The sequence below is a fragment of the Macaca nemestrina genome, chromosome 3, assembly GCF_043159975.1.
Source record: "Macaca nemestrina isolate mMacNem1 chromosome 3, mMacNem.hap1, whole genome shotgun sequence".
Classification (NCBI taxonomy): domain Eukaryota; kingdom Metazoa; phylum Chordata; class Mammalia; order Primates; family Cercopithecidae; genus Macaca; species Macaca nemestrina.
The window spans coordinates 42482160-42554248 of record NC_092127.1 but is presented as its reverse complement, the minus strand read 5'-3'; the positions used below and the strand labels follow the sequence as shown (position 1 = coordinate 42554248).

General features: G+C 36.8%; 1 long non-coding RNA gene across 1 annotated transcript; it reads right to left on the bottom strand.

The window, feature by feature from the left end:
- Nucleotides 1–28670: 28670 nt before the first annotated feature.
- Nucleotides 28671–63322, bottom strand: LOC105463437 (uncharacterized). The gene is made up of 3 exons (XR_976324.2): nucleotides 63236–63322; nucleotides 52519–52748; nucleotides 28671–28714 (listed from the first exon to the last, which is right to left on the bottom strand). It is a non-coding gene; the product is annotated as an uncharacterized lncRNA (long non-coding RNA).
- Between the last annotated feature and the right edge of the window lie 8767 nt (nucleotides 63323–72089).

Genomic DNA, 72089 nt, shown 5'->3' with positions numbered 1-72089 from the left:
GCTCCTCTGTTCTAAATACATAGCAATGACACTTAGGTTATAAAGGGATAATTCAAATAGTCTGGTCATTATCAAAAATTAGATAACTGGCTCTGTGCGTCTGAAACACAAAGGGGTGAAATAAGTAAGTGGAGTTGAAGCTGTGGGCCTCCTGGGTTCCAGATGCAGAGGCAGGCAAAAGAGGCTGGGAATTCAGCTTCTGGGGGTGGCCACCAAAACTAACTCAATTTGCTGGAGGGAGGTCAGGAATTGGAGCCTGGTTTACTGCATGAAAGCTGGGGTTGCTGAGGGGATTTCTCTGCCTTATGTGCCAGAAGGCTAATCTTTGGGGCAGCCCAAACATTTAATGAAGTTACATGTGAAAATCCCAATAGCATCAGTGGCGGGGTGGCATTAGACAATGCAGAGGATTTTTCAAAATAATTATAAAATGTATTTGAAGAAAGAAATGGCAAAAAAGAAACACAAGGAAAAAGTTTTTTTTTAAAAAAAAAAAAAAAAAAAGATGCAAGGCTTGCCCTGCAATTTTCTTAAAATGTATTATAAAATTATGTTATTAAACAACATAGAGATTCCATATATAAAAATAAATGAATTCATTCACATTTATGTAATAGTTTAATACATAAAAGGTAGCCTTTAATACTAAGAAGATGTATTTCTCAAGAATCCATTAGAAAAACTGGTTAACGTCCTCCAAAAAGGAACATTTAAATTTTAAAAACATTTATATATCAAAACGTGAAGATTATTAAAGCCGACTGGTACAATTGAAATTTTTCAATATATTTGACAGGCAACATTTATAATATAGAAAGAGCTCTTATAAATCAACAAGATGCATATATATATATATATATATATATATATATATATATCTTTTAAAAGATAAGAAGATGTAGAGAATAAGAAGAAACTAGAAATATCCAAAACTGGACTAAGAATATGAAGAGGGGATATACAAATGGTTAGTAAATGTACAAAATATTTAACCTCACTAATAATTAAATAAATAAAAATGAAAAAGACAATTAGATAGCATTACTTGCCTCTTCTCCAACAAAGATGCATGTTATGGCCTAAATTGTGTCCTACCCTGCAAATTCGTAGGTTGAAGCCCTAACCCCCAGTTTCTCCGAATGTGACTGTATTTGAAGATAGGAACTTTAAAGAAGTGGTCAAGTTAAAATGAGGCCATTGAGGTAGGGCCCTAATTCAATTTGGCTGGTGTTTATACAAGAAGAGGAAATTTGGAGACACAGAGAGACACCTGGCACATTCATGCACTGAGGGACCATGTGAACAGCAAGAAGACAGCCATCTGCAAGACAAGGAGACAGGGCTGGGAAGAAGCCAAACCTGCTGACACCTTGATGCTAGACTTTTATTGTCTAGAACTGTGAGAAGATAAATTTCTGTGCCTGCCAGTGGTATCTTCTTATGGCAGACCTAGCAAACTAACATGAAAGATAACAATAAATGGTCATATCCATTGGGCCTAAGTGCAATACTGGTGAGAGTGTAAGCTGATACCATCATTCTAAAGGGCAACCTGCAACATAGAGCAAAGCTTCCTAGCGCTGAGATGCTTCTCCCCACAAATTCTTAAACGCCTTGGGAAGTTTATCGTAGGAAAACCACAAGGATCTATAGAAAATATATGCATGAGGAAGTTCATAATAGCAAAAGTATATATATGTATTTTAAAGGTAATATATACAGGCTCATCAAAAGAGTATATATAAATAATGCTACTACAGAATGGCATCCATTTAAAAAGCATGTCATAGAAGAATACTAAGTAATGTGGGGAAATACATATATTGTTGAGTGAAATACTCAAATTACACACAATATTTACTAAATGATTATAATATTTTCTACTTATAATATTATTGCTCTATATAAGCAAGCATATTCATGACATGTAAAAATGCTGATAATTGTCTCTGGGTGATAAAGTTATAGATCTAAATTCACTTTTTGTATTTTAAAATTTTGATAAATTAATCATGTATTAATTTTGTCATTATTCTTTCAGGTACCCAGCTATAAGGAAGACTACAAGGTAGATGCTCTTAACATTTCACTTAACCTTATGAAGACAGAAAAATGAAAATTTACAGTAACACTGAAACCCAAGTAACAGAAATAAAATATCAGAAATAAGGTATAAAAGTATGTATCAGGGCTGGACACAGTGGCTCACACCTGTAATCCCAGCACTTTGGGAGGTCAAGGTGGGAGGATCATTTGAGCTCGGGAGTTTGAGACAACCCTGGGCGGCATAGCAAGATCTCATCTCTAAAAAGAAAAATGAAAAAGTATATATAGGGAGGCTGAGATGGGAGGATCCCTTGAGTCCAGGAGTTTGAGGCTGCAGTGAGCTATGATTGTGCCACTGCACTCCAGCCCAGGCAACAGAAAAAGACCTTATCTTTAAAAAAGTAAAATAAAACCAAAAAAGTATATATAAAGTCAAAGAAATATCAGAAATAAAGTATCAGAAATAAAATACAATTAGATAATTTCCTACAACTTAGAAGGCCAATAAAGCTCTATTTAATTGTGGCCTACCCCTGCTTTGCTCACCTAAAAGTAAAAATATCCTTTCTTTTTCTTTCTCCCTCTCTCTGCCTCTGCCTACTTCCTATTTCAGAAATCAAGGTTCACACGAAACAGAAAACGATTTCTCTATCAGTTTGGAATCACTTTATATAGCAGGCCTTCAGTTTATTACCTATTATTCCATGAATAATTCAATATATTCTCTGAATAACATAAAGTTAGACTCTAACCTATTAATAAAAGTAAAAACATCAGTGTATGTTAAAACTAAAGTATATGAAAAATCACTCTTCTGGGTCAAGTAGGAATGACACACTACTTAGATAACTGAAGTGGGATGTGGTCAAAACTATATTCAGGGGAAAAGTTGTATTTTTACAAGCTTTTATTATTAAATAAGAAAGAACAGAAACGACGAAAGTAAATATTTAATTCTAGAATCTAAAGGGAAAAATCAATGAAAATTTTAAGGAAAGCAAGAAATGAAAGAGCAAAAAGGTAAGAACAGAGGCTAGTGAAACATCTAAAATTTTTAAAAAGCTAAGAGATAAAGCACCAGTGTAAAATATTAGGAATGCAAATTTATTTACAAAAGAGTTAAAATGTAAACAGAATGTTACGTACAACTTGATGGTAAAACGATGAGAAATGTATAAGAAATTGATTAATTTATAGGAAAACACAAAACTAGCTTAAGAAGTCAAATAAATTGAGTAATAATATATGATTATCAATCTAATTATTGTAGAAACTGAGATGTGTATTTAGAACAGTCTCAAAATAAAGTTAAACTCCTCAGTCTCACCAATTTTCCATTTCTAGGCAATCACCAAATTGTGCTGATTCTACTTTCTGGATCTCTAACATGCCCCCTTCCCTCTACCCTGCTGTCAACACCACTGCTTTATTTCAAGGTCTCATTACTTACTTAAGTACAGAGTTCCTATTTCTCCAAACCCAGCACCTAACAAAAGGCCTGGAATTGTAGAGGGAGTGGAAAAAGTTTGTTGAAAGTTTGAAGAAACACAATGAAGCTGTTATAAACCATTCATAAAATATAGGTAAAATTATGGCAGTCCTCTGGTATGGTGAATTTAATTGACAAATGCATACCACTTGTGAAATTCTCTTACCAGAGATAACAAAGAAGGATAATAGTGTGTCCATCTCACTGTGAGTCAAAGAATCTTTACAATGTATAAACAAAAAGGATGGGGTGGGACACGCTCTAAGGAGGTAGCAGGGTACATAATGTTCTCATTTCCCTAGCTAAACTATATGTACTTTGAGGTAACAGACTTTGCCTTTTGTTTCTTCCATAACCACCAGTGCCTTAACTACAGATGGTATACATAAAGAAGTACACGCTCTTCTAAATGTGTTTTAGGTTATGTCTCCTCTATCCTGCTTAAAGTGGTTAGCCATTTCGCCTCTCTATAACATCATCAAAATTTTGATGATGAGATTATTTTCATCAACATACTATTATGTAATTTTTCTAAACACACACATATACACACACACACACCACTTTCTCTTGCCCCTTATTCCACTTTCCCACTAACAACTATCTTAAATCTTTGCCTTAAAACTCCTTGAAAGAGTCCTGTTTACTTTCTGTTTCCTATTCCTCCTCTTCCATTTCCCCCAAGGCACATCTAGCAGGCATTCTCTCCTGCCACTCCAACAGAGCGCTTTCCCTGAGGTGACCTATGACCTCCATGGTGCTAGATCTAATGGTAAATTCTTTGTCTGAATTTTAGAGTGACTAATCGGCAGGCTTTGACACAGTTGAGCCCCTCCTCTCTTAGCTTCCAAGACAACACCCCTTTGCTTTTCCTCCTACCTTACAAGATCTTCCTTCTCAGTCTCCTTTCTGTTCCTTCTCTTCTCCTTGTTTCATAATGGTGGGTTGGTCCAGGGCACACGCACCTCTCCTTTACCTATGCTAACTCTGGTATCTCATCCAATCTCACAGTTTTAAACACCTGTTAGAATCCTAAATTTGATTCTTCAGCACAGGTTTCTCTCTTCAACTCCAGATTTATACACAAAACTACCTACTTCGCATTTCCCCTTGGATTTCTAATAGACACGTCAAATTCACCATAAACAAAAATGAACTCCTGGCCTTTCCCATCAAACACGCTTTATTATAGCCTTCCTCCCCTCAATTGAGGGTAATCTCATCCTGACAGTTACTCAGGCCAAAATCTTGGGTTATTTCTTAATTATCTTAATCACACTCTCCACAACTATTCTATTTTCAAATCCTGTGGACTCTCCTTCCAACACCTATCCCAAATCAGACAATTTGTGCCATCTCTACAGCTCAGTTTAAGCCACCACGGTCTTTCACATAGATTACTGCAACATTCTCTGACCAGATCTCCCTTCCTCACCCTTCCAGTCTACTCTCAACACAGCATCTGGAGTGATGATCTCTCAGGATGCTTTATGGTTTCCATTTCACTCAGTAAAATCTAAAGCCCTAAAACAGCCTCAAGGTCCCATAGGATCTGCCTAGCCCCATTATCCCTGTGACATCAAGACTACTACTTTCCCCTTTGCTCACTCCTTATTCATCAGAAATGTGTCACTTCACCACCATTTGCTTCCAGGGAGTCTGAGAAATCAAGCTTGTTAGCTGGGCACATTGCCACCCCAACAAAATAGGGAGAAGGGGAGGAATAAGTATTATCAAGGCAACTGGCAGTGACTGTCACACACCCATGATTATTTTAGTTTGCAAGAAGGGAAGCAAAGTCTCAGGTAAGTTAGGTTACTTTCCAGGAAAGTTTCCTAGACAGTAACTTAGTTAGAAAATGGTGAACTGAAATTCAAATCCAAGTTTGTCTGACTGCACATCCCTTTATTTTTCTATTACATCAAGCACCCTCCCTCCTTTAATAGAAAATTACCAGCCTTTGAATGATTTTGAGCAGAGGATTTGTTCTTTCAAACTGCCTAGCCCAAAATAGTTATCTCATAAATGTTCTTGAGAATGATTAAAAATTATATTTCCAGATTGACATTTCAATCTGGAATTGTGCCACCAGTGCTAGAATGGATTAGAAAGAAAGAAAGAAAGAAAGAAAGAAAGAAAGAAAGAAAGAAAGAAAGAAAGAAAGAAAGAAAGAAAAAAGAAACTTGAAGATGGTCAAATAGGAATAGGTTCAGTCTGCAGCTCCCAGCAAGATCAAGGCAGAAGGCAGGTGATTTCTCCATTTCCAACTGAGGTACCCAGTTCATCTCATTGGGACTGGTTAGACAGTGGGTGCAGCCCACAGAGGGCTAGCCAAAGCAGAGTGGGGCAGTGCCTCACCCAGGAAGTGCAAGGGTCAAGGAACTCCCTCCCCAATCCAAGGGAAGCCATGAGGGACTGTCCTCTCTGGCCCAGATACTACCCTTTCCCACGGTCTTCACGACCAGGAGATCCCTTCTGGTGCCTATGCCACCAGGTCCCTGGGTTTCAAGCACAAAACTGGGAGGCCATTTGGGCAGAGACTGAGCTAGCTGCAGGAGGGTTTTTTTTATACCCCAGTGGCGCCTGAAATGCCAGCAAGATAGAACCACTCACTCCCCTGGAAAGGGGGCTGAAGCCAGGGAGCCAAGTGGTCTAGCTCAGCAGATACTGCCCCCACAGAATCCAGCAAGCTAAGATCCACTGCCCTGAAATTCTTGCTGCCAGCACAACAGTCTAAAGTTAACCTGGGATGCTCTAGCTTGGTGGGAGAAGGGGCATCCGCCATTACTGAGGCTTGAGTAGGTGGTTTTCCCCTCACAGTGTAAACAAAGGCGCCAGGAAGTTCGAACTGAATGGAGCCCATTGCGGCTAGGAAACGCTGCTGTAGCCAGACTGCCTCTCTAAATTCCTCCACTCTAGGCAGGGCATCTGTGAAAGAAAGGCAGCAGCTGCAGTAAGGGACTGATAGACAAAACACCCATCTCCCTGGGACACAGCACCTGGGGGAAGGGGTAGCTGTGGACACAGCTTCAGCAGACTTAAATGTTCCTGCCTGCTGGCTCTGAAGAGAGTAGCAGATCTCCCAGCACAGTGCTTGAGCTCTACTAACAGACAGATTGCCTCCTCAAGAGGGCCCCCGATCCCCGTGCCTCCTGACTGGGAGATACCTCCCAGCAGGGGTCAACAGACACCTCACACAGGAGAGCTCTGGCTGGCATCTGGTGCATGCCCCTCTGGGATGAAGCTTCCAGAGGAAGGAACAGGCAGTAATCTTTGCTGTTCTGCAGCTTCTGCAGGTGATACACAGGCAAACAGGGTCTGGAGTGGACCTCCAGCAACTCCAGCAGATGGGCCTGACTGTTACAAGGAAAACTAAAAAAACAGAGAGGAATAGCATCAACATCAACAAAAGAACATCCACACAGAATCCCCATCCAAAGATCACCAAAATCAAAGACTAAATGTAGATACATCCACGAAGATAAGGAAAAACCAGCACAAAAAGGCTAAAAATTCCAAAAACCGGAACACCTGTTCTCCTCCAAAGGATCACAACTCCTCTCCAGCAAGAGAATAAAACTGGATGGAGAATGAGTTTGACAAATTGACAGAAGTAAGCTTCAGAAGGTGGGTAATAGCAAACTCCTCCAAGGTAAAGGAGCATGTTCTAACCCAACAAAAGGAAGCCAAGAACGTTGAAAAAAGGTTAGAGGAATTGCTAACTAGAATAACCAGTTTAGAGGAGAACATAAGTGACCTGATGGAGCTGAAAAACACAGCATAAGAACTTTGTGAAGCATACACAAGTATCAATAGCTGAATTGATCAAGCAGAAGAAAGGATACCAGAGACTGAAGATCAACTTAATGAAATAAAGCATGAAGACAAGATTAGAGAAAAGAATGAAAAGGAATGAACAAAACCTAAAAGAAATAAGAGAGTGTGTGAAAAGACTAAATCTATATTTGACCGGTGTACCTGAAAATGATGGGGATAATGGAACCAAGTTGGAAAACACTCTTCAGGATATTATCCAGGAGAACATCCCCAACATAGCAAGACAGGCCAATGTTCAAATTCAGGAAATGCAGTGAACACTTCAAAGGTATTCCCCAAGAAGAGCAACTGGAAAACACATAATCATCAGATTCACCAAGGTGAAATGAAGAAAAAAATATATATATATTAAGGGCAGCCAGAGAGAAAGGTTGGGTTACCCACAAAGGGAAGCCCATCAGACTAACAGTGGATTTCCTTGCAGAAACCCTACAAGCCAGAAGAGAGTGGGGGCCAATATTCAACATTCTTAAAGAAAAGAATTTTCAACCCAGAATTGTATATCCAGCCAAACTAAGCTTCATAAGCAAAGGAGAAATAAAATCCTTTACAGACAAGCAAATGCTGAGAGATTTTGTCACCACCAGGCCTGCCTTACAAGAGCTATTGAAAGAAGCACTAAACATGGAAAGAAACAATTGGTAGCAGCCACTGCAAAAACATACCAAATTGTAAAGACCATGGACCTTGAAGAAACTGCATCAACTAATAGGCAAAATAACCAACTAGCATCATAAGATAGGATCAAATTCACACATAATAATATGAACCTTAAATGTAAATGGGCTAAATGCCCCAAATAAAAGACACAGACTGGCAAATTGGATAAAGAGTAAAGACCCATCGGTATGCTATATTCAGGAGACCCATCTAACGTGCAAAAACACGCATAGGTTCAAAATAAAGGGAGGGAGGAATATCTACCAAGCAAATGGAACGCAAAAAAGACCAGGGTTTGCAATCCTATTCTCTGATAAAACAGACTTTAAACCTACAAAGATAAATAAAAGACAAAGAAGGGCATTACATAATAGTAAAGGGATCAAAGCAACAAGAATAGCTAAATATCCTAAATATATATGTACCCAATACAGGAGCACCCAGATTCATAAAGCAAGTTCTTAGAGACCTACAAAGAGACTTACACTCCCACACAACAATGGAGACTTTAACAGCCCACTGTCAATGAAATAAAGCGATTTATTAGATCAATGAGACAGAAAATTAACAAGGATTTCAGGACTTGAACTCAGCTCTGGACCAAGTGGACCTAATAGACATCTACAGAGCTCTCCACCCCAAATAAACAGAATATACATTCTTGTCAGCACCACATTGCACTTAATTCTAAAACTGACCACATAATTGGAAGTAAAAAACTCCTCAGCAAATGCAAAAGAAAGGAAATCATAACAAACAGTCTCTCAGACCACAGTGCAATCAAGGTAGAACTCAAGATTAAGAAACTCACTCAAAACCGCGCAACTACATGAAAACTGAACAACCTGCTCCTGAATTACTACTGAGTAAATAATGAAATTAATGCAGAAATAAATAAGTTCTTTGAAACCAATAAGAACAAAGACACAATGTGCCAGAATCTCTGGGTCACAGTGAAAGCAGTGTTTATAGGGAAATTTATAGCACTACATGCCCACAGCAGAAAGTGGGAAAGATCTAAAATCAACACCCTAACATCACAATTAAAAGGAGTAGAGAAGCAAGAGCAAACAAATTCAAAAGCTAGCAGAAGACAAGAAATAACTAAGATCAGAGCAGAAATGAAGGAGATGGAGACACGAAAAACCCTTCAAAAAAATGAATGCATCCAGAAGCTGGTATTTTGAAAAGATCAACAAAATAGATAGACCACTAGCCAAACCAATAAAAAAGAAAAGAAAGAAGAATCAAATAGACAGAATAAAAAATGATAAAGGGGATATTGCCACTGATCCCACAGAAATACAAACTACCATCAGAGAATACTATAAACACCACTACGCAAATAAACTAGAAAATCTAAAAGAAATGGATAAATTCCTGGACACATACACCCTACCAAGACTAAACCAGGAAGAAGTTGACTCTCCAAATAGACCAATAACAAGTTCTGAAACTAAGGCAGTAATTAATAGCCTACTAACCAAAAAAAGCCCAACACCAGACGGATTCACAGCCAAATTCTACCAGAGTTACAAAGAGTAGCTGGTACCGTTCCTTCCAAAATTATTCCAAACAACAGAAAAAGAAGGACTCCTCCTTAACTCATTTCATGAGGCCAGCATCATCCTGATACCAACGCCTGGCAGAGACACAACAAAAAAAGAAAATTTAAGGCCAATATCCCCGACGAGCATTGATGTGAAATTCCTCAATACAATACTGGCAAACCGAATCCAGCAGCACATCAAAAAGCTTATCCACCATGATCAAGTGGGCTTCATCCCTGGGATGCAAGGCTGGTTCAACATATGCAAATCAATAAATGTAATCCAACACATAAACAGAACCAATGACAAAAAACACATGATTATCTCAATAGATGCAGAAAAGGCCTTCAACAAAATTCAACACCCCTTCATGCTAAAAAAAACTCTCAATAAACTAGGTATTGATGGAACGTATCTCAAAATAATAAGAGCAATATATGAAAAACCCACAGTCAATATCATACTGAATAAACAAAAGCTGGAAGCCTTCCCTTTGAAAACTGGCACATGACAAGGATGCTCTCTCTGACCACTCCTGTTCAACATAGTATTGGAAGCTCTGGCCAGGGCAATCAGGCAAGAGAAAGAAATAAAGGATCTTCAAATAGGAAAAGAAGAAGTCAAATTGACTCTGTTTGCAGATGACATGACTGTATAGTTAGAAAACTCTATCACCTCAGCCCAAAATCTCCTTAAGCTGATAAGCAACTTCAGCAAAGTCTCAGGATACAAAATCAATGTGCAAAAATAACAAGCATTCCTATACACCAATAATAGACAGAGAGCCAAATCATGAGTGAACTCCCATTCACAATTGCTACAAAGCGAATAAAATACCTAGAAATCCAACTTACAAGGGGATGTGAAGGACCTCTTTAAAGAGAACTGCAAACTACTGCTCAAGGAAATAAGAGAGGACACAAACAAATGGAAAAACATTCCATGCTCATGGACAGGAAAAATCAATATTGTGAAAATGACCACACTGCCCAAAGTAATTTAAAGATTCAATGCTATCCCCATCAAGCTACCATTGACTTTCATCACAGAATTAGAAAAAAACTACCTTAAATTTCATATGGAACCAAAAAAGAGCCCATATAGCCAAGACAATCGTAAGCAAAAAGAACAAAGCTGGAGGCATCATGCTACCTGACTTCAAGCTATACTACAAGGCTACCGTAACCAAAACAGCATGGTGCTGGCACCAAAACAGATATATAGACCAGTGGAACAGAACAGAGACCTCAGAAATAACACCACATATCTACAACCATCTGATCTTTGACAAATCTGACAAAAACAAGCTATGGGGAAAGAATTCCTTAAGGGGAACATCACACACCGGGGCCTATTGTGAGGAGGGGGGAGGGGGGAAGGGGGACGGATAGCATTAGGAGATATATCTAATGCAAATGATGAGTTAATGGGTGCAGCGCACCAACATGGCACATGTATACATATGTAACAAACCTGCACGTTGTGCACATGTACCCTAGAACTTAAAGTATGATAGTAATAAAAAATAAATAAATAAATATTAGATTTCAGGAATGTGAAGAGAGTCAGACCAGAGCTCCCAGTCAGGTTTCTAAATGTAATGGTGTTTTTTGCTGTTCTGTAGCAAAATAAGAATAGGACAATGTAATATATTTTTCATGAAGCTAAATTGATACAATATAAATAATTATTCCGTATTCTGAGATTGTTTGTAGAGTTTGTGATGTTAAAATATCTTTTGCTTTGAAATGATGCTAATACTAGGTCTGGTCTACTAGTATAAAAAGTTGATATTGGTCCCTGAAACAAAAAGTCTGAGATCCATATCCTTTAGAAAATCAATTCCTGACAACTCAGAGATTTGTTCCTCTTCCTAAGCAGAGCCAAAATATCATTGTTCTATGGCATTTTCTTATATCTTTCTCTACCTATATTTAAGAGTCTGGATGGGTATCCTATCTATACCTCTGGCACCCTTAGGCAAAGGAAATAAAAGCAGAAGAATCAAGTAAAATAAAAGCAAAGAAAAAAAATGCTGTTGGGAAAACTGGCTAGCTACATGCAGAAAACTAAAACTGGACCCCTTCCTTACACCCTCTACAAAAATTAACCCAAGATGGATTAAAGACTTAAACGTAAGACCTAAAACCATAAAAACCCTAGAAGAAAACCTAGGCAATACCAATCAGGGCATAGACATGGGCAAAGACTTCATGACTAAAACACCAAAAGCAATGGCAACAAAAGCCAAAATTGACAAATGAAATCTAATTAAAGAGCTTCTCCACAGCAAAAGAAATCATCATCAAAGTGAACAGGCAACCTAGAGAATGGGAGAAAATTTTGCAATCTATCCATCTGACAAACAGCTAATATCCAGAATCTACATGGAACTTAAAAAAATTTACAAGAAAAAAACAAACAGCCCCATCAAAAAGTGGGCAAAGGATAAGAATAGACACTTCTCAAAAGAAGACATTTATGCTTCCAACAAACATATGAAAAAAAGCTCATCATCACCGGTCATTAGAGAAATGCACATCAAAACCACAATGAGATATCATCTCATGCCAGTTAGAATGGCAATCATTAAAAAGTCAGGAAACAACAGATGCTGGAGAGGATGTGGAGAAATAGAAACACTTTTACACTGTTGGTGGGAGTATAAATTAGTTCAACCATTGTGGAAGGCAGTGTGGCAATTCCTCAAGGATCTAGAACCAGAAATACATTTTGACCCAGCAATTCCATTCCTGGGTATATACCCAAAGGACTATCAATCATTCTACTATAGATACACATGCACACATATGTTTATTGCAGCACTATTTACAATAGCAAAGACTTGGAACCAGCCCAAATGCCCATCAATGATAGACTGGATAAAGAAAATGTGGCACATATATACCATGGAATACTATGCAGCCATAAAAAAGGATGAGTTCATTTCCTTCTCCGGGACATGGATAAAGCTGGAAACCATTATTCTCAGCAAACTAACACAGGAACAGAAAACCAAACGCCACATGTTCTCACTCACAAGTGGGAGTCGAACAGTGAGAACATATGGACCCAGGGAGAGGAATGTCACACACTGGGGCCTGTCAGCAGTGGGGGGCTAGGGGAGGAATATAATTAAGAGAAATACCTAATGCAGATGATGAGTTGATGGGTGAAGCAAACCGCCATGGCATGTGTATACCTATGTAATAAACCTGTACGATCTACACATATATCCCAGAACTTAAAGTATAATAATCATTTTTTTAAAAAAAGAATCAAGCCTCAGAATCTTCCTTTTTATAAATACTCCAGGTGATTCCTATGCACAGTAAAGATTGGCACCTACTAATCTGTTGCCAATCCTGATGTTAGGCTAAAATTCAGATTTAGGGGACAAAGCCCAAGACTCTAGTACCTAGCATCAAGCCATCCTGTCAATATTCTGGTCCTGACTTAGCACGCTGAGTCTGACAATGGGCTTCTGCCTTTTCATTAAATATGGTTTCCATCTGTGTATCTGTGTCCCAGTTCAAATAATTTGGATTTTGCCTTATTTTTTAGTGATTCCCTGACTGGAACCTGCCTAAAATTCTGGCCCCTTTCAGAAGGTCAGTTCTACGGTTTCCTGCCTGGGCCTCTGTCCCTGAACTGTTCTTTGGTTGGAGTCTGCTTAATGACCGGTTTCCCTGATGTTGTCTACCTGCCTTTCCTGTCTGAAACTGAAAATCCCTGTCCCTGGATTTTCCTTTGCTGTGTGCCCGCACCTATTGGACTCATCGGTGTATTTTTCTCCTTCCCAAAAATCAAGACTACTCTTTGCCGCCTGTCACCAGAGCCCTCACATGGAACAAACTGGGTGAACTGTTCTTTACATCCACCTGGTTTTGTGTCCCCCAAACCCTCCATGACCTTAATGCATGGGTTGAGTTTTTTCTGCTCGCTCATCCTATTACAGTCACTTGGGCCACTTCCAGCTATGTCTCAAAATATGACAAGATACAACCAATCTAAGGTACCTTTCAGCTAGAGTTCTTTAACACTCTGACTTCAGAGTCACAATTTGCCAAGCAAATTTAATGTCATCCAAGTTTCCATGATGGAATTTGTATCATGTTTCTTTAGAATATTTTTCAAGTAAACTGTAGAACGAGCATGCATATATGTATATGTTTTTGGCTGTGTGAGCTGGTATCATGGTGTGAGCTGGTAGGAAAGCACATAGAGAAGTGTAGCAAGAAAGAGATTTATTAATGGGTTCTCCCACATCCCTCCAGGATGGAAGAGACAAAGGTACTGGAAAGGTAAAAAAAGAATGAAGAAAAGACAAGCCACACAAATTGGTGCCTCAGGGAGTTTTGGTGGAGAATAAAAAGTAGGGTAACCAACTATCCAAGTTTATCTGGCACAGAAGAGTCTCCTGGGACATGGGACTTTCAGGGCTCAAGCTGGAAAAGTCCCTGGCAAGCCCCAGTGAATTGGTTACTAGAACCTGAAATTGTTCGGAGTTTTGCTGAATCAAAGATTAAGGATGTGAAAGAATTGTACAGAAAAGAAAAGAAAGACTTTCTTTAATGTATCTTGTAAAAATATGAAAATATCAGAAATATTTTTATTATTCTTGATTGGTGGGCTGTACTTTGTTGAATGCAACTTTGTCCAGGGACTTTTGTGCTAGCTGCATACATATTAATGAAAGACAATAATATTGTCAAATACTTATTGGGAACTTAATATACCATCCACAGATTGAAGTGCTTTGCACAGAACATCTCAATTGTCCTCAAGGCAACCTTAGTAGATAAGTACTGTTATTAGTTACATTTTACAGATAAGGAAATAAAGGCAGGCATTTTAGGCAGTTTTTCCTAGAAGAAATCTTGACACAAAATTGACATGTGACAGATGATTAAAGGACTTTCAACTACATTTCAACAATGTAGTAGTAGTCAGGGTACATGGGTTAGCTGGTCATGTGGTATCACTGAAATATTTGCATACTTCCACATGCCTGGGTCACATATTCTGACAAACTTTAGGTTCCAGACATGAAGGCCACTGCAGAAGAAATGTTTATTAAAGTAAATGCTTATTAAAGTAAAAAGACTGAAGCATATGAGCCATTTTCTTTTTCAGTTGAATATTCAGGTCAGTGAAAATGCAAAGGCATTTTAGGTCACAGGAAACCACCTGGGATGCGTCAGCAGCTCATGTGTAGATTAACCCTGGGACAAGAGGGAGAGGAGAGGGCCTTGTCAGGTTCGGGATGACACTATAGAACATATATGTTTTCAATTTGATCTTCCCTTCATAAAGCTAAGATTCATAACATGTCAGGCACTGTACATAACCTATCACCTCTTTCAATCCTCACCACCATCTTATAAAATGTAGTTACTGCAAGTTTAAGCTTACAGATAAGGAAATAGAGGTACAGAGAGATTAAGTAACTTGGCAAGGTCACAAGGCTAGCAAATGGTAAAGCCAAGATCTGAACCCAGGCTTTATCCATTTAGTTACCTCAATTTCCTACTGTAATGTATACGGACTGTGAGAATGTTAAACTTGCAGGAAAACATAGCAACCATTTAGTTAGCCTAACTTCCTCATTGTATTAGTAGGAACTAAAGCTCCAAGGATTGTAAGAGATTTGGGAAGACAGTGTGTATACCAGAAGGAGCAAGGTATTTCAATACAAATAACCTGGATTGGATCAGCAGTTTTACAACCTATTAACTCTCTGATTTGTACAGATTATTTAACCTTTCTATACCTCAACTCTGTCATTTGTAAAATGAAGGTAATAATATCTACTTACAAGGGATATTTCAAGATTAAATTAGACAATGTATGCAAAGCATTTAGTAGAGTTTCTCACATATAGTAAGGGATCAATAGACGAAATTGGTATTAGATTTATTAATGACATTTAATATTAATAACAATATTATTATTATTGCATAACTACCTAGTAATTATTATTACTACTACTACAACTACTATTACATCGTCAGCAGGCTTAAAATCTGGTTGCCTAACTCATCATGATGACATATTTTCTTCTCTATTATAAAAACAACATGAAAACTTCAAACCAAGAAAGCATTTAATAAAGACCCTTGGCATTCAGAAGGTTATTCGTAACATGGCCACAAAATTGCAGATAAGAATGCAAAACAATTTAAATGGCATAGAGTACAAACAAGCAAATTCAATGCCATGCAATCTTGGGCGCTAATGATGTTTCTCTAGAATATTTTCCAAGTAAAATATAGAACAATTATATGTATATGTATTGGGTTTTGGCTTTATTCTTTATTTCTTTTGGCTTCTGGATGTGCACTATGAACACATGGAAGATGGTCAGTCCTTCTGGTTTTGTAGCATGGATTTGAGAATATAAAAACAGAGGCTCCACAGGCTAACCCAACAGTGGTCTAACTTTATGGAGATATCCTTCTGTACAAGCCAACAAACAAGCAAATTCAATGCCATGACAGAACTGAAGCAATTTGGCTTTCTGAGTACTGAGGCAGCACTTCAACAAACTATCTTGCCTCTTTCTTCTCCCCAACTTGACCAAGTGAAATGTTATGAACATTTGCTCCCATGTGTAAACTTCTCTATTAAGAATTCAGGGAAGAACAGCTTATAACACACTCTTTGTCATATACAAACTGTTCCTCATAGTCATTTTTATTACATAAGTAACATACACTATTAGTATGAAAAATTAGAAAAAATAAGCTGAAATAAGAAAATTAAAATCAATAATCCCACAATATGAAATAACTATTGTTAATATTTTGTTATATATATTTGCTTTTTCTAAGCATATAAAAATTCATACATAGGTAAATATACCAAATTCTAAAGATGCATTATATATAATCCTTTTTCCCATAGCTAAATAAAATTTAAAATTTCTGTATTATACATAATAATTATATCCCATATCATGGTTTTAAACAGTTGCCTGACCTTCCATTATATAGATGTACCATAACTTATTAGTCAAGCCTCTATTAATCGACAGTAGAGTGGCTTCCAATCTTCTTGCTGTTATAAACAACTCGTTCTTATAAATACACTTGTTTAGAAACCTTAGTACACTTGTTTAGAAACCTTAGTACACTTGTTTAGTATTTCCTTAGAAATAAAGAATTCCCAGAAATGGAATTACCAAGTCAGGGACTGCAAACTTTTAAAACTTAACATGTACTTTGTTTTAAGTAATAGGTATGTATTTGTAATATGTATGCATACATCTTGCCATATTTATCTTCAAAACCAGGTACTAATTTTCACTCCCAGCAGTGGGTAAAACGAGCCTGCCCCACTGCCCTTTATGGTTGAGTGAGCCAGCAACTTGTCTGAGCAGTCATGGCTTCCCACAGAAAAAGTCTATGAAGGCCCTCTACTAGTGCCACCTTTGTGACACAAGGCAAAGACAAGAGACAATACCCAGCTGTCTCATGGATTGGCTAACAGCCGCTGACAACACCCACATGTACTGTGATATCAGAGGCTAGCAAAGGAAAATATCCAAAAATAACAAAGCAACTGAGAATCGCTGGACAATGTCAGAGAGAAAATTATGATTTTTTAAATGCATTTGTTTTTCCTTTAACAAATAGGGCAGGGAAAAAAAGGAGCCATCCACATTCAGCAAATAAGAAGACTTGCTCTGAAAAACATTGAAAAAGAGAGAGGAAAGGGAATCATTACAGATTTGGAAAACCTGTGGCAAATTTCCGGGCCAGTAAGAGTGGAATATTAGAATGTCCAAAGGGTGAAACAAAGCAAAACAAAAAAGCCTACTTTCTCCTGTGCCTGGGTAGCATTTTCAATCATTTCCGACCAGCCAATATACAAACTGAAACTTAAATGTCTCTGTGAATGTAAGCAAGGGCAAAGCAGCAGAATGAGCTAGAACACCCTTTCTGCCTCTGCTGGCTTTGCACTGAAGGCAGCTAGTGCCTGCCTCTAACTGGGTCACTCTATCCTTTCCTGAAGCCCACAGAGCTGAAAGGGAAGACTCAGTGAAGGCAGAGCTGAGGAGACACCAGATGTGTATACCATAGGTGAGGATGTAGGTGGAGAGGAGGCAATGAAGTGCAACGTACGCTTGGGGCAACAAATAAAGTACTGTCTTCTACATTGCAGGTCATGAGAGAGGAATTTCTTAATTATCTTACAGATAGTTGCATGGTGCCTACTGCAGGATTCCCCAGGAGTAACTCATTTAAAGCTATAACAAATCATCCCTGTTTTCCAATGGGGAAACTGAGGCATGCCAAGATTAAATCTTTTGCCCAAGATAATATAGCTGATAAGTGGAAGAGCTGAGATTCAAACCTAAGGAGCCTGGTTCTAAAATCCACACTCTTCACTGCATTGGTACACTATCTCTCAGGCCACAGTTACAGAGACAATGTAGGACTGAAGGCCTGAAGACTAAGGTTCAAGTCCGTGGTCCACCTCCAATTATCAGCTCTAAACTACCTTGGGTAAATCATATAATTTCTCTAAGCCTCAGACTCCGCCTTGGAGAAACAGGCACAATCCAGAGATCAGCTTTGTCCTGATCCTCCCGCTCCAGCCCATGGCCCACACCCACCCGGATGCAGAACTCAACACATCTTTGAGTTCCCTGTCCCATTTTGTTTCTATTGAATTTCAGTCTGCAGTTTCACTCTCTACTCAAGCACCCACTTATTCCCACTAAAGCATGCTCATTATTCCCCCTTAAAGAATCCTTTGATGTAAAAACATTGGAACAGTGAAGCTTGTTTTTCCAAGCATTTTTTAGGTGACACAAAAGAGGGAGGGGAAATTCATCACACATTGCAGACAAAACTACTTTAAAATTCCCCATAAGTATCCCCATCAGTCCCTTCTCTCCATATTGTCAAGAAGAGGAAGGTACTCCCAATGCCATTTCTTTCAGTTCCCAAAACTGTTAACTGTATATTCTTTCGAATGTTTCCCTAGGCATATTAAAGTCTCACCTGTTTCTTATAAACTGGACATCACTTATTTATTTACAAATAATTTGACAGCTACGATGCACTAATTAGATCATGCATGTGAAAGTACCTCATACAAATGAAGTGATACATTAATAGAATATATCATTAATATTCACCTGCAAGATGTTACAAGTCAAATAACTTAAAATATTGACTTATCTAAACCTTTTCCTTTTTTAATAAAGTCTTGCTCTGTCACCCAGGCTGGAGTGCAGTGGCACCATCTAGGCTCACTGCAGCCTCCACCTCCCAGGTTCAAGTGATTCTCCTGCCTCAGCCTCCTGAATAGCTGGGACTATAGGTGCCCGCCACCAGGCCCGGCTAATTTTTGTATTTTTAGTAGAGATGGGGTTTCACCATGTTGACCAGGCTGGTCTCAAACTCCTGGCCTCAAGTAATCCACACACCTCAGCCTCTCAAAGTGCTGGGATTACAGGCATGAGCCACCGCACCCGGCCAGTTTATCTAAACTTATGATTGACAAGTGCATGACAGAGTTATTAGAAGGAACATTTCTATGCATTGGTGATTGATGCCAGTTAACACTCTCCCACAAACAATGCCTTCCTGGGAAGCTGCATCACAGCCAACACAGAGCTGATAAGACGAATCTATGAATCTGCATTCAAGCTCCTCTTTCTTAAAAATGCAAATAGGCCCTTCTCTCACAATTTTTTATTTAATCTTACTGGTCTTTCTCTTACTACTTTTTCTTACTTTACAAAAGTTTCAAATATATAGTCTATATTCACTGCCTCCTTTTTTTTTTTTCCTCAACACCTGCTTCCTCCTGCTCACCTAGGAATATGGACTTTCTCTCTCTCTCTCTCTCTCCAATGTCATAATGAAAGGTTGTGGACAACAATGTTTGTAAATCCACAAAAAACTCCCTGTCGTGAAATACAATGGCCATGTCATCTTCCTCATTCTCTGGTGTTCTTGACTAAATTTGACATTTTCAAGGAAACCTAGAGAAAAGTTTGTAGTAAGAGGAGTCCTCCTTAACAACAGACAAAACTAATCAATTTGTTCAATGATCTTTTATTAAAACAATCATAAAGGGAATGTATTTTAATTACTTGCTCTGCCAACTTAGGCAGCATCATGACATGAAGGTGCAGCTAGTCTGTGAAAATTCTTCTAAATTATGAGGCTCACATGTGAAAGAAACTTGATAGAAGTCTTCCCAAATTTGACAGCAACCCTAAAAATGTATGGCATTAACAGTAACAAGCTATAAATCTGAAACAAACTTTTCTACATTATTAATAATACATACATTTAAATCAGCCATGTTAGAGAAAAGACTGAATTCTTTGTGTATTCTCTTTATGAAAAAAATATTACAAAATTGTTGTCTTATGCAGAAGTGATAAAAAAAAGAACGTAGCCAAAAAGTAGGGTAAAAAGATAATATGGAATTTTGCAAGGCACTGTATTAATAAAAACCATTGTATTATTTTTCTGGAAGTTAAGGTATATAGGCATTTCTCCGATTTTATTAGTTGGCAACTTCTTGTGATTTCTTAATTGTAATATTTACCTTTTATATAATTTTATTTTCATTATTTTATATTTTTAAGGAATGTATTCCAAATTGTGTAAGCTTCAGATCCTTCCAAACCTGCATCCTATTATACACTAGTTCTTCTATCATAGAAATATAGGCTATTAAGTCAAGTGCTCTCCTGGATGATAGAAGTGAGGTGTTATTATCAAACTCTTGTGAATAACAGGATTCCCTTCTCACTTCTGCCATCTTCCTGGACTCCCTACCATTTCTCTGTATATAAGTATACTTACAACCATGTAACATGCAGAGAATATAAAGATAAATAGATAATATCCCCACTTCGAGTAGATTAGAGCCCCATGAGGGGAAGAAGACATGTAAGTTAATAATTAAGCAACAATCTGATAACTGTTCTAAAGGAGTTAAGAGCACAGAAGGTGAGAAATTGACTGTACCTTAGGAATTCGGGAAATGTGTCACAATAAAGTTAAGAGCTAACCTGGGCATAAAGAAATAAGAGGGAGTATGCCTGGCAGGGGAGGGAGACTGCATTCCTACGGGGAACATCGCAGGTTAATTTATGTGAGCAGAGCATCAAATCCAGTGCTATGATGCGCCAATTAGATCATGGATGTGAAAGTACCTCATACAAATGAAAGTGATACATTAAATGAAACGATGCATTATTCTAAAGAACATAGTCCAATATGCTGTGCTGGCATACAAAGAACAAACAACAACAAGCCATTCCCCAAAAGGGAAGAATCACTAGCTTCTCCGAAGAATTCACAAGTAAGCTTATATGTTGCACCCTTTAATGTACCAAACATGTATAAATCTTGAAAACTGTGGGCTCAAGCCTTGGTTTCAAAGAAACCTGAACACTGAATCCTCCAACACATTTTAGCTGTGTCATCTGGAACAACTGGGTAATTTTTACAGCCTCAGATTTTTCATCTGTAAAATGATCATATTAGTAGTTATATCAAAAATGTGTCCTGATGATTAGACCAGCCATGCATGGCATAAAATAAAGCTGGCCAAATGTTATTTGTTAATAAGCGAAGCTAACATATCCAAGTTTTTCTAATATTGAAGATAGATGAGAACTGCACATCTCTTTGTTACCCTGATAATTAAGGGGAGAGTCAGCACCTGTCAGCCAAAAACAATCAAGCTGAAGGCAGGAATGTTCTTTCAAATAGCCAGAGCATTCCAAAGAATGCCAGAAATGCCCTCACATTCTCTATCACATTCCTTTAAGCAAAAATTAATTTAAACAAACAGCCTAAGCATGCCATATCAGAAACGTACACACAGGAAAAAAGACCAAAAACTCAGTCCCAATGAAAAATAGCCATCTTGTAAGGAAATAAGCACACAATTCTGTATGCCAGAAGATATGTTGTCGAATATATTTCTACAGAAGCCAGTCTCTTCATGTTGAGGCTCAGTAGGAGCATCACCAGGCCGTGCTACTTCACAATCCTTAGCGGGGAACACTGTCTTAGACAATTGTCCCTGACGCATAGCTTGATCCTCTCCAGCCTTAATAGAGTGGACTCCTTGTTCAATGGTAAAATGTGCGCATTCTGATGAAGGGACATCAACCTCCTCTATTTAATTAGAGACCGTTATGAAGAAGTGAACCATGTTATGCTTTAGTCCAGTAGGCTCTTAACCCTTACAAAACTGGGAAGGAGCAGATGATACATCCATATCTTCTCACAGTAAGCCTGCCTCTTGGTTTTTGTGACTGAGGATTCTGAGATGGTCAATATTTGCAGGATGGTCTGACAAATGGGGCTGTAATAGCAGCAATCTGTGAGCATGGGCGGGTTTGGGTTTGTAGTGTTGGTACTACAATGGTCCATAATCTAGAACATGAAATATGTATCAATTTCCTAGGCATGTTACAATTATTTCTCCAGAGCACAAAAACACAAGGATTTATGCTACCAAAAGTGTTAGTAGTCAGACCTGACTCCCTGCTGGCCACGATCATATAAGAATGTACAAATGTGGAACACCTCTGAATTTCTACATTTCTTAGCTTTCTTTTAATTACTAATTTCACTTAATGTGCTGTGCCAGAAGATCATAACTACCCTGACCAACAGTTTTTAATAAGACAAACAATAAGCCATGAACAGAGAAGGGCCACATTACTTATTGAAGAAGGATTTACATGAAATGAGGGCTGAATTGTTTAACTGGAAGGACCACCTCTACAGGTCTCCTTATATGAGACTATAATGAAAACCAACAGACGTGAGAGCACAGGATACAGTCCTGAGCAGCCCTTCAGCCACACCTGCATATTTAACTACAACTTCTGAAGACAAGAAGCACTGGCAGACTTAACGGCTTCTTACTACCAAAGCGAACAATTAAATCTGGCCCTCTGAGAACAAGGGATCATAGAACATCTTTAGGGAAAATGTACTTTTTGTGGCCCATCAGAGGATCATTACATAGTGGCACTGAATTAAGCCTTGACTTAAGGTAACACGAGTATAGGAGAGAAAAGATTGCATTTAAGAATGTTGCTTTTAACGGGGGACTCGGATAAAATGTACTTGATAATGGATGTCATTTGCTTGCATCCAACCACACACCTTTATCCTTTGTTGTCCCCCATCTCAATGTTGAAAAAGAAGTCCCCCAAAATGTTTTATTGAGGGAACTGTTAAGGGTTTCTACAATTTCCACAGCCAACTTATTCAGGGCTCCACTGCACCAGTCATGTGTGAATGAAGGGCAGTATTTGTGTTAATTTGCAGATTGCTGGGACACTTGACAGTCTGCCTTTATCCTCTCAGTTCTGGTGTCTCTCTCAGATTTGGGATATACCAACAGTCCATAGGATTTCATATTTCTCTGACTAGAAAAAGTTAGATATGATCATATTAACACTTAAAGCAGTGTTTCCCAAGTAATAACTCTCAGAGAAAATGACAGTATGTATTTATACCCAGCAGTAATCAGACATGGTAGTGTGTCTAGAAGTAACTAGCTGGGGAAGGAGAGGAAAGTGAGGGTGGTGAGGGGGAGTAGGGGGCTCCAGCACCCTAAGTCATGCCCTGCCAGCCTGGGCTTCATGGATCAATATCGACCTACAACCAAGAACCCAGAACAGCATCTGCCAGGAAAACACTCCTTTAGTGGATATGGATGGTTCAAGCATTTCCTTGGGAACACAAGTAAGATTCTAACATCCTCCGTGGTATCATGAGCCTTTATGCGATGAAATAGGGGATTATGAGTCAATATTATTTAGTCTTATAAAGAGAAAGGGACCCACAGGATAGGTGCTCCAGTAATCTTCACTACTGCATTCATGTTTTAAATACCAACAAATACAAGAACCTAAGAATGCAAAATTGAGCTATACTACGCATTCGCAAATCAGATACAAACTCATTTACCCTCAACCTGAAAGAAGTCAGGATGAACCTAACATTTAAAAGAAATGTATTAAATATCTATAATTCTTTTCTTCTTTTTCTTGTTTCATTTTTTTTTTCACTGTCATCTGTGATGTAGGTAAAAACAGAAGGTATTTAAAGTAGGCAAATATTCTGTGAATTTTCTTCATCTAATCATCTTTAAAAATGTAAAAAGCAGTTGACTATGACGGTGTGGTGGAGACAGCAAGAATTAGTCCAAGATTGGATGATTTCCACAAAGAACTTGCAAGCTGGGATACATATATAACCACTTTCTGAGATGCTTACTCTAGTGGTTCAGATACTCTGACCTCAGTTAGACAGAACAGGCTGCATACCATCTTAGTAAGTTTGTAAACAAAAATATCTAAATGGCTTGGAAAGGAAATAACACTAACCATCTGAAACTGCTACTGATAGAAAGCAAGTGTAGAAGTTGAAGATCATATGAGTCACTTTAATAACCATCTTAATAATAACTTTGTCCAAAGCTGCTACTTGCAGCTCTTAAAATGATTAATAATTATTGTTATTCTCTGTGATGCAATCACCCACAGGATTATACACATGGTGAACCATGAAGAGAAAAGGTTTTAGAGTAAGGTCCTCAACCATATTGGTAAGCTTTCAATAAATCACCTATGGTGTGTGAGGCACTCTCTAAGGATATAGTGGCAAACAAGACCCAGAAGTCGAGTAGAATACCACTACCAAAGACTTCAATTGTATTTTCTTGCTGAGAAAAATGGGGTCCAGTGGACCTGTAGTCATTAAAAGTAACCATTTGTATATACTTCACAAAATTATATCAATACCTGTATGACAATATCTCTCCAATATCTCTATGTTAGGAATCTATGATTCATTTACATTTTCTCACAGTACTAATATTTTATATGATTCTGTAGAATATTGCTTTAATAGAACTACAGGTTGGGTTGAGAGCAAGATGACTTAATTGCATGATTACAGGGCCATCATTCACATAGCATTAATATGAATACTATCTGCTAGAGTTGGGTAGCAAGTGGACCCTGTAGGAAAAGAAAAGACGAAGAAAAGAGAGCAGAGAAAGTACAAAAGGAGTTACTAAAGAAACATCCTTCTAAGCAAATTTTCACTTATAAGATGTTTTATCAATGAGGGGTGTTAGGAAACAAAAAAGTACATGTTTAAAATGAGAATGATTGAGCCATTGATTTGAAAAGCAAAAGTCCACAATGAGAGAGAGAAAGTTTATAAGTACAGGAAAGACACTAGAGCTGCCTAGTTGTCACTCTAGGTTCCTTAATCAATTAAAATAAGAAAAGCTCCTCTTATCCCTAATGTTCTCCACCAAAGACCCAACAGGAGACAAAGCCTTAACCAAAGGACATTCACCAGAATTACCACCAAAATGGGCAGGAACTGAAGAGAGAAAAGATAGAAGAGGAGTATCAGTTAGAGGGAGAAGGAAGGCATCCAAACTAAAATACATTGGCTTGTTTTAGGTTCTGAAAAACATAAACAGTAAGAGACTTAATAGAATGATGGAGGAAAGCCAAGTCCTCTGAGGGAAGCAATAGAAGGAAGTCCATCCCACACACAGCACATTCTATCATGTCTCTCTGCAGCAAAAGAAGTGTCTGCTTGACCTGCCTAATGTGCTACTTAACAACAATGCTGCCATCAACAGCCACCTTTGCTATCAGCAGCTGCAGCGGGATGCCTAATGACTATGTGCTACTGTACTCTACTAAACATGGCATGTAGATGACTTTCCTTCATCCTTCAAGCACCCTTATGAACAACATCCTATTATTATCTCTGTTTTCACAAAAGAGGAAACCAAGTCTTAGAAAGTTGGAGTAACATTTACAACTTTTTGTTGGCTGTTTAGAGTTGTAAGATTCTTCACCCACTTAGAGATTAAAATTATAGATTAAATTATACATTACATTTAACCTCCATCCTGCCTCATTGAAGTTGATGGAATTCTGCACTCCTCCACCTGCTTAGTGATACTAGCATACAAGCTTTTACAAAACAATGCATTTTCTAGGCCAGGCGCGGTGGCTCAAGCCTGTAATCCCAGCACTTTGGGAGGCCGAGACGGGCGGATCACGAGGTCAGGAGATCGAGACCATCCTGGTTAACACGGTGAAACCCCGTCTCTACTAAAAAATACAAAAAAAAAAAAAAATTAGCCGGGCGCGGTGGTGGGCGCCTGTAGTCCCAGCTACTCGGGAGGCTGAGGCAGGAGAATGGCGTGAACCCGGGAGGCGGAGCTTGCAGTGAGCTGAGATCCGGCCACTGCACTCCAGCCCAGGCGACAGAGCGAGACTCTGTCTCAAAAAAAAAAACAAAAAAAAAAAAAAACTGCATTTTCTTATCTGTTTCATTGATCATGATCTTATAATCATCATATTGCAACATAGCCCCCATGTTGATGATCCAGACAATTGCACCACCAACAATCAAGTTTCATTTTTAATAAAACTTCACTAATATCCCCAGTAACAATAAAACTTCTAGGTTAACAATAAGACAATATTTCAGTTGACTTTAGGGGGCCATCATTTGAATATGCCCACCTAATTATGTAGTCAAATTATTTGCCCTTGAGTGACTCTAAGAAATTCCTTACTTTGTGTAGAACACTTACAATTAGAAATAGATTTCTATGCAGATTACATTCCCTATTTGGTGCCTCATTCAATTACTGGATAATAAATGTGATTTTCTAGGCATACTATGCATCATAACAGTTGAAGCATACATAAAGCAATGTAATGTGTTACCATACATATATAAAAACAACTTACATAATAGCCAAAAACACTATGAACAAGATTTATTAAAATTGTAGGAACAGATTAAATGCTCAGAAAGTTGTTTCTTGCCAGATTTGTAAGGCATTTGAAGTATCAGAGAAAATCAGCTATATTAAAGTTTTAAACACTTCTTTAAGTGGTTAATGAATTTAATTTATAAATGAGGTTGTTTGGAAACATGGAATCAAATTTACAAACATCATATGAAGTCATTGTCAGTGGGCAGGATGGTTCCTAAAGCTCTTGTATAGGACATTTCAGTTTGATTAATGTTTTTTATTTTCTTATAGGATTAACAAATTTATTCATTTCTTTATTCCAGGATTACATATTAGTCCCCTAACCAAGAAGAACAGAATGATCATATTAGTCTATAACCACCAATGCTAACATTTCAGCTTATCAATAGAGATTCTGCATTCTATTTCCAAGGGTGATTCTTCTTAGGCTACAGTTAATTGAGGTAAACCTGCTTTTATAGTAATGGGATTGTAATCATTCCAGTATTAATTTTTCACAATGTTTAATTCACACTTGAATTACATGTGAGTCTGGTAATAGACCAAATTACGTGCAATGATACACGAGTTCTTTATTTTTTTCACAATGTTTAATTCACACTTGAATTACATGTGAGTTTGGTAATAGACCAAATTATGTGCAATGACACATGAGTTCTTAATTTTTTTCACAATGTTTAATTCACACTTGAATTACATGTGAGTTTAGTAATAGACCAAATTATGTGCAGTGGTACATGAGTTCTTAGACTATAAAGTTTTGAATGCATCAATTTAAATCTAACTTCACTTTATCTCATTTTATCCCAATATAAACGTTTTTCATGTTTTCCTTTTTTCTATCCTACCAGTTTCTCTCCTATGTAATGTATAATATTTTCTTATTAACATTAATATACTATCATATATTATCATACCAAGTTGTTATTTAAATTCATATTTAATGCTTTAGTAACTTCAATTTTAAAAATAAACTTAAATCTTATCCAAGCATATTATAAAATAATACCTACTGGTGGGGAATTTTACTAACATCACTACTTTCTAATTCAGAAAAAATTAGTGTTAGAGACCAAGTTTGAAAGGTCTTTACATAAATACAATTATTTCCCTCAAAGTAGAAATATAAAATAATGCAACCCAATTAACATCAAGTTAAATATACTATATAAAATTTAAATTTTAAATTATTAGAGAAATAGATTAAATTTAATTATTTTATGTATTTCTTGATAGAAATAGAAATGATCTATATTTTGATCAATATTTTTGATCTAATGTAACAAATATATCAAAGAATTTAAGAGTAACAATGCCTATAGATTTACTTTGTTAAGATTCTGAAATTGGCTATTTAGAAAAACAACAGCATATTTGTATTACAAGAGATTTCTTCAAGCATAATATGTATGTATTATAAGTACAAATCTTTTATTATCAGTTCAGATAGTGGTATAACAAGGCATTTTTAAAGTAAAGACAAAAATTAAAAATCAGAAAATTATAGACATCGAAAATATTAGCTTTTTGTGCTCTAGGGCAAAGCCAGAATTTTTCCTTAGATTAAAATATAACATTCTTGATCCGTATGCATTCTTTTGAAAATAGTTGTTCATCACTAAGCAAACACATTATTTTTTAAAAATTTACTAGTCACGTGTACATATACACACTTAATGTGTCCAGAGATATTTTTCTTTATTGCACACAAGGAAATCTCCAAACTAAAATTTTTAAACTTTCCATGTTTATAAAATGCATTTTAAAATCTTAACTTTGAACTAACATATTTAATATATAAGTCCCAAAAGTTGAGTTTATAAACTCCATAGAAAAAATATCACCATCAAAATTGAAGTTTTTAAAAAATTGATATTTAAACACAGGGGCAATTAAGCATGTTATTTACTTCTTAGTGAGCTGGTTAGAATTATTTTTATTATAAAATTATTTCAATAACTTTGAAATGACGCTGTTATTGATTTGTAGTTTAGTTTGCTGGTTGGAATTGCCCTTGGGATAGAGAGACATGATCACTTGTTAGTAATTAGTAGGCATACTCATACACATTCATATATGTCAATTCTTTCTTGCGGGAACAAACATTTATATTTTCTAACAAATTCATATACACATTTAAATGCTTTTATTTTCTTGTTTAGAAGGTACCTACCACCCACAGATGATGTTTGAGACTCTGATCTCTTTCATCACAAGGTTTTCCTTTGGTGATCTCATCTGCTTGGTCAAATCAGAGTTGAATTCTAGAGCTTTAAAGTTTATGTCATACTCTTGTCACAAGGTACTAGTTTAAAAGAAACAAAAATGCTATTTACAGTTAAAGCGATGTATATTCGGATCCATATTATAGCAAGACTGGGTAGATATTTACTAATCTTATGATCCTTTTCTCCAAAAGGAAAGGAAAAATAAAACTCCCAGTGTTTTCTGCAGTTGGGTTAATTACAGGTACCTGGGTTCTGGCCAGTGATATGTAGAAGGAAGTGATATACCATTTTCATGCCTATTTCATAAAATTCAATGCATGGTCATCCATAAAGGCAACAACGGAGACTATGCAATGAAAATGGCAGCATAGCAAGATGAAGGAGAGCAACTTCAACTACATCGGACAGGGAAGTAAACCTTAATTTACTAAGCCACTGAGAGTCCCAAGCTTGTTTATCACTGCACCACAACTTAACCCAACCTGACTAATATACTGGCAGTGGATACTGTATCATGAAACTTTTAAGATGTGTCAGAGCATCAGGCAGCAAAGAAGCTAATATTACAGGCTGGAAATATGGTGATCTAAGTTGCACAGTGAGAAACAGGTTGTAAAACTATTATAAATGATAACTTAATAGACAAGACTACAGCCTACTGCATCAGGGGCTCTAGAGGAAGAAAATGGAAAGATGTCATATCCATAGTGTATCTTGGCTAATATAGGCTGCATTTGGCAAGGCATTACATAAAAAAGATATGCTCAGGAAAGATTTGGCTAGTTTGGAACACTAAATTATCTCAGGAGTCATGCTTCATTGAAATAGCAGTATTTCTGAATTGTCACAGGGCTATCATATCTTTAACATTAAGCAGAATGACAGTCTAACTAAAGTCCAATAGTCAAACATATTTCAGGCCCTCTGTCTATGAGCCAAGCCTATACATTTTAAGTGGTGGAGGGACAGAGAGGGGCGTGGGGAATGAGAAAGGAATTAACGTGGCTGTTACACCAGGATTTCTGAAAATCTTTTTTGAGTGAGTGGGTTAGAGACTATTTATACTCCAGCTAACAATGCAGTTTGGTTTTTTAAATAGTGTTATCACCTCTCCTAAATTTTAAAGAAATACTTTTGAAAAATTAATGAATTTTCCTATCTACAAGGAAAATAGGAAAGATCATTATCTAACAACTTTATTCTTAAGACAGAAAGTACATAAATCTAAACACAGTACTCAAATTCAGTTGACAGACCAACTATAGATCTTGGGTGGAGGGATTGGAGAGTGTGATCTGGTACTAATTTCAGTGAACTGAACTTCATTTTCTAGTTTGGGAGGGAATGCATGAGAGTCATTGTTTAACATATTCCAGTTAGGACTAAAAAATCTCCATAAAAGAAACCTTATGGGGAATTTATGAGCTTTGTTGTATGCCAAGTTCTAAAAAGAGTGAGCTTGGACTTGGTGACCATAGAGTAGAGTTTACTTCTTGTCCAAGGAATAGCTTTGGTCACCATCTGGACCACATGAAAAGTATCGAGAACCTGGTTGGGGCAGAGCCAAACAAATCATGTAGGTGCCATCTGGCAATGCTAGAATCCAGGAAAAGGGTGGAATGCCATGGACCAGTCCTCAAGAGACTACCAAGCTAGAGAAACACTTAGTGAGTTAATAGGGGAGGAGAACTACTGAAATAAGAATCAGGAGTTTTGGGCTCTGAAATGAACTCTTCCACCCACCAGATATGTGACTTTGGAAGCAAGTCACTCTCCCATTTTGGACCTCAGTCTCCTAGTCTATGGAATAAGAGAGTTGGACTTAATTAGGGACTACCAACTCAAATACCTAAAGGATCCAGCAGATAGTTTAATGGGGAGACCCAGCAGTGTAAGGATTGCAGTTAAGTGAAGAATGCACGCCCTTCCAAAGGGTCATGTCCTATTCATCTCCAGCTAATTAAATGGTATGTGCCTAGTATGGGCCCAGAAGTGCCAAATTTCCAACTTTTTCAGGAGAAGCTAGAAGTTAAAGATTTATATGTAACATCTTCCCATTTCTAAATGTTCACAACTAATTCAATTTTTTAAGCACTCTATTGGCCAAGCAAAAAATATCTGCTGGTGTATTGCAGCCTGAAGATCACATTTGTCCCCCAGGCAGTCAGATAATTGTCTCTGCATTAAATAATTTCTAAGGCTCCTTCCATCTTTGAAGATAAATTTAAGCTAATCGCCTGATAAATGACATTTTGTTTCCTCTATCTGTAATCTATTTCATTCTTTTCTCTTGTTTACAAAATGTTTGGGAATGAACTCCCATACACACTCCTTGGCCCCTGAAGATTTGCTCTCATCTCCCACTCCACTGAAACTGTGTTCCTGATGTTATCCATCATCTCCTGACCACAAACACAAAAGGCAATTGCCTTGCCTTCATTCTTTACCAATTTGTCGCAACTCAAAACTGTTAACAATACCTCTTCTTGAAATCCAGTCTCTGCTGGTTTTCCACATGTTTCTAATCACCTTGTCCCAGATTCCTTTTCTGCTGCTTCTTTTTTCCTAAATGTGGGTGTTCCCCAAGGCTTAAAACCAGGCTTCTCTTTGAGCACTTATCCTGACACCTCATGTATTCAGCCTTAAACATCATTATATTCATTATGTACACAAATATCTCCTCTCCTGATCAATCTCCTAAGCTCAAACTACCCATCTCCAATGGCCATTTGAACATTTCTTCCTGGACTATCTTGCTCATTCTTTAAGTGTGACATGCTCCAAATGTATTTATTATTTTCTCCACAACATCTTCTCCTTTATGTTCCTCTTGCTACTAAACATCTCCCATCAATCCTCCAGTTACTCTGAGTTAAAATCTTAGTTACCTTTGCATCACCTCATCCACCTCCACATTAAATGATCTATTCACAGTATTGGTAATATTAATCTTTGAAGGTCTTGTATCCACCTTTTCCGGGTTGGATACAACAGTTGCATCCTTCTTACTTCCTCACCTCAATCCATACTTGACACTGCCACCATGTTATTACTTGCATTATGTTATATTCTCATTTTCATTGTCCCATGAGGTAAATACCAACTTCATCTGGCATTCAAAGCCCACTAACTCTTGGCCCTTGGCCATCTCCCCCACCAACTCTCTCAATACAGATATTCTGCTCCAGCCAAATCAGCACAATCATTGTTTTCCAAAGTCTACATTTTGATTGTGCTCAGAATATCCTTCCCTATAATTTCTACCTGTTCAAATCCTACCAATTTTTCGAGGCTCAGCTCAACTTGATCTTCTTCAAAAAAACTTTCTAAATCATTACCTAGGCCAAAGTAATCTCTTTTTTTATTGGAACTCAAGCAAATATTTTTCAGTACTGCTTCTTTAACTAGAAATCACAAAGAAATCCCAGATGTTAACTTCTAAAACTTTTGTTATTTTCCCTCAAATATGTAGGTCTAAAATTAGTTTTATATATAGTATGAAGTAGGATCCCAATTTACTCTTTTTTGAGGCGAATATGTAACTTTTCCTAGTAGCTTTTATATTTCCCCTTTTCCCATTATCCTGCAGTGCCAGCTTTCTCATAAATCAAGGATTCATATATGTGAGAGCTGAATTTTAGGTTCTCAATTTTATTTCATTGGCCCACTTGGCAATTCTTGCACCAATTCCATGTTGGCTCCATCAATATAGCTTTTATACTTGATAACCAATAGAGATCATATTCTCATTTTGTTTTTCTCTTTAAGAGTGTCTGCCTATTTGCAGCCATTTGCATTTCCATATAAATTTTAATATCAGCTTATCAAGTACCATGCCTCCCTCCCAAAAAAAAAAATTCAGCTAGGATTTTGATTGGTATTAAATCTTTAAATTTTAGATCAATTTATCAATTTGTCTCTTACTCATCTGTTTTCTTTCTTTTTTGGGGGGGATCATATAAAAACTTCATTCTGCATGCTTTGACCTTAATTTGCTCTTTTTTTCTAGTTTCTGAAGAAGAAATTTTTAAATATTGATGTAAAAGTGCTTTTAAAAAATATAAGAAATTCATGCTATAATTTTTATTTTATTCATCAGTTAGGTGCACTTCTAATTTTTAATAGTTTATATTTGCTTATTCACTCCATTGTCAGTATTTTCTCCTTTCCATTGTAAATTCCTTTTTGAATGGGTTATTTAAAAGCATTAGGTTTAATCACATATTTTCTAATTTTCCAGATGTCTTTCTGTTATTGGTTTCCAGTTTAATTCCCCATAATTAAATTAGAGAACATACTTTGTAAAATTTCAATTCTTTATAAAACTTCAAAGAGAACACAATTTGTAAAATTTTAGTTCTTTACAACTTGTTGGGATTGTTTTATGGCTCAGAATATGGTCTACTTTGATGAATGTAAAATGTCAATTAGGTCAAATTAGTTGACAGTTATTATACTTTCTGTATTTTCAGTTATTTTCTCTCAACTTGTTGCATTAATTACTAAGAGTATTGACATCTTCAGGTACAATTATGGATTTTTGTATTTCTATAAGTTGCTGGTTCATGTATCCTACTGTGATCCAAAAACATTTAAAATAGCAATGTATTCTTCATGAACTGACACCTTTATCAATATGTAATATCCCTCCTGATCCTTGATAATATATCTTGAGTGAAGTCTATCTTATCTGGTTTTAATAGGGTCACTTCCTTTTGATTCATGATTGTATGGCATATCTCTTTCCATCCTTTTACTTTTGACAGATCTACATCTTTATATTAAAATGGTTTCTTATAGACAGAAAATAATTCAGTCTTACATTATTCTCTAATTTGACAATCTCTGCCTTTTAATCAGTGTGTTAGATCACTTTTAAGGTAATTGTTGATATAATGACATTTACATCTACCACCTTTCTAGTTTTCTCCATTTCCCAGATGTTCCTTTTTTGCAATCACTTGGATTATGTATATTTTATCATTTAATTTTTTCCTCTATGGTTGGATTACTAGTTACATCTTCTTCTGAAAGATTTTGTGGTTGCCCTAAAGTTGACACTATGTATCTTTAATAATCATATACTGTTTTCAAATAATATTTTTACTTCACATACAATGAAAAAACTTATGGCAGTATATTTCCAGTTCCTCTCTCCTATAACTTACATTTTGTTGTCATACATTTTATTTTTACATGTATCATAAACCCTACAGTACATTTTTACTATTTTCACTTTAAATTGTCAATTATCTTTTAACGTGATTAAAATAAGTTATACATGCATTTTACATTTACCTTTATTTTTACTATTATTGGCACTTTGCCTTTCTTTTTTAATAAATCCTAATGTCTACCTGGTATCATACTCCTGCATGAACTTCATTTTATATTTCTTATATGGCAGTTCAACTGGCATGAATTCTCTCATTTTTTTGTTTGAAATTTTGTATAAAAATTTTATGTAAACATTTGTATGAAAAAGTAAGCTTCATTTTTTGAAAGAATTTTTTTCATTTTTAAAACTTTTAATTTAGGTTTGGGGGTATATGTGAAGGTTTGTTATGTAAGTAAACTCATGTCAAGGGAGTTTATTGTATAGATTATTTCATAGCCCAGGAATTAAGCCCAGTACCCAATAGTTATTATTTCTGCTCCTCTTCCTCCTCCCCCTCTCCACCCTCAAATAGACCCCAGTGTCTGTTGTTTCTTTCTTTGTGTTCATGAGTTCTCATCATTTAGCTCCCACTTATAAATGAGAACATGCAGTGTTTGGTTTTCTGTTCCCATGTTAGCTTGCTGAGGATAATATCTTCTAGTTCCATCCATGTTCTCAAAAAAGACATGATCTTGTTCATTTATACAGCTGCATAGTATTCCACGGTCTAGATGTACCATGTTTTCTTTCTCCAGTCTGTCACTGATGGGCATTTAGGTTGATTCTGCTTTTAGATTTATGAGGAATCGCCACACTGCTTCTCACAGTGGTTTAACTAATTTACACTCTCACTAATAGTGTATAAGAGTGCCTTTATCTCTGCAACCTTGCCAGCAACTGTTCTTTTTTTACTTTTTCTTTTCTTTTCTTTTCTTTTTTAGGATGGGGTCTCGCTCTGTTACCCAGGCTGGAGTGCTGTGGCGTGATCTCGGTTCACTGCAACCTCTGCCTTTCCTGTTCAAGTGATTCTTTTGCCTCAGCCTCCTAGTGGTTGGGACTACAGGCACGTACCACCATGCCCAGCTAATTTTTATATTTTTAGTAGAGATGGTTTTCACTATGTTGCCAGGCTGTTCTCGAACTCCTGACCTCAATTGATCCACCCATCTAGGCCTCCCAAAGTGCTGGGATTACTGGCATGAGCCACCATGCCCAGCCTATTTTTTGACTTTTTAATAATAGTCATTCTGACTGATGTGAGATGGTATCTCACTGTGGTTCTGATTTCCATTTCTCTAATGATAAATGATATTGAGCTTTTTTCATATGCTTGTTGGCCACATGTATTTCTTCTTTTGAAAGGAGTCTGTTTGTGTCCTTTGCCCACTTTTGAATGGGTTTGTTTTTTGCTTAAAATTTGTTTAAGTTCCTTATTGATGCTAGATATGAGACTTTTGTCAGATTCACAGTTTGCAAAAATTTTCTCCCATTCTGCAGGTTGTCAGTTTCCTCTGTTGATAGTGGCTTTTGCTGTGCAGAAGCTCTTTAGTTTAGTTAGTTCCCATCTGTCAATTTTTGCTTTTGTTGTGATTGCTTTTGGTGTTTTTGTCATGAAACCTCTGCCCCTTCCTATGTCCAGGATGGTATTGCCTAGGTTGTCTTCCAGGGTTTTTATATTTTGCAGTTTTATATTTAAGTCTTTAACCTATCTTGAGTTGATTTTTGTATATGGTGTAAGGAAGGGTTCCAGCTTTAGTCTTCTACATATGGCTAGCCAGTTAGCACCATTTATTGAATAGGGAGTCTTTTCCCCATTGCTTGTTTTTGTCAGCTTTGTTGAAGGTCAGTTGCTTGTAGGTGTGCAGCCTTATTTCTTAGCTCTCTATTCCATTCCATTGGTCTATGTGTCTGTTTTTGTACTAGTACCATGTTGTTTTGGTTACTATGGCCCTGTAGCATATTTTGAAGTCAGGTAATGTAATGCCTCCAGCTTTGTTCTTTTTGCTTAGGATTGCCTTGGCTATTTGGACTCTTATTTGGTTCTATATGCATTTTAAAATAGTTTTTTCCAGTTCTGTGAAGAATGGCATTGGTTGTTTAATAGGAATAGCACTGAATGTGTAAATTGCCTTAAGTAGTATGGCCATTTTAATGACATTGGTTCTTCTTATCCATGAGCACAGAATGTTTTTCCATTTGTTTGTGTCATCTCTGATTTCTTTGAGTAGTGGTTTGTAATTCCCATTGTAGAGAACTTTTATCTCCCTGGTTAGTTGTATTTCTAGGTATCTTATTCTTTCTGTGGCAATTGTGAATGGGATGCTTTTCTGATTTGGCTATCATTTTGGCTGTTGGTTTATAGGAATGCTAGGGATTTTTGTACATTGATCTTGTACTGTGAAACTTTGCTGAAGTTGGTTATCAGCTGAAGGAGCTTTTGGGCCAAGGCTATGAGGTTTTCTAGATATAGGATCATGTCATCTGCAAACAGAGATAGTTTGACTTCCTCTCTTTCTGTTGGATGCCCTTTCTTTGTTGTCCCATTGCTCTGGCTAGTACTTCCAATATTATGCTGAATAGGAGCAGCGAGAGAGGGCATCCTTGTCTCCTTGTGCTGATTTTCAAGGAGAATGCTTCCAACTTTTGCCCACTCAGTATAATGTTGGCTGCGGGTCTGTCATAGATGGCTCTTATTATTTTGAGGTATGTTTCTTCAATACCTAGTTTATTGAGAGTTTTTAACATAAAGGGATGCTGAATTTTATCAAAAGCCTTTTCTGTGTCTTTGGAGATAATCGTGTGTTTTTTGTCTTTGTTCTGTTTATATGATGAATCACATTTATTGATTTGCGTTTGTTGAACCAATCTTGCATCTTTGGGATGAAGCCTAATTGATTGGGGTGGATTAGCTTTTTGATGTGCTGCTGGATTCGGTTTGCAAGGATTTTGTTGAGAGTTTTTGCTTCGATGTTCATCAAGGATAATGACTTAAAGTTTTCTTTTTTTGTTGTTGTGCCTTTGCCAGTTTTTGTTATCAGGCTGATGCTGGTCTCACAGATTGAGTTGATAAGGAGTCCCTCCTTTACAATTTTTTGGAATAGTTTCTGTAGAAATGGTACCAGCTCTTCTTTGTACATCTTTTAGAATTCGGCTGTGAATCCATCCGGTCCTGGGCTTTTATTGGTTGGTAGGCTATTTTTAACTTACTCAATTTGGGAGCTCATTATTGGCCTACTCAGAAAATCACTTCTTCCTGGTTCAGTCTTGGGAGGGTGTATGTGTCCAGGAATTTATTCATCTCTTCTAGGTTTTCTAGTTTGTATGTGTAGAGGTGTTTGTGGTAGTTTCTGATGTTTGTTTTTATTTCTGTGGGGTCAATGGTAACATTCCCTTCATCATATCTAATTGCATTTATTTAGATCTTCTCTCTTTTCTTCTTTATTAGTCTGGCTAGTGGCCCATCTACTAATTTTTTTCAAAAAAAAAACAAAAAAACAAAAAAAAAACAAAAAAACTTCTGGATTCACTAGTGTTTTGAATTGTTTTTCGTGTCTCAATTTCCTTCAGTTCAGCCCTGATTTTGGTTATTTCTTGTCTTCTGCTAGCCTTGGGTTTGATTTGTTCTTGTTTCTCTAATTCTTTCAGTTGTGATGTTAGGTTGTTAATTTGGGATCTTTCTAACTTTTTAATGTAGGCATTTTAGTGCTATGAAATTCCCTCTTACCACGCCTTAGCTGTGTCCCAGAGATTCTGGTACCTTGTATCTTTGTTCTCATTACTTTCAAGGAACTTCATTTCTGTCTTAATTTCATTATTTATCCAAAAGTCATTCTGGAGCATGTTGTTTAATTTCCATGTAATTGTATGGTTTTGAGCGATTTTCATTGTGTTGATTTCTATTTTTATTCCACTATGTTCCAAGAGTGTGTTTGGTATAACTTCAGTTCTTTTGCAGTTGTGGAGAACTGTTTTATATCCAATTATGTGATCAACTTTAGAGTATGTGCTAAGTGGAGATGAGAAGAATATATATTCTCTTGTTTTGGGGTACAGAGTTCTATAGAGGTCTATTAGATCCATTTGTTTCAATGTTGAATTCAGGTCCTGAATATCTTTGTTAATTTTCTGCCTCAGTGATCTATCTGATATTGTCAGTGGAGTGTTAAAGTCTCCCAATATTATTGTATGGGAGTCTATATCTCTTTATTGGTCTCTAAGAACTTGCATCTGTGGTTTACCTTGGGCAGGCATTTTCTGCTCTCTCCCAGTGGTAGCAGACCAGTGCTGGCTATCCCTGTGGAATCCAGCCTGCTTTCCTGTTCTCCCACAAACATAGAGTTTTTCTTCTGTTCTTCTCCCAGCCACAATCATTCTTTGTGCCCCATGAGTGTAAGTGTTTGCTCCCTTGCCTCAGTGGCTTAAGGGGTTTTGTTCACAGGAGAGAAGAGACCCAAAAAGGGATGAGAGAGGCTTTGAGGTTTTCCCTAGGAGCCACAGGTCACCTCCTGTATGCCTATGCCCCAAGGAAATGTGGTCTCTGTGGTCTCCTGTCCTGCCCTCAGGAGCACCCAGTGAAACCTAATAGAAAAGGTCTTGCTAGTGAGTGTGCTATAGTCTGAATGTTTGTGTCCTTCTTCAAAATTTATATGCTGAAATCCTAACCTCCAAAATGATGGTATTAGGAGGTGGGGCCTTTGGAAGGTGATTAGGTCATGAGGCAGAGCCCTAAGAAATGGGATTAGGGTCCTTATGAAAGAGGCCCAAGGTAGCTCATTCTCCCTTTCCTCCATGTGAGGATGCACTAAGAGGATGACATCTATATGGAAAAGGCTCTTAACAGGCACCAAATCTACTGGCAACTTGATCTAGGACTTCCTAGCCTCCAGAACCATGAGAAACAAATTTCTGTTGTGTATAAGCTACCCAATTTATAGTATTTTGTTATAGAAGCCCAAAGAGACTAAGAGAGCAAGTACTCATTTATTTCGTATTGGCATGCTAGTCCACACTTGGCCTTGAACGATTGGTTAAAATTTTTACTGATTTCTTCTTACCAGCTTGAGTGGCCCTTGTTTCTTCCCCTAGTAGTTAAGATAGTTCATATTCCATGGAATTGTCACTCTTTGAAATTTAGGTTACCTTGTGACCTCAACTCTCTTATAGGTTCAAGAAAAGCTACAACTTTAGAGTTTATCTGAGTTTTTCTCCTTGTTAGGTTGGGTGGAGGTGGCATACTTTCTAGCTGTTTACGTCCTAGGTGAAAGTGGAAACTGCAAACTTACCTTTATTTTTAGCAAATATCTGGCCCTTGTTCAGTTCTTTAAGCCCTGAAGAACTACAGGTGACTATAAATGCAATTAAGAAGTCTTTTAGGCACCCTACATCATTATACAGAGAAAGCAATTTTTTTCACAGTATCTACCTCCGGGGCTCACCTTTCTAATGAATCTTTAAAAATATGTTTCTTCTTAACATTCAGAATAGTTATCAAAGAAGAATATAGAATATATTTCCACTGAAGTATTTAAAAGTAACCTACAACTCTAAAATACTAGCTAATACGTGAGATGTGATACAATATTCAGTAAAATGTGGGTTAGCCTTGAACCTAAGCAAAAAAAGTGTATTTAATATAATTCTATAAGAACTTCGGCCAGGCGCGGTGGCTCAAGCCTGTAATCCCAGCACTTTGGGAGGCCGAGACGGGTGGATCAGGAGGTCAGGAGATCGAGACCATCCTGGCTAACACAGTGAAACCCCGTCTCTACTAAAAAATACAAAAAACTAGCCGGGCGAGGTGGCAGGCGCCTGTAGTCCCAGCTACTTGGGAGGCTGAGGCAGGAGAATGGCGTGAACCTGGGAGGCAGAGCTTACAGTGAGCTGAGATCCGGCCACTGCACCCAGCCTGGGCGACAGAGCCAGACTCCGTCTCAAAAAAAAAAAAAAAAAAAAAAAGAACTTCAGTCTAAATTAATCTCATCAGTAAAATAATCCCAGAAAATGGAAACTGAGAGTTAATAATAGGATAATTTCTAATCAAATTTATGTTTGGCCTTCTTGAAAGCAGCACAGGACGAGCTGTTTTTCAATGATCCACCAGAGCTCTGAGTTTTATACTTGTATGTGTCTTATATTTTAAAATGTAATAATATTCATTTGTAATATCTATTCTTTTCCATACTTCTCTGTAGAGTCCATAACTTAAGTAACAAATACTACCTGGCCACAGTTTTATTTTTTCAACAAAAATATAACTGAATACCTAGTATAAGCCACATATTACATATATAAAGTTGAAAAGGAATGGTCTATATCTTCGAAATATTTATAATCTCGTTTGTGAGACATAGATCAAAATAATACAATGTGATCATTCCTAATAGTCAATAGGAACAATGGAGCAATGGAAACATGGATTAATAAGAATTAGGACTGATAGAATAACAAAAATATAAAAGAAGAATACTTAATTCTAGGTAAACTCAGCAAGGCCAACACATCATACCTTGAAACATATGTTTAAATATAAGCTACTCAAGAGATGAGGCCAGATTTCACTTCACTGTCCTAGGGACATGGGAAGATTTAAATTTTCAGAATAAAAATTAAAATGACAAATCCAGCCATCCTAATGACTTTGGTCAAAGTTAGTGAAGCCAGGCATGGTGGCTCACACCTGCAATTCCAACTACTTAGAAGGCTGAGGCAGGAGGATCACTTGAAGTCAGGAATTTTAGACTAGTCTGGGCAATACAGTGAGACCCTATCTCTTAAAAACTTTTTAAAAAAATTAGGTGTTGTGGCATGTACTTGCAGTCCCAGTTACTCAGGAGACTAAGGTGACAGGATCACTTGACCCCAGGAGTTAAAGACTGCAGTGAACTATGATAGCGCCATTGCACTCCAGCCTGGGTGACACAGTGAAACCCCATCTCTAAATAATAATAATAATAATAATAAAATAAAGTTAGTGATTAACACAAATAAAAACTAGTTAAGGGATGGTGAATGGAAGCAAATGTACGAAACACAATAAAATTGTAATAATGCTAATCCATTGAGTCATAAATGAAAACTTTACTTAAAAGCGGGGACAGTAATTGGTAAATGTATAACAGTAGAAAAAATCACAGGGGACTATACGAAGTCATGAAATAAATCCAGCATTTATTTTTAACACTGAACAAATCTAAAAATTCTTAGACTTTAGAGGCAATATAAATCTCAAGAGTGACTAGAATTTGGAAACCTTTGAGAAAACTAGAATTAAAAAAATAATCTAACTGAAACATGGTCTGCTGAGAAGCACCACAAAGAAAACAGGAGATTTCTATTTTTATGTGGCAAGCCAAATTAACTGTGCTAGCCTCTCCACATTCAACAAGTCAATTCCTGAAGGGCTGCAAGAAGGCATATGCTCTATGAGCCAGAAAACTGTTTTCACCTTAAACTGAAAAACAAATCTGTCCTGAAATGACTTTTCTCTTCATTTGCCACAATTAGAAGATAATTGCTCCCAGTTTTGCTTTGGAACAGACTTCAGATGTATTAAAACCTTTAATATTTTGTCATTATCTCTAAGTTTCAACTACTTGGTATTAAAATGATAAATTTTAAAAAGGAACTTAAATATATATAGACACATCAACTTAAATATGTATATTTAATTTCATTTTTAAAATTTATCATCTTAATACCAGGTAGGATTAAAATAAATATATATAAACTTCATTTTTTGCATTTGATATATTATTTATGAAATAATAAATACATTAATTATGAACTTAATAATTGTATATTTAAGTTATAGATTATATATCACTTTGTTTATAATATATAATATATATTTGTATTATATATAATATCCCTTTGTTTATTATGTATTATATATATTTATTTTATATAGATCCTTTTATCAATTATAACAAAGACATGTAATATATAATCCCTTTGTTTATAATTTCCCCTCCAAGACAATATCTGTAATGTAAAGTACCCAGAAACAAAGAGCTTTAATAAAATGTAGCCAATAGAAACCAAAATGGAAGACTTCATTAAAATTCCTATCAGGAGTATAGCTTTCACGCTCTCTCTGCACTCAAGTCCAGGAGTTCCCTTGACCATGACTTTCAGTCAAATAAGTGATATCTTTGCCATCACAGCACCTAATAACACAGGAGAGTGTTAACAGCATTTGTCTGGATTGTGTTTGATCACTCATTATAGCTGCAAACCTATTGGGGTCAAGTTGAAGTCAAAGGCTGGGATGGCAGGCGGGCAGCCTGATTGAGACCAATCTATTATTCATTTAAAAAAATTACAGAGTACCTACTCTGGTAGGCACTCTACTAGGTGTTTTGGATAAGTCAGTGAACAAAACCACATATTTGATAGTGCCTATATTCTATGGTGAGAAACATGCCCACAAGGGCCATAATCAACCACAAAGTGAAGGGGGTTCAGTAATAATAACAGGAAACATGTATTAGATACTAATTATGCACTGAACACTTTTCTTCCCAGAGGTTTATATGTATCAATGACAAGGTAAGTCTAATTACTATTTATGATGCACTTTGTGAAATATTTAAGCATAAAATTTAGCCTTATAACAACAAGGGGCTGGACCTACAACTCAGTTACTAGTCAACAAACAACCAAGAACTAACTAGGAGATGAGAGCCTTTGGTTTTAAAAAATAAAGTACCCCAGTTTGCCTTTGGCTCACCCAGTACGTGGATTTTCCTTGGAATCTACTGTAACAATGAAAAACAACCCAATTACGGCAACTAGAAATGCAAATCAAGACATTCTTAGGGTTGAAACATCTTGTACCAATAAGAGAAAAGAATATTGTATGTTCATAAGGAAACCAGCTCATAACTGAAAGCATGTTGTTCTGCAATAATAAGATCATGTGATATTTTAACTATGAGAAAACTACACAAGAGAAATCTCCTGAATAAAAAATTTCCCTGTCTGCCGAAATTCAATATAAAATAATTTCAATTCAATTCAGAAGGCTGCTGTCGGCTCTTGAGTCTCTGCCAAGGATTCCTGGCTATCACTTACAAACCACCAGGAGTATCCAGCAGAGTACCTGGCACATACGGCACAAAGCAAACAGGCTCTTGATACATTTAGTTGAATCGACCTGAACTTTCAAATTAAAAATGGCACTGCAAGTCTAAAAAGTCCATGGACAGCAATAGAGTGAATGGGGAGGGGGGGGGAACATTCAATTCATCCTTGATTCCAAGAAGTTTAGACAACTTCAGTTTCTATTATGTATGAATTTCATAATTTGTGCACAAATAGGTAACTTCATCTCTTAGGTGGTGTGACGTTAAACTGTAACCTGCATGAAGAGTTTGCTCTAAGCCAGAGACCTTAGAAATTTAACTTCCTTAGTGTCAAATAAATTTTTACACACTGCAAGTATGATAAACTATTTTGGATTAATGGGTTCCTTCCTAAAACCCAAAATAGACTAAAGACTTCCTTACTCCGGAATGGGATCAAACCAGAAGGTTTTAAATGCAGAGGAGTTTGGAAAGAGGGGCCTGATCTTTTTCATCCAATAGAATAAACATGGTTAAATCTATGACTGTGTAGACTGTATTTATTAGATAATTTAGGACAGTAGTCAATCCACTGAAACTCTGTTCTCAGCAGCAACCATTCCATTTCCTCAACCCTACTTAAGTTTCGATTCAGAGCAAACCAATTATTTTTCTTTCTTTCAACCAAACTTCACATGCTTTGAAGGCAGACCAAAGAATAGTTCAAGGATAGGTGTGGTAGTTTGCTTCCATTGAAATAAAATCTATTCATTTTTTCCTACTAGTTTAGCTTGCAAGTAGTTTTCAAAAATTATATACATAAATATACTCTAATTGATCAAAAGACTAATATTGACTCAGTTCACATTAGCATTGCCACTGCCTCTTTCTATTGGTTCTCCACTAGTAGACAAAGAAAATGCAAGTTTTAGCTGGCAATAAACATAATCCAATCAATCACTCTTTTTTTTTTTTAAATTTATTTATTATTATTATACTTTAAGTTGTAGGGTACATGTGCATAACGTGCAGGTTTGTTACATATGTATACTTGTGCCATGTTGGTGTGCTGCACCCATCAACTCGTCATTTACATCAGGTATAACTCCCAATGCAATCCCTCCCCACTACCCCCTCCCCATGATAGGCCCCGGTGTGTGATGTTCCCCTTCCTGAGTCCAAGTGATCTCATTGTTCAGTTCCCACCTATGAGTGAGAACATGCGGTGTTTGGTTTTATGTTCTTGTGATAGTTTGCTAAGAATGATGGTTTCCAGCTGCATCCATGTCCCTACAAAGGACACAAACTCATCCTTTTTGATGGCTGCATAGTATTCCATGGTGTATATGTGCCACATTTTCTTAATCCAATCTGTCACTGATGGACATTTGGGTTGATTCCAAGTCTTTGCTATTGTGAATAGTGCCGCAATAAACATACGTGTGCATGTGTCTTTATAGCAGCATAATTTATAATCCTTTGGGTATATACCCAGTAATGGGATGGCTGGGTCATATGGTACATCTAGTTCTAGATCCTTGAGGAATTGCCATACTGTTTTCCATAATGGTTGAACTAGTTTACAATCCCACCAACAGTGTAAAAGTGTTCCTATTTCTCCACATCCTCTCCAGCACCTGTTGTTTCCTGACTTTTTAATGATCGCCATTCTAACTGGTGTGAGATGATATCTCATTGTGGTTTTGATTTGCATTTCTCTGATGGCCAGTGATGATGAGCATTTTTTCATGTGTCTGTTGGCTGTATGAATGTCTTCTTTTGAGAAATGTCTGTTCATATCCTTTGCCCACTTTTTGATGGGGTTGTTTGTTTTTTTCTTGTAAATTTGTTTGAGTTCTTTGTAGGTTCTGGATATTAGCCCTTTGTCAGATGAGTAGATTGCAAAAATTTTCTCCCATTCTGTAGGTTGCCTGTTCACTCTGATGGTAGTTTTTTTTGCTGTGCAGAAGCTCTTTAGTTTAATTAGATCCCATTTGTCAATTTTGGCTTTTGCTGCTGTTGCTTTTGGTGTTTTAGACATGAAGTCTTTGCCCATGCCTATGTCCTGAATGGTACTACCTAGGTTTTCCTCTAGGATTTTTATGGTATTAGGTCTAACATTTAAGTCTCTAATCCATCTTGAATTAATTTTCGTATAAGGAGTAAGGAAAGGATCCAGTTTCAGCTTTCTACTTATGGCTAGCCAATTTTCCCAGCACCATTTATTGAATAGGGAATCCTTTCCCCATTTCTTGTTTCTCTCAGGTTTGTCAAAGATCAGATGGCTGTAGATGTGTGGTATTATTTCTGAGGACTCTGTTCTGTTCCATTGGTCTATATCTCTGTTTTGGTACCAGTACCATGCTGTTTTGGTTACTGTAGCCTTGTAGTATAGTTTGAAGTCAGGTAGCATGATGCCTCCAGCTTTGTTCTTTTGACTTAGGATTGTCTTGGAGATGTGGGCTCTTTTTTGGTTCCATATGAACTTTAAAGCAGTTTTTTCCAATTCTGTGAAGAAACTCATTGGTAGCTTGATGGGGATGGCATTGAATCTATAAATTACCTTGGGCAGTATGGCCATTTTCACGATATTGATTCTTCCTATCCATGAGCATGGTATGTTCTTCCATTTGTTTGTGTCCTCTTTTATTTCACTGAGCAGTGGTTTGTAGTTCTCCTTGAAGAGGTCCTTTACATCCCTTGGAAGTTGGATTCCTAGGTATTTGATTCTCTTTGAAGCAATTGTGAATGGAAGTTCATTCCTGATTTGGCTCTCTGTTTGTCTGTTACTGGTGTATAAGAATGCTTGTGATTTTTGCACATTAATTTTGTATCCTGAGACTTTGCTGAAGTTGCTTATCAGCTTAAGGAGATTTTGGGCTGAGACAATGGGGTTTTCTAAATATACAATCATGTCATCTGCAAACAGGGACAATTTGACTTCTTCTTTTCCTAACTGAATACCCTTGATTTCTTTCTCTTGCCTAATTGCCCTAGCCAGAACTTCCAACACTATGTTGAATAGGAGTGGTGAGAGAGGGCATCCCTGTCTTGTGCCAGTTTTCAAAGGGAATTTTTCCAGTTTTTGCCCATTCAGTATGATACTGGCTGTGGGTTTGTCATAAATAGCTCTTATTATTTTGAGGTACATTCCATCAATACCGAATTTATTGAGCGTTTTTAGCATGAAGGGCTGTTGAATTTTGTCAAAAGCCTTTTCTGCATCTATTGAGATAATCATGTGGTTCTTGTCTTTGGTTCTGTTTATATGCTGGATTATGTTTATTGATTTGCAAATGTTGAACCAGCCTTGCATCCCAGGGATGAAGCCCACTTGATCATGGTGGATAAGCTTTTTGATGTGCTGCTGGATCTGGTTTGCCAGTATTTTATTGAGGATTTTTGCATCGATGTTCATCAGGGATATTGGTCTAAAATTCTCTTTTTTAGTTGTGTCTCTGCCAGGCTTTGGTATCAGGATGATGTTGGCCTCATAAAATGAGTTAGGGAGGATTCCCTCTTTTTCTATTGATTGGAATAGTTTCAGAAGGAATGGTACCAACTCCTCCTTGTACCTCTGGTAGAATTCAGCTGTGAATCCATCTGGTCCTGGACTTTTTTTGGTTGGTAGGCTATTAATTATTGCCTCAATTTCAGAGCCTGCTATTGGTCTATTCAGGGATTCAACTTCTTCCTGGTTTAGTCTTGGAAGAGTGTAAGTGTTCAGGAAATTATCCATTTCTTCTAGATTTTCCAGTTTATTTGCGTAGAGGTGTTTAAAGTATTCTCTGACGGTAGTTTGTATTTCTGTGGGGTCGGTGGTGATATCCCCTTTATCATTTTTAATTGCGTCGATTTGATTCTTCTCTCTTTTCTTCTTTATTAGTCTTGCTAGTGGTCTGTCAATTTTGTTGATCTTTTCAAAAAACCAACTCCTGGATTCATTGATTTTTTGGAGGGTTTTTTGTGTCTCTATCTCCTTCAGTTCTGCTCTGATCTTAGTTATTTCTTGCCTTCTGCTAGCTTTCGAATGTGTTTGCTCTTGCTTCTCTAGTTCTTTTAATTGCGATGTTAGAGTGTCAATTTTAGATCTTTCCTGCTTTCTCTTGTGGGCATTTAGTGCTATAAATTTCCCTCTACACACTGCTTTAAATGTGTCCCAGAGATTCTGGTATGTTGTATCTTTGTTCTCATTGGTTTCAAAGAACACCTTTATTTCTGCCTTCATTTCGTTATGTACCCAGTAGTCATTCAGGAGCAGGTTGTTCAGTTTCCATGTAGTTGAGCGGTTTTGATTGAGTTTCTTAGTCCTGAGTTCTAGTTTGATTGCACTGTGGTCTGAGAGACAGTTTGTTATAATTTCTGTTCTTGTACATTTGCTGAGGAGTGCTTTACTTCCAATTACGTGGTCAATTTTGGAGTAAGTACGATGTGGTGCTGAGAAGAATGTATATTCTGTTGATTTGGGGTGGAGAGTTCTATAGATGTCTATTAGGTCTGCTTGCTGCAGAGATGAGTTCAATTCCTGGATATCCTTGTTAACTTTCTGTCTCGTTGATCTGTCTAATGTTGACAGTGGAGTGTTGAAGTCTCCCATTATTATTGTATGGGAGTCTAAGTCTCTTTGTAAGTCTCTAAGGACTTGCTTTATGAATCTGGGTGCTCCTGTATTGGGTGCATATATATTTAGGATAGTTAGCTCTTCCTGTTGAATTGATCCCTTTACCATTATGTAATGGCCTTCTTTGTCTCTTTTGATCTTTGATGGTTTAAAGTCTGTTTTATCAGAGACTAGTATTGCAACCCCCGCTTTTTTTTGTTCTCCATTTGCTTGGTAAATCTTCCTCCATCCCTTTATTTTGAGCCTATGTATGTCTCTGCGTGTGAGATGGGTCTCCTGAATACAGCAGACTGATGGGTCTTGACTCTTTATCCAGTTTGCCAGTCTGTGTCTTTTAATTGGAGCATTTAGTCCATTTACATTTAAGGTTAAGATTGTTATGTGTGAACTTGATCCTGCCATTATGATATTAACTGGTTATTTTGCTCGTTAGTTGATGCAGTTTCTTCCTAGCCTCGATGGTCTTTACATTTTGGCATGTTTTTGCAATGGCTGGTTCCGGTTGTTCCTTTCCATGTTTAGTGCTTCCTTCAGGGTCTCTTGTAAGGCAGGCCTAGTGGTGACAAAATCTCTAAGCATTTGCTTATCTGTAAAGGATTTTATTTCTCCTTCACTTATGAAACTTAGTTTGGCTGGATATGAAATTCTGGGTTGAAAATTCTTTTCTTTAAGAATGTTGAATATTGGCCCCCACTCTCTTCTGGCTTGGAGAGTTTCTGCCAAGAGATCTGCTGTTAGTCTGATGGGCTTCCCTTTGTGGGTAACCCGACCTTTCTCTCTGGCTGCCCTTAAGATTTTTTCCTTCATTTCAACTTTGGTGAATCTGGCAATTATGTGTCTTGGAGTTGCTCTTCTCGAGGAGTATCTTTGTGGAATTCTCTGTGTTTCCTGGATTTGAATGTTGGCCTGCCCTACTAGGTTGGGGAAGTTCTCCTGGATGATATCCTGAAGAGTGTTTTCCAACTTGGTTCCATTTTCCCCCTCACTTTCAGGCACCCCAATCAGACGCAGATTTGGTCTTTTTACATAATCCCATACTTCTTGCAGGCTTTGTTCATTTCTTTTTCTTCTTTTTTCTTTTGGTTTCTCTTCTTGCTTCATTTCATTCATTTGATCCTCAGTCGCAGATACTCTTTCTTCCAGTTGATCGAGTCGGTTACTGAAGCTTGTGCATTTGTCACGTATTTCTCGTGTCATGGTTTTCATCTCCTTCATTTCGTTTAGGACCTTCTCTGCATTAATTACTCTAGCCATCAATTCTTCCACTTTTTTTTCAAGATTTTTAGTTTCTTTGCGCTGGGTACGTAATTCCTCTTTTAGCTCTGAGAAATTTGATGGACTGAAGCCTTCTTCTCTCATCTCGTCAAAGTCATTCTCCGTCCAGCTTTGATCCGTTGCTGGCGATGAGCTGCGCTCCTTTGCCGGGGGAGATGCGCTCTTATTTTTTGAATTTCCAGCTTTTCTGCCCTACTTTTTCCCCATCTTTGTGGTTTTATCTGCCTCTGGTCTTTGATGATGGTGATGTACTGATGGGGTTTTGGTGTAGGTGTCCTTCCTGTTTGATAGTTTTCCTTCTAACAGTCAGGACCCTCAGCTGTAGGTGTGTTGGAGATTGCTTGAGGTCCACTCCAGACCCTGTTTGCCTGGGTATCAGCAGCAGAGGCTGCAGAAGATAGAATATTTCTGAACAGCGAGTGTACCTGTCTGATTCTTGCTTTGGAAGCTTCCTCTCAGGGGTGTACTCCACCCTGTGAGGTGTGGGGTGTCAGACTGCCCCTAGTGGGGGATGTCTCCCAGTTAGGCTACTCAGGGGTCAGGGACCCACTTGAGCAGGGAGTCTGTCCCTTCTCAGATCTCAACCTCCGTGTTGGGAGATCCACTGCTCTCTTCAAAGCTGTCAGACAGAGTCGTTTGCGTCTGCAGAGGCTTCTGCTGTGTTTGTTATTATTTACTGTGCCCTGTCCCCAGAGGTGGAGTCTACAGAGACAGGCAGGTTTCCTTGAGCTGCTGTGAGCTCCACCCAGTTCGAGCTTCCCAGCAGCTTTGTTTACCTACTTAAGCCTCAGCAATGGCGGGCGCCCCTCCCCCAGCCTCGCTGCTGCCTTGCCGGTAGATCACAGACTGCTGTGCTAGCAATGAGGGAGGCTCCGTGGGCGTGGGACCCTCCCGGCCAGGTGTGGGATATGATCTCCTGGTGTGCCTGTTTGCTCAAAGCGCAGTATTGGGGTGGGAGTTACCCGATTTTCCAGGTGTTGTGTGTCTCAGTTCCCCTGGCTAGGAAAAGGGATTCCCTTCCCCCTTGCGCTTCCCAGGTGAGGCAATGCCTTGCCCTGCTTCAGCTCTCGCTGGTCGGGCTGCAGCAGCTGACCAGCACCGATTGTCCGGCACTCCCCAGTGAGATGAACCCAGTACCTCAGTTGAAAATGCAGAAATCACCGGTCTTCTGTGATTTAGAAGTAAATCTCGCTCGCGCTGGGAGTTGGAGACTGGAGCTGTTCCTATTTGGCCATCTTGCTCCGCCCCCTCAATCACTCTTAAAACAGATTCCAATAAAGAAAATAAATACTGATAATAAAAAGTAAAAAAGGGTATATTACATTATTTCATAAAACCCACTGTATGATTGGATTTGGGCACTGTTTAATTTCATGGAAGAAACTAGCATTGAAATACACCAACATATTTTCCATTTTCAAAAAAATGTTTTGACCTGAGTTTTGTCAGATGGCTGCCTTGAAGTATTTGAATTATTGAAAATAGGCTTGACATAGTATTCCATGAAGTATGCATGCTTTTACAAGTTTGAATGCATTTATTTATAGGTTAACATTTTTTAAAGTTTGTGTGCAAATAACGCATCTATCTCTAAATATTTATGAATGTACTTCCCCATTAAGTCAGAAGACAGGAATGGAAAAACTAAGAAATATTCTCAATAGAATAGATATATTCAAATGTCAATTTTTAAAAAGGAATGAATCCAATGTCCTGATTTTAAATGCATTTCAAGGGTCTTTTAGTCTAAAATCATCACTTCCAATTAAAGGGAACTTCCACATTAATTACCTTATGAGACATATCAGAGGTTATAGTCTGTTAGGAAATAGGCCAATATAAAGAAAGAAGAACTAGAAGGAAAGGCAAGGTTTTTATGATTCTTGGCAAGCCTAATTTAGGCAAATTCTTAGGTCTGGTGTCTAATTATTTATTTAGTTTCCTTATACTTTTAACTGGATTAGGGGACAGGGTCCTTAGCTTCTTCACAAAAAGAAAAAAACTGTTCTCTTAGTTGTTTGGAAAACTATCAAAGACATCAAAGAAAAAGTAGTTTGAACAGAGAAGGACTTTTCATGATATTATATGTGAAAAGTGAGAACAAAAAAATCTGGTCCGAATGATAAAATATTCCCTTCCATAACCATGGGTATCAGCCTCCAGATTTTTCTCTCTGTTTGAATATTTCTAACCTTTTGACTTAGAAAATATACTTCCCTTAAGAGCTAGTGGATATTCCCGAAGAAACATGATCTTTTGACACCTTTTTCTACCATTTTCTGTTTTAATAATTCAGGAGTGGAAGACCAACACAGTAAACAATGCCAAAATAGTTTTTATATTCCCAGAAACACAGAAGGGGGCAGAGGTGAAAAATTCCCAAAGAAATATTAGATGAGGAATATTTTGCATCTCCAATATCTTTAATTTCTGTTTATACTGTGACACAAATAAATACATCTAGTTGATGTGATGGTAAGGTGGTTAACTTTCATATACCTTGAAGTTCATTTTTAAAATTTCTACTTTTAATTTTAAAGTTATGGGACTATATTTAGTTTTTTATTTAATTATAATTCACTTTAAAATAAATCCCACCCTTGAGAACTTCATCTAAAGAGATTATCATATACACAATAAAATACCAATTTCTTCTTTTTGTCTTTCCAGCTCTCAAAAGATGCACACATAATAGAGTTATACACAATAAAATACCAATTTCTTTTTTTTGTCTTTCCAATTCTCAAAAGATGCACACATAATAGAGTTTCTCTTAAAAGAAAAAGCTCTACATAAATCAGTTCTTGTTTTATTTTAAAATTAACATAGAAATAATATCCCATAAGCATGTCACCTAATATAAGCATTATCCTATTTTTGTATATTCCCTTCACTGTTTTTGTATATTCTCTTTAAATAAACGTTACTTTGTTTTTCATATTGTAATTATCATATACATCAAATATTGTACCCTCTTTTTCCTATATAACATTAAATAATATTGCCTTTTCACATGTATAATTTTTATTAGAAGCACAATATTCTATTAATTTAATTAAACATTTAAGTGTTCTATTTATTATTTATTAAGTAAATCTTTACTTAAACAAATGCTTATCTTTTTAACTCCTTTATGGATTTCTGGATCCTTTCCAGAATTGAGTAGTGTGATCCAAGACTACTGCAACAACAACAACAAAAAAAAACGTGTGGACATCTTCTAGATCAGTTACTCCAGCACCTTGATCTCTGTGTGTTTCTCTGCATTCTCCCAGATAGTTTCATGTAATATGGGTAGATGGTATACACCTTGTCCTAGCTTTTTTCAATATTTTAATTAAACTCAACTGCACCATTATTTTTCCTTACTACAAATTTAGTTCTTACTTTTTTTCAAAAGCAGCCAGCAAATTAGTTACCTTTGATACTACTCCAGGACTACGATGTATTATTTATTTATTTTTGTCCCACTTAAGTAATGGTTAATCCATTTGCCTAGTTCGTTTATAAAATCCATGACTTACAAGTTTTAAACCAAACTCCAACCTTTTAGGTCTCACTAATATATTTACAATAAAGGACAAACTCTCACACCAAAAAGTGTTGATAAGAAGTGTAGGTAACAGAAAGGCTAGATGGTATACAGCTCATACAGGTGTGTGGAAGGCACCCAGGCATGGAAAATTCAGGAGGGCATAGCCTAGGAAACCTAATCATACCTGCTCAGGTGACTCCTTGAGGTCAGTGCTGTCTACTGGTCCTTACCTCACAGTGGAACTTCTCAAATGTGCTGACTCTGGATGGGTTTTCGTCAGGGTGTATTTTCACCCCTTTCCCGTGGAATGCTGGACACTGGACCAAGATTCAGTTTGAAAAATCTTTACCACGGAATTAGTTGCTCCCAGTTTCCACCTGCCAGCAGCCCAGCTGCCTGCACCACCATCTGCTTTGTCTGCCACCTTCTGCATGTAGTTAGGTCATGCTGTCAAAACAGGCTAAGAGTGAGAACAAAGGTTTAATTCCATGAAGACTGGCATTTCTCTCTCTCTCTCCCTCCCCACCCCCGTCCGTGTCTCTCTCTCTCTCTCTCTCTCTCTCTCTCTCTGTCTTCTCTCATTTTTTCCAGTGTTTACCAAAGAGATGTTTCCTGATTCCTCTGGGCTCCCTTTGTCCCACTGGACCATCAAAAGCACTTTTCTGATCACCTTGTTCTCTTACAATACTCTAAAATAGAGCATTCTTGCACTGCAGCAATTTTACAATAGATCTACTACAATAGATATAAAATTGCTAAATCATTTTCAAAAAGAGATATTCCAGTTCGCGCCATCACCAGAAATGAGGAAGATTTTGTAGACTTCTTGGTAGCACTGTCTTTCCCGAACTTTTTCTGGTTTTAGTTTAGTATCAACAAATGTTCTGGAAATCCAAGATGATCTCAAAACTCCTTTTGAAAATAATACATAGCAGCAATAATAAAACCTGTAAATTATAGAGTGTCAGTTATATGCCTGGCATTTTACATGCTCTGTTTCATTTATCCTTAAACAACCCCAGGTAATAGTTACTATTTCCCCCAGTCTGCATGTAAGAAAAGTGAGAATCCAAAAGAACAACTTGTCCATATATGTAGCCTCAGTTGGGACTGTGGGCATGACTCCAACCTATGCCCCTCTGAACTTAGCTACCTCACAGCTGTCTATGCCAAGGTATCTCAAAGCTATCGGGCTATAATCCAGTGCACTTTTCACTCACTATTCCTTTTCAGAGTTGTCATTACCCGCTCATTATCACATTGTTCAAATGAAATTCCAATAGCATAATGAATTAAAGTCTAGTTAATTAAACTTAACAACATCACTTTTTTCCCTTACTACAAATTTGAACCTTATTTGTTCTTTCAAAAGCAGCCAGCAAATTAGTCACCCTTGATATATTCCAGGACTGTGATGTATTTATTTATTTGTTTGCCCCAGTTAAGAAAATGATTAATCCATTTGCTTAGTTCATTTGACATTTTTGTAAAATCCGTGACTTGTAACTTTTAAACCAAACTTCAACCTTTTAGGACGCACAAAATTTTATTACGACAAAATGTGATTTTTCTTGGGGGTCAAAATAAAGGAGAGGAATTCTCTGTAGTTTGGTATCTATGATATATGATCCCAATCGGAATATTAAATCACTTACAAAATAGTATCTCAAAGAGATCAGCTTAACTAAATCAGTGGTTCATGTGCCATGTGGTTAAAAATATCCTTATGTCAAAATAGGAACTCTTTTACACTGTTGGTGGGAGTGTAAATTAGTTCAACCATTGTGGAAGACAGAGTGGCAATTCCTCAAGGATCTAGAACCAGAAATACCGTTTGACCTACCAATTCTGTTAGTGAATATATACCCAAAGGATTATAAATCATTCTACTATAAAGAGACATGCACACGTATGTTTATTGCAGAACTATTTACAATAGCAAAGATTTGGAACCAACCCAAATGCCCATCAATGATAGACTGGATAAAGAAATTGTGGCACATATACACCATGTAATACTATGCAGCCATAAAAAAGAATGAGTTCATGTCCTTTGCAGGGACATGGATGAAACTGGAAACCATCATTCTCAGCAAACTAACACAGGAACAGAAAACCAAACACTACATGTTCTCACTAATAAGTGAGAGTTGAACAATGAGAGCACATGGACACAGTGGGGAAGTGTCACACACCAGGGTCTGTAGCAGATAGGAGCAAGGGGAGGGAAAGCATTCGGACAAATACCTAATGCATGCAGGGCTTAAAACCTAGATGACAGGTTGATAGGTGCAGCAAACCACCATGGGACATGTATACCTATGTAACAAATCTGCACGTTCTGCACATGTATCCCAGAACTTAAAGTAAAATTAGAAAAAAAACATATCCTCATGTATACACCTTCCAAGGTGAATGTAGTTTCCTAATATTGGCTTGCTTCACCTCAAAGAGTAGGAGACCAGGGTGGCTGAAGTGTTAATCAGCAAAAAGTTGGAACAAGCAGAGGTTAAAATTCCTCATCAATATAAAACTGAAATGAACTCTGAACTATGAACTCTGAACTATGGCTTCTGAAACCCATATCCACCCACACAGATACACACACATAGAAAGTTACAGCTTTACTCAGCTTTATATAATTAACATATATAGCTGCTATGAAGATGTTTAGGAATAATTTTAATTAATTTAACTAGATTCATATTAGTTGTATTATACTACATTTTTTTTCTTACATCCCATCATCTCTGAAATCTTAAATAGCTTTTGAAATTTTAATGTATTCTTTAAGTCCTTTTTGATTGTCAAAGTTTCACTCAAAGGTCATCAGTTTCTTGAATGTCTTTATCTTTTCATTTATTTATTTATTTATTTATTTATTTATTATTATTATACTTTAAGTTGTAGGGTACATGTGCATAACGTGCAGGTTTGTTACATATGTATACTTGTGCCATGTTGGTGTGCTGCACCCATCAACTCATCATTTACATCAGGTATAACTCCCAATGCAATCCCTCCCCCCTCCCCCCTCCCCATGATAGGCCCCTGTGTGTGATGTTCCCCTTCCTGAGTCCAAGTGATCTCATTGTTCAGTTCCCACCTATGAGTGAGAACATGCGGTGTTTGGTTTTCTGTTCTTGTGATAGTTTGCTAAGAATGATGGTTTCCAGCTGCATCCATGTCCCTACAAAGGACGCAAACTCATCCTTTTTGATGGCTGCATAGTATTCCATGGTGTATATGTGCCACATTTTCTTAATCCAATCTGTCACTGATGGACATTTGGGTTGATTCCAAGTCTTTGCTATTGTGAATAGTGCTGCAATAAACATACGTGTGCATCAGGAAACAACAGGTGCTGGAGAGGATGTGGAGAAATAGGAACACTTTTACACTGTTGGTGGGATTGTAAACTAGTTCAACCATTATGGAAAACAGTATGGCGATTCCTCAAGGATCTAGAACTAGATGTACCATATGACCCAGCCATCCCATTACTGGGTATATATCTTTTCATTTTTAATCGTTTGCTGTCCCCTTTCCCACATTCCAACTGAAATAATCTCTCCTCACTATGAACACCCAAAGCATGTCAACATAACAATTTTTATTATAACAAGCTATCACATTCTACCTAACATTAGATGTGTTATTTACGTATGCATCCCCTTCTGTGCTAGAATGCAACAGTCTTTGGGCTCATTTCCATTCCCACTTGGAGTCTACATAATCAAAATATTATGGTTAAAACAATGTAGACTACCAAGTGGAGAATCCAAGACTTACTCAAAATCATAGTTTTTACTCAGTAGCAGAGGTTGGGGCCAAACATATCCTGGTGCTTTCCAAACTTTCATTTCCACTAGGTTTTCCCTTTTCTACACAGAAATTTAAAACGGGTCTGATTAAATCAACTCTTTTTCTCTTCCTGGTTAAAAACTTTACATTGAAAGAAAAAATGAGGGTCAGACAAATGGACACCAATTCTGATCTCTTTTCTTTTTGCATTTGATTTGATACATTTACACTAAAATTAGATTTCACAGAAGAGAAATTGAGCTACAATGAGAGTAAGAGTGAGGAAGAGAGATTGATTCACAGTGCTCAGTTATTTCCCTGAGGAGCATAGCCTTCTTTCCTTTAGGTGATCAAATGCAACAAGAAGAGGACAAGGGATTCTTTACACTAGAGATTTAGATGAAACTGTGAGGCATGACCTAGAGCAAAGTAGCAATTAAAACTCCAAGTTACAGTTCCTACCTATTGCCCACAGTGTGCTATTGATTGTTGGCCTTCAATTTGCCTTACTGGAAGCCTGACTTGTGATGTCATTGTCCAGAAAGCTATTGAAACTCCCTTGAATTTGCCTTCGCTCTGTATAATTGATTAAATTCAATAACTTTTTGTAATCTAAAAATGTACAGTGACATCATTTAAAATTCCATGATTTAAAATGTTTTTGGAGGGAAAAACCCTATTACTTTCATTTTTTTCACATCAAAAAGGTTCAGAACAAAATCACTACCTCATTTAATTTTAAAAATCAGCAAAGAATTTTTTTTTAATGCAAGACATACAGTATGGACTGAATATATTCCTGGTATTTGCTGTACACTAGGGTTAATTCTGTGAGTAGAACACTCACTATGTGAGGATTATTTCTACTTCCAACTCCCATCTACACATTTTCACTCTGTTCTCTCATTCCTCATAGCTTTTTCAAGTATCAAATTGTATGGTGAGAATTAAAAGAAAGCAAGGTTAAAATGTATTTAAGATTTCCAGCATTTTCCTAGACTCTTTTCACACCTCCTTCTAACTAGATTAGAATGTGAACATATAAACAGTTAATCATTAGTTTATAAATGTTTGGCAATAAAATAATTTTGCTTGACTATTGTCTTGCCTGGGAAAAATAGGCAGAAGTCACTTAAGAGTGTACAGTTTAAACCAAACCATTCCTATCATATCAAATTATATTCTTTATTACATAAAATGGGAATGGAGCAGAAATACTTGCAACAACATATTAGTGTTAGCAACCAAGAAAATTGAGGTACCCATCTTGAACACCTTGGAGCTTCACCACTATAAATTATTAAAAGAATGAAATAAATGCATGAATAAAGCAAAGTTTCTGAATCCTTGGGCAGATCAATTTTAAATTAGTTCGGGAAGGGCCTTGACATTTGCCTGATTGAATGGTCTAAAGAAAAAGTTGAAGCCTTTCAACAGCAGGTTGTTGCTTTTTTTCTCCCTAGGTGTTGACAAATTGTCTCTTTGGCTCTAATTTTTCAACTGCAAAAAAACTCTTCAAATCTGAGGCCCTGTGTTAGATTTGCTATTTAATTGTGTCTTTTCAGCATGTCCACCTCACTTTTTTTTTTTTTTTTTTTTTTTTTTTTTTTTTGAGACAGAGTTTTGCTCTTGTTGCCCAGGTTAGAGTGCAATGGTGCAATCTAGGCTCACTGCAACCTCTGCCGCCCAGGTTCAAGCGATTCTCCTGCCTCAGCCTCCCAAGTAGCTGGGATTACAGGTGTCTGCCTCCATTCCCAGCTAATTTTTTATATTTTTAATAGAGATGGGGTTTCACCATGTTGGCCAGGCTGGTCTCGAACTTCGGACCTCAGGCGATCCACCCACCTCAGCCTCCCAAAGTGCTGCGATTACAGGTGTGAGCCACCGCACCCAGCCTGCCCACCTCACTTCTAATAGTAGAATTCATTTTTCTTTTGGAGAGTCTATTCCCTATGGTTTAGGTAGGATGAATCCACCTGCCATGGTGATCATGTGACTCACACCTGGCCAAAGAGAATGTTCTATCCCCACCTCAATCATGACAATTAGATGAGAGCATTACCTCATAAAGGCCAAGTATTTGATCAGATTTGATGTAAGCTAGCTGTGAGAGAGTCTTTCTTTGATCAAAATTAAGAAGGATATATCCTTGGGGATTCCTTTCCTACCATATTGAGAAGTGGCCTGCCTGAAAATTAAGCCAATAGGAAAATGGGGCTGAGAGAGAAACAAAGCCCTCTGGGCATCATTTGAAACCCTGAACCTACCTATACCTGAAGCTACATCTATTTTTGGATAGTAGTCAATATTTCAGTAATTTGTCCATGTTTTGCATAAGGTCATTTGAGTTGGAGTTTAGGCACTTTGCAACCAATAACCAATAGATTGCTAACTAATAAAATTGTGATGTTATTTTATAAGTTACTGCAAGCTACTATGTAGTAGGCAACTATCAGGTCATATGAACTCAGACCAGATGAAATGGTCAGAATCACTGAAAAGATATCTCAACTTTTTTCTCAACAACATTTCTGAATGTCTGAAAACAAAATTAATGTTCAATTTAATTTTATTACCCTATCAAAGTAATTCTGATTTTCTACATAGACATTCAGTTAAGTTCATGTACTTTCTTTCTATATCATGAAATTTTAGAATTAGAAAAAGACCTTGGAATTCCTCTTCCCTATTCTCAATTTAGATAAGGAATCTGAAGTCTGACAATATTTAGTGAATTGTCCAACATTATACAGCTAGTTAGGGATGACATTGAAATGCAACCAAATTCTGTATCCATAATGTACCAGAAATTATAAAATTATGCCTATTAACAGTATTCATATTATTCTGAAATGAAGTGACTTGAAACCTTATTAGAATATTATCATTTTAAAAATAAGAAATTAGCTTAGTCAAGCACAAATGATTTGCATTTTTATCCACTGGTATCCATTAATTCTTCCAAAATGAGAATATACTAAATGAGCCAAAATTCCATTAAACACACACAATGATAAATGACCTGAAATGGTCTTTCTGTAATACTTTTGTTTTCTTTATGAATAACTACCAGATAGAAAAGGGTAAAAATCATTATATTCTAATGGGAACTAGCAAATTCTATTAGATATGAATGCCTAATTATAATCTAAGTGAAAAAAATGCTGATTTTAAAACGTTTTTTAAGGATAGCTCATCATACTCCCTCCAAGTTGATAGCTGGTTCTAATGATAGCCATTTCTAATAATACCTAAACTTCAGGAATCAGAAAATACACATATAAAATTCTAACAGCCAAACAGCCTTTTTGTACAAAGTATTAGATGCTCACTGGTTGGATCAGCAGATTATTTTCCTCCATATTCTTATTCCATACTTTTTTAAGTGGAGGACTTCTATTACTGCTCCAAGAGGCATAATTACTGAAAAATGTTTAATGTGCATTTGTGGGTTTTTAAACCAACTCGCTAATCTTCAACCAATAAATTTTATTAAACCAAAAGATAACCAAATATTTTCTTTTGGAATTGTTGCATAATTACATGTAGTAAATTTGTAGCCCTAGAGAGTGAACAAACAAAGAAATTAGGTATCCCCAACTTATCCACAAGCAAATGAAAGAAGGTTTGTGGAATAAGAAGAATGTTAAAAGCTAAATTAAATGTTCACTTAAAAGCATGTTCTACAGCAGTTTTTTATATTGTTTAAATTAAATTTCTTTATTAAAAAGTAGTGTATATTAATACCCTGTCACAATCTATTTCTAGTTATGCAAACTAGCTCAAAACAAGGTGTTTTTTATATTTGCAAAAAGTAAATACAATTTCTTAATGAAATTGTGTTCTAAATTCTTAACATGCCTCTAATGCCCAAACTATGAAAAAGGAGTAAAATAGTGAACATTTTGTCCATAGAATTCTAATGACTAAAGATCTAAGTAATAATTTTTTTCAACGATAATCACCATTTTTCTACATTAGTGAGATATTTACAGCCATAATGATTAATCAGTATTTGTAAAATGGACGGATTATACTCTTTCCAAGAGTTTCTCTTTAAGGCCTGCCTGGAACGCTCTTTAACAGGCAGTCAGACACCAATGCTATTCCCAGAAATCTGCCTGGTTTCCAGTCCCCCTGATTTGTTCCTCCCTCCTTACTGGTGCAGTCATGAATCATCTTCTTACCCTAGTTCATATCCAACCTTCTTTGCTTCTAACTCCCAGGAGGTTTACAAATTCTATTCATACCTTCAGGATACGCCCACAGACTGTCCACACTTTTCAACCATCAACTAACTCCCTCCTTACAAAACGATAAAATAATTTAATCCAATGACTTCTACTCACCCGGCTAGTTGAGGAAAGCTGGTAAGGGGCTATGACAATGGGCTCCATATACAGATTCTTCTTACTGATTTTTACCTTTACCTTCATGTACAATATAACATGCAGAATATAACCCTGTTTTTCACATGCTGCCTCCCAGGTCCCTACCTCTAGGAAAACTGTCCGACCCCATTCCCACTGAGAGTCACTTTACTCTAGCCTTGCAAGGTCCTGCAGACACTGGGGGGACTTAGGGTCAGCCAGACACTAGGACAACTACTTTCACAGGGTCCGACACTGCATGAAACAAAGATATTCCAAAGGAGGGAGATTTTTATGAAAAGTTGTTTAAACAGACAACACACTTTTCTCTAATTGATAAAATGCCACTGTCAATGAGAGAACTAAAATGTGAGGCTCGCTGGGTCCAGTGACTCCCTTTCGATGTCAACAAACTTATGGTGCTGTGCTGCTGCTGTTCCTCTCCCTTTCTTTTTCTTTTTTTTTTTTTCTTTTCTTTTTTTTTTTTTTGAGTCAGTTTTCCTGCACATTGTAGTTTTAAAGTGCAAATAAATACAAGACCCAGTCACTGTTTGGATTTAGTGTTTTCCGTTGGAACCAGTGCCTTACAGATTATGACACGCAGCACACAGAAAATGGGATTAGAAAAGGGGCTGTGGCCATAGGGTTGTCCTCGGGCTGTAGAAGGCAGGGAAACCCTTCATTATTCTTCCCCTCAGTCTTAGGAAGCTCATGATAGCTAGGTGTCACCTCTAATGTCATTGTCTCCCTCTCAGGCTTTGTCTCCCTGTCTCCCTCTTCCCTTCACTCTCCCCGCCCCCCCGCCCCACCCCTCCTCCTCTCTCTCCATGGCTCTCAGGACCAAAGAAAGGCAGAAGAGCCTAAGAGTGCATCCACCCTCCCCTAATGAATTAATAACCATGCCCAGCCCAACACAAGCCAGAAAGGACTCTTCAATTCCAAATGGAGTGTTAGGGGTTGGTAAAAAGAAGGCATACACTAAAAGTTCAAGAATTTGGTTCCTGTTATTGCTGTGAAATCTGATGAAATACTTAGTTTTGTAAAAAGGGGGTTCAATTAAATCAGTGTTACTATCAGCAAATTTTTAAAAAATACACTAAGAGAATTTATAATGGAAATAGAAAAAGAAATCACTGTTTCTATCCACTAAAGTTAAGGCAGAGGGTTATCAGTACAGCTGTGGTAAAGCAGAATGCCTGAGAGCTAACTTTTTTCCTCTATTACATAGAAGAAACAACAAATGTTGTTTGGAATTCTAACCAAATCCTCTAAATTAAGAACTGGTCATTGAGATTTTATCTAAATAGCCATATAACAGCTTTCTCATGACCAAGCTAAACAACACATTTTCCTTTATAATCATTTTTTATTATAGTTCTTCCTGATTTTCATTGCAGATATACTAGGAAAGACAGGAAAATAAAATATGAAAGGAAATAGCACTTAAAGTAATTTTAGAAGTTTATATGATTCCCCATAAGAAATCAATCAGAGATTCTCAGTTTAGCTGTCTAATAACTGCTTTTCCCACATAAATGGAGCCCTCTACCTGGGTGTACAAGGTTTATGTTTCCAGTAAACAAAAGATGCTGTGCAACATAGTCTGGGACTCACTGAAATGGGGACTCTTCAGGCAATGGGGCCTGACAAAAGTATTCGGCAAATAATATTATTCACCAAACATCATTTTAATTTACTTTCTGAAGCACTTGTTTCAAATTACTTATTGGTTTGGGAGATAAAAAGAATATGGAAGAAATTCTGACAAGAACAAGCAAACCAGAAAATGAAGAGCTCAGGCAGATGCTCACACACACACAAAAGGCACAATTGTTCCCTCTGGACACTTTTTGTTGTCTACTATTTACTCTTTTGCCCATAGTGGGCAATATAGTAAAAAAATGTATTCAAATGGCTAATCATATCGCTGAAGTTATTTTACTAGTCATCTAGGTAAATGCAGAATCCTCAAAAATAGGCACTGTTCTTGTAAAAACAGACCTACTGATTACAATACTAGGATAAATACTTTACACAGTTGAATATAAAGCCTCCTCAATTTTATTCCTGGGTTTTAAAAAGTAAAAAATATATATACTGTCACCTAATTAGATTATGTAAAGGGGAACAATAGGACCACTTTTTTTCTTTCCAAGACATCTGTTAACCTGATTTTGAACCCTAAGCAAGGAACAAGATTCCAGGTCATCCCAAAACGTAAATGAGCATGCGTTCATTCATCAGTCAAAAGTCAGATGGAAAAGGCTTTATTAAGGAAGCCTTTTCTAAATCTTTCCTAAAAAGGAAAAGGATACAAGCCCCACAACCCAGCAGTTTTTCTGCTGAATATTTAGTCTCACCGATCCACAGGTCCTATTGTACAGGAATGTTTATAGAAGCATTCTTTATGGTTGGAAAAAAAAAAAACAAAAAAACAGAGTATCTACCTCTAAGGAATGGGAAAATATCACAGGTGCACAAAATGAGTACAAAGTCAGAACTCATGAGCAGATTTACATTTAGCAATACATATATAGAAATAGCTCATAAACCTAATTCTTACTTTTTTAAAAGAAATGAAATGATATTTATAGCACACAATCATTTATATAAATTTTGAAACAATACTATATTGTCCCAGGGATATACAGTAGTCCCTCTCTTATCCACAGTTTGTTTCTGCAGTCCAAAAATATTAAATAGGAAATCCCAGACATGAACAATTCCTAAGTTTTACATGGTGCACTGTTCTGTTTAGTGGGTGAAATCTCACCCTGTCCTACTCCAGCCCATGTGGGACATGAATCCTCCTTTGTCCAGCATGTCCACACTGCAGATGCTCCCTGCCTGTGAGTCTCTTGGTAGCTGTCCTGGTTATCAGATCTATCGTCATGGTATCCCAGTGCTTCTGTTCAGGCAACCCTTTTTTTACTTAATAATGACCCCAAAGCACAAGAGTAGTGGTGCTGGCTTATAGTTATAATTGTGTTATTTTAGTTATTTTAATAGTATATTAGCTATTTTTAATCTCTTAATGTGCCTAATTTATAAATTAAACTTTAGCATAGGTATATATGTATATGAACAAATATAGTATATACACACAGTTCACTATTATCCACAGTTTCAGGCATCCACTGGGGGTCATGGAAAACTGTTATCCCCCTAGGATAAGCATGGGCTACTGTACTTAACTTTAAGTCTGTGTAGATATACAGTCAGCTCTTCTTATTTGCAGGAGATTGGTTTCAGGACTTCCTGCAGATACTCAAGTCCATTCTATAAAATGGTGTACTACAATTGGCCCTTCCACAGATGCAGAAACCACAGATACAGAGGGCCAACTGTATAGATATAAATTTAAACCTACATGTACAATTGACCCTTGAATAACATGAGGTTATGAGCACCGCCCCTTCTACACAGTGGACAATCAGGTTATAACTTTTGACTCCCCCAAATTTAACTACTAATAGCCTACTGTTGACCAGAGGCCCTACCGATAACATATACAGTTGATTAACACACATTTTGTGTATTGTATGTATTATATACTGTATTTTTAAAGTAAAGTAAGCTAGAGAGAAGAAAATGTTATTGAGAAAATAATAACAAAGATAAGACATATTTACTATCCTTTAAGTGGAAGTGGATCATCATAAAGGTCTTCATCTTCATCATCTTCACACTGAGTAGGCTGAGAAGAAGGAAGAAGAAGAGGGGTTGGTCTTGCTGTCTCGAGGATGTCAGAGGCAGAAGAGGTGGAGGAGGTGGAAGGGGTGGCAGCAGAGACAGGCACACTTGGTGTAACATTTCTTGAAAAAAATCCATGGATAAGTAGACCCACACAATTCAAACCTGTGTTGTTCAAGGGTCAACTGTATAAATTATTACACGTATATGTGATTGTATATATTATATTGATGAGAAGAATTGTAAGAATACACATTAAGTATGTTACAGCAGATGTCTATGGGGCAAGAGAATGAGAGAGGAGCTTAGGGACCAAGTGAGAAAATTAGATGAAACAGAAGAGAGGCTTGAGCCAAGCCAACCTGTGACCTAGTGGGCCATGAACAAGGACCACAGTTGACTCAACTCTGTGTATTTGACCAAAAACAAAAACGAAGAAACACATAAGGACTTTGTAGCTATAGTTATTGACATTAGGAACAATCAATACTCAGCCATATCTAAAGAGAAAATTCATCTGAAGAGAAAGGAAATGATATTTTTAAAAGCATAGCAAAAAAATATAGACTGGTGATATAATTTTAACCATAATTTTAACCACAGTTAAGTAGAATTAAGAAATCTTTAAAATCTTATGCAGAAATATTTCATTTCTAAAACTAACTTATGGGTCTGATAGTATTTAAACATATGAAGAAAGCAAATCAAACCAAGCGAAGACTATCTGAACAGTTCTGCAGACTATCTGAACAGTTCACTGCAGCAACAGTGCTCACATGGCACATTTGTATCTAACTTACAAAATCAGGATTGGCACTGAGATGCCCAGCACCACCTGGAAGAGGCAACTACATCAGGCAGCAGTGTCATCACTTTGCTACATGTGTGCAAGGATTAAGCAACTGAAAGGAAAAAGAAACATGTGTGTGTGTGTGTGTGTACACACACATATAGAGAGAGAGATTAAAATATATATATATTTGTGTGATTTGTGTGTGCATATATATACACACATTTATGTGTGTGTGTGTGCTCTTCTGTGTGTGTGTGTGTGTGTGTGTGTATGTATGTGAATAAATGAGAAATTCTATTTCAACAACCTGGCTCTTTCAGGCAAAATGATGGAGTATGATCTGAATGAAGACTATGTCATGTCCCCAGTTCACTATATATGGATCAGACATAGTTACACTGCACATCCTCTGATAAGTTTGCAGAATTCTATGAAAGGTAAACTATTTTGTTAAAGACGAGTCAAGGCACTTCTGAGTGATCCATATAGTCACTCAACAAGATGTTAAAATGGAAAGTAGACAATTTCAATTACTTTTCTCATTGTAGTTTCTTTGAAAATACTTCACGATTATTTCAATTTCTGGTGAAAATAGGTACATATTGTTTATATAATTATAGTTATAAAACTAATAATGCATTGTTTATATAATAGAATATTTAAAATGTATTGGTTGTATCTTCATTGCTAAGAAAGCTGGATTAAATACTGTGCAAAAATTACCAGTATCAATTTGTTTTTATCAGCAAATATATCAACATTATCCCTTTAAAAATACATTATCTTTACCCATCTAACCATTACTTATAACAATGATTGCATGAAATTGTGTTGGTAAATTACTGAAGCCATGTAAATGTCAATAATTATAAATAAAGCTAATTTTCATAGCTAAGAACAATAATAACTTATTTGAGGATAACCCAAGTCCATCAACCATATGATCATCCCAACATTGCAAAAAGTTACTGAACGGAGAATTTTACCCAAAAGATTATCATAAAAAATGACTGAAATCAACTACTGTAAAAGTTGACCAACAAATTAATGCCCCCAAAACTCTCACTCTAAGCTAGTCATGGAAGCTACACAATAAGAAACAATATACAATAATATACACCAACTTAAAAGTCCCAAAGATACATAAACTGTAAAATGTGCATTTTAGGAAATGAAAGTGGCAATGGTCCAAAGTATCCATCTCATCATCTCAAACAAATTGCTTGATAAAAACTGTAGATCAAATCACTATATTCATGAGTGACTGTAAAGCCATATTTTAAACCTTGGCATATGAAACCATAGTTAGAGGAATTAAGAAATTTGCTTCCTATTGTTTAACATTTCCCTGTTAGGAGATCATCACAAATGGTGAGAAAGAAAAATCTAAAGATGTATAACATGTTATCTATTTTTATGAATATAAAATTGTGCACAGACTAAGCAAATCCCCAGAGATTTAAATGGTCACACCAGACAGTTTATCTGAAATTTCTACAACAAATGACCACCTTAAAAGTTCTCAAAAATACTGAAAAGTACTGAAAAATTTTTGTTGGTTTTTTTCCTCTCCCTTTTGCAACAGAATGAGGAAATGAAGCATTTTTCTTGGACACTGAGTATAATTATAACTAATCATCTCCTTCTCCTTGGAGCAACATTCGTTGACGTTCCTTCATTTTAGGGTGGCTGGCTGACACAATTCAAATATAATTACTCTTCTTGCATGATAAACTCCAGCACCGTGAGCAAATACAGTATGTCTCATTGTCAAGTATGGCTAGACAGCAGCCGTGTAATATAGACCTTTCAAGCCCTGGTGTAGCCCCCTGCCTTTGAAATTTGTGTGAGATGACAAAACTGACTTTCATTTCCCTTGGACTTTCTCAAGGTATCCTTATTAAGAAAAAAAAAAAAAAGCCTAAAACCCATAAATTTAATCTACTGCCTGCCAATCACAATGGTTTCTGCTGTCAGACATTCATGATACATAACCACAAAATTTAAATGTTATTGTTTCATACAAGAAGAAAATGTTGCTCATGACTACCCTCAAATAGTCATGTGACAACTCAGTGCGTTTCCTTTGTTTCCCTCCTCCACCTCTGAACAATAGCAGGAGCAGGAAACATGTAACTGATGGACCACATATGGAAGGAGCTACGCAATAATAAACTCTAAAGAGGGTCATTGTTCTTACCTATCATATAAGAGACAATTGCAGATGAGCAAAAGTTTGTTTCCCAGCATGTATTTCATTTCAGATTAATAGTGATGCTTACTTTATTCTCAAATAACTTCCACTTAAAAAAAAAAAAATCAAACCGTAAGTGGATGATCATTGGAATACAACTTTCACCAACTTTAAAAAAAGAAATAGTAATAATAACAACATCGCATAGTCATGAAAGTTGAATTTCAGAAAGAAAGGCTTGAAACTTAAAATGAAAATTTTCAATACAGCCAACGGCCCCAAGGAGCAAGATTTTCATTAACATAGAAAACCACATAGCTTTCTCTTACATTTACTGATTAGTGTTTTTTTTTTTCTTTAAAGAAAAAAAGTTATGGATGGCCACAGATATAAACTTGACATCATTTTGCCCCTTATTGGATTAAAATGAATTTAATAATGTAGTTTTTACTTACTATTTTCTAGGATAGTGTTTTCACAATGGGCCAGGCAATTTGTAGGGCTTTTTGTTTTTGTTTTGTTTCCGAATATAAGAGAACTCTCTTTTTCTGAATGTGTAGCACTGTAAATGGAACTGTATCACATCCCTATCTGCATGTTTATCTTAGTCTGCTACTGGGGACAATTACAGGCCTCTGGATCTTTATTCCTGGACATTCTAAAAACTATATAAAGTAAGCATCAACTGTTTCCATTAGCAATGACCAGACTTAGCAGATGAAGAATCAGATTCTGACAATGGGACTCTTGTTTCTTGGATGAGGAAACACATTGGCTCAGCACATCAGCAGGACTCATTTCTTCATGATATGAAACAATGAAATGGAAATAAAGTTATATCAAATTGAAAACAAAACCTTTGTTTGCTCTACACATACGAGCAAATGCTCAGCAATTTTTGCTTCCAAAATAGGCAGAATTCTACTACACAATTCAGTGGGAGAAAGGTTCACTCTAGCCACTCAGAAGTGATGAATATATGTGGCTGGCAGCAATCGAAGGCGATCTATATACGAAATAAAATGAAACCTTTGACCATTGTAATTTGCAACAGCTAACCAGCTTGTTGTAAGAAAATGGAGCTATAAAAAAATGCACATATATATATATACACACACACACACACACATATATTAAAAACAAACAGAAAAGCACACTATAGGGAGTCGGACTGAACATATTTACAACAACCTAGGAGACTCAAATTAAACACTGGCAGATTGGTTCCTCTGAAGTACACAAAGAGGGACACCTATCTCCTTATTTAACAAGGACATTCTATCAGGGAAACTCTGATCATGGGCAAAGTTCTTTGTTTTCCATGGAACACTGTGTAACCATTTTAGCAATCGGCAATGCAGTCTCACTAAAATACCTGTATAGCTTTCTTCTATTCTTGCGCAAGTCTTGCACTGAAGCCTTTTCAACGGCACCCCATATTCAACTTACCTTTTCCTTTCCCTGGGAAACAGGACTCTACCACTCTGAAAACCATCTACCTCACTGGCCTAATTCAGAGTATTCACCTGATCCACAATATTTGTCTCTGAGATGCATTTATATCTAGAATTCTTTAGGTACACTGCCCAAATGCATAAGTCATTTAGAAATCAAAACAAAATAAATATACAAACCCACCGTGAGGATCACAAAACATATTTGCCTTAACATTCTTCTTAAAAGTTTAGTTAAAGGAAAGAAAGAGACATGAATCTGTGATCCAACTCCCTTACCAGTTACTTATTATGAGAGCACACCCAGTCATCCCTCTGCTCTCCTCTATCACTCGCATAGCTTAGTGCCAAACCCTAATAAGCCCTGACTTCACTCCACTGACCTACTACCCACAAAATGTCTAAAATTCAGCAATTTGAACTAAAATGAACTGGTTATATAAGTGCAGCTCAAGTCCAAAAATGAAATAAAAACAAACAAAACAAGAAAAGGTGACTGAGAGATTTGCATTTGGCTTGCCATGTTGCTTCTTCTACTCAAAGGCTGAGTATTCTTCGCCTTGCGTATTTAAATATGCATCAGCTCAGAAGAAGTTACACAATGTTTCCATCAGCAGAAGATATGGCACTTAGAGAAAGCATCAGGAAAATAAAAACTACAGACAAAATAGGGTGTATTTGCATATTTCACTTGAAATTAGGCTACGTTGCAGCATATTGGAAACTCATATGCATTGGATGTCAGCTGAGTTACTTTTCTTTCCCCCCAAGGTGACATTGGTGCTTGTCTTACCAAATATGATGCAACTGACAAGTGTTTTCATGTAAGGAAGATATATGCCTCCCATCACCTTGTCAAGCTGAGTGAAGGCAAACTCCAGCACATCCTTTCACAAGTGATTAGGTGGTCGGAGTCATTAAAAGTCATAAAGTTAGACTGCAGCAGTGTGCCATGCATATATATGAACTCATCCAAAGCTGTCCTCCTTGAAGCAGGTGATAGCTCTCAACTTTGCCTCTGACCGACTCATAAATTCTTGGCTGAGCTTTCTTTCTCTTAGCATACCTTTGAAATTATACTGAACAGTAAATGCTGCTTTGGCCAGTCTCATTGTCTCCTGCATTCCCAGCCAAGTCTCTAACCACTGGAGGTCCACACATCTGATTTTTTAGTTCACTAACACAAAGTAAACAACTGACTGGCATTATTTATTCTTCCACAGCACTTTTTAAATTAATTTTCAAAGTACTTTAAAAACTCCCATCAATCACTCTACTTTAAAATTTTCTAAAACAACAACAACAACAACAAAACAGTAGTAGCATTTATTCCACAAAATTAGAAAATCAGGCACAAAAAGTTGAAGTGGCATTATCAAGAGTCTGAACCATTATGGCTAATTGGGAGATCACAACAGAGTTTAAATTATTATGTTAGAAGGATCTACAGTCTTCCCATTTTATCACTTCCCAGTCTTATTTCCCAGAAAAAAAAATCTGATTTTCTAGAAATATTATTTTAGTCATACCTGAGAGAATAAAAACTTTTAAACACATCATTTTACTCACAAATTCCACTTTTAAGACTCTGTTATAAAGAATTAGTTGTACACGGGCACAAATGTATGCACAAGATGTTCAATGCATCATTATTTATAATTAACAACTGCAAACAATCTAAATGTCCAAAAATAGGGGGGCTTTGAGATTCTTTGATTAAATATTATAAATTCTAAATATATATCTGAGGAATTTTTAATGCTAAGAGAAATAATCATGATACAATGTTTATGAAAAAAAACAAAGCAAAACACTTAAGGATCTCAACCATGCTACATATGTAAATACCCAGAGGAAAAAGGACTAGAAAAAATTACAACAGAGTGCTGAGAGTATTTACCTGGTTGTCTGGGAATAAAAGTTAATTCTAATTTTCTTTTTTAAAATATGAATGGATTTTCCAGATTTTCTACAATGAGCAACATTTACTTTTATAATTGAAAAAGAGAAAATAAAACATTGAACTTCCTCAGTGGGTATATCAGTCTCTTGCAAATTACCTCAATAGAGTACCCAATATTAAGCAATCTAAATGCTTTCTAAAATGTATTACAGCAATGTAGTCACTCAGTGCCTGCCCTGACCGTATGAACTGTGTCTCATTACGGATCTGATGTAGTGGCCGATTAATTTTTAAGACCCAATACCTGATGGATCTTAATGGGCCAGAGTGCCTTTCCTAGAATAATTTCATTTCCCAACAAAGCACCAAGAAGTTTATTCATTCAGCATAGACTGGGTGCAGTCATGACCGAACAGAGTGGCAAAGAGGGAGACAGCAGTTGCAAGACTACCTTCAAACTCTCTAACCTGAACAAAATAATGTTGGGCTTCACCACAGCAATTAAGGAAAACTTCTCAGGCTAATGGACGAGACATAAATCAACTCATTTCAGCCTTTGCAAAGGTCATGAAAAGAAAACTTTTTAACCATCAGACATTTAAAAAGATAAAAGCCAAGACTGGGATGCCTGTGCCCCTGTGTCATCCTTTATAACACATTTTCTATTGTTCTAAGCCAGTAATAAAACTGAAAAGGGCCATGCTGTTGATTATATTAATATGATCAAAACACAAAGTGCCTTCACAGAGAATGGACACGTATAAGGAGCATGATTCTTTTCACAAATAATATGACTTTAATTTTCTGGCCTCCATCATTATCGTTATATGGAACAGGCATTTTAAAAGTAATTTCTTGCTCAGTACTCTATAGTTGAAGTCTGTTAAATACTCAAACATATCAACTATGTGGCTGAGAAACTTTTAGAGAGACTAGGATAGAGGAAAAGGAAGTTAACGAGAGAGAAAAAAAAAAAAATCTGAGTCCTCTCTGTCAGGTCAACAGTACTTCTCCCCAGGATCAGATAGGGAAGAAATCCTCAGGTAAGCTACTCTTACCCAGAAGGAAGCCATGTTGATTTTATACCCATACAGATCGCGCTCCTGAATTCTCCTTAAAAGAGACAAAGAATCAGAAGTCACTCTGAAGATTTGCTACTGATTCCCATGTAATCTCATCACTTGAACGATCTCTGTGAAAACAAGCTTGTTTTTAAAATATTATTTTATTGAACTAAAAGACTTTCCCCCAACTTTTATTAATAAAAGTTATATTCAAATCCAGCCCATAATAAAGTCCTATGAGTCTGTCTGCTTCCTAGCAACCCCGTTCATTCACTGTGAAGCACAGGACTAATAAATAGTTAAATCAACAGAAGCTGAGAATAAACAAAGAAAATAATAAGGTTCTTAGATCATCACAAAGATGAACAATTCCTGAAAAATATTCAAGTTAATAATATAGTTGATTATTCTGGTTAAGAATAATCAGAAGAATGAGTTCTCTTTATTTTGGTTTTTATGCTATTTTCTCATTTTAAAAAGTAATACAAGGCAGAATAAGTTACAAAACAAAGAAAGAAATGAAAAT